This window comes from Stegodyphus dumicola, chromosome 5 (genome assembly GCF_044657685.1).
Source record: "Stegodyphus dumicola isolate Sdum_Otavi_A_Nest chromosome 5, ASM4465768v1".
NCBI classification, from domain to species: domain Eukaryota; kingdom Metazoa; phylum Arthropoda; class Arachnida; order Araneae; family Eresidae; genus Stegodyphus; species Stegodyphus dumicola.
The window spans coordinates 123,675,413-123,747,501 of record NC_140772.1 but is presented as its reverse complement, the minus strand read 5'-3'; the positions used below and the strand labels follow the sequence as shown (position 1 = coordinate 123,747,501).

The 72,089-nt window shown below is 32.6% G+C and overlaps 1 protein-coding gene across 3 annotated transcripts; it reads left to right on the top strand.

Moving 5' to 3' along the window:
- The first annotated feature begins 13,930 nt into the window (after window positions 1-13,930).
- Unc50 (Unc50 RNA binding protein) lies at window positions 13,931-69,568 on the top strand. Of its 3 annotated transcripts, XM_035359627.2 has the most exons (10): window positions 14,377-15,958; window positions 21,453-21,488; window positions 23,482-23,677; window positions 25,456-25,663; window positions 34,980-35,005; window positions 56,128-56,193; window positions 63,036-63,156; window positions 63,751-63,890; window positions 68,627-68,728; window positions 68,809-69,568. In XM_035359627.2, exons 3-10 carry the CDS (start codon window positions 23,623-23,625, stop codon window positions 68,943-68,945), a joined length of 855 nt encoding a protein of 284 aa, XP_035215518.1. In that variant the 5' UTR covers window positions 14,377-15,958; window positions 21,453-21,488; window positions 23,482-23,622; the 3' UTR covers window positions 68,946-69,568. The 3 variants fall into 3 exon arrangements, with proteins under 3 accessions (XP_035215519.1, XP_035215518.1, XP_035215520.1); XM_035359628.2 differs by lacking the exons at window positions 14,377-15,958; window positions 23,482-23,677 and adding an exon at window positions 13,931-14,021; XM_035359629.2 differs by lacking the exon at window positions 23,482-23,677 and having other exon boundaries at window positions 14,388-15,958.
- Window positions 69,569-72,089: the final 2,521 nt, after the last annotated feature.

The window sequence follows — 72,089 nt, the reverse complement described above, 5'->3', positions numbered from 1 at the left end:
GTAACAATCTTGGTAAGATCATTTCAATAATCTCCGCGTCGGGTTTCTTCCCATACAGCGTATCCGTCAGCTTAATTTTTCGCAAAATAAAGTCCGTCAACTCTTCTATATCCCGTTGATAGAAACTATATAGTTCGGCTTCCAGCCTTGCTCTATCTTTCACTATGGGGAAGGCCTTTACTAACGATTTTTTGAAATTTTCAAATGTATATGTCTGGCTTCCAAATTCCCCTAATAAAAATTTGCCTATATTTTCCACCATAGCGCGGCCTGTCCTCTTAGTGCAGATGTGGCGATGGCAACTTTTTGTCTTTCAGGCACAGGGTAGAGCTGAAAGTGATTTTCTAGGCCTTCTAGAAATATCGCCACCGAATTTTTTGCGTCGAAATTGACGTTTGGCTTGATTGACGCTCTCAAAGTCTGGACCAGGTATCCAAATCCTTCCAATTGGCTTGCCATTTCTTGTTGTTGTCCCGCGGCTTCCATCCGATTTTCTGCCATTTCAGTTCGATAAGTGTTCGGGCGCCAATGTAGAGTTGCGCGCCTCCAACTTGCACGCAACCAAGAGGTGACTGTTGAAACTGGAAAATAGACAGAGTTTTGCTAAGGGTTTAAGTCCCTTTTTATTCAACTTAAGAAGTTACAATTGCGTGCTCTTGACGCTCACAAACTACGCCGACCTGGCGGTAAAATAAAAATAAGAACCTGAAAAGAAATAATAACAAGACTCTAACTACGAGGCTCTCTAAAAGTAACTAACCTCACCGCGTTTTACAATACCGCTGCTAATTCAGCAAACTTTGAATATCACGTTGAACGATTAACAATTCAATTAATTATTATGATTTATATTAATTCAGATATCATGATTGAATCTATTGGATTATGTCTGTGACTTCTTTTAAGATACAACGCAAACATATCATACAGTCCCTCACGGCTCCTGCTTTGCAAACTTCTTGATGCGCGCGCCACTCTTTGGCCTTGCGACTCATGGTCGCCCCCTGTTGCCACCTTTGACCTCCTTGAAACTTATCATGAAAAATTCAAAGTCTTGCGCCCTTCGGGCTTAATTTTCAAGAGCCGGATAAGTTGCGCAGCTGCGCGACACTTCGGCAATAACCGTGCAGACTAGACTAGACTAGCAGTTAACTTTCAAATTTCATGTTAATTATATCAGAGACAAAGCACAACGTGCCTTAATGAACATATACCCTCTGATGTGCAAATATTCGAAGTTAAATATCAACACTAAAAGAACACTCTATCTACAGACAGGGCCCACCAGCGGCCGAGCGGTAAAGTCGCTGAACACCGGTAGTTCGGTCCGAGGTTCGAATCCCGCGAACGGGCTGGCTGCATGGGCGTTTTCGTGGTTTTCCCCATGTGTAACGTGTATACGAGCCAGTTTCCCTTAGAAAGTCCTCCACGAAAGGCATCCCTCCCCTTAGGCAGATAGCCCTCGTGTGCTTTGCCATAATTAAATACACCAACACCAACTATCTACAGACAACCCGACCCATAATTCTATATGCCGCTCCGGCGTGGGCAGCTACTGCACGTTCAAACCGAGCAAGGCTTCAAAGTTTTCAGAGTAAAACTCTCAGATTCCTCTCGAACTCTCCGTGTTTCGTTAGGAACACTGTCATCCATAATTCTTTAAAGAATTTTAAACCATTAGATGCCGAATTACTTAAGATTACATTCAAATTCTACAAAAAATGTGATTCCTCCACTCACGAAGTTATTAAAAACATAGGGGAGTACGACCATCTAATTGAACAGCCGCATAAACGGCCCAGAACTATACATCATAATGTTAGATGGTAGTTCTTGTATATATTTTATTACTTTCCACTATTTAATCTAGATTTTGTTTCATCTTTATCATCCTTTTCATTTTACTATTGTACTGTGTCAAATCTACGATAATGTGTAAAAGATATGCCAAAATTTAGTTGCTATTCAGGACAAGGAGCGTAAATAACGATCTTCTCTTAACGGACGACCGCTAAATTTCACGGCTCTAGTAACCGTAAGGACTGTTGGTTAAATTGGCATTCGTGACAACGACCGTCGGAGGAATCCTTACGGTAAGCAACCTTCGTTCGAGAGTTGGGAAACTTCGTTAAAATAAGCCAATCATATTACAGCTACTAGAGAAACAGGTTGACTCATCAGCCATGTTCAAGCGTGGGCCTCGTATTATAGCCACGCTTTAGGGTTGTATTTCAGGTTTGGGGTGCCATTTTTGGCACTTTAGCGGTGTTCGCTAAAACGTTATTATTTAACATTCTAGGGTATCCAAACTTCCGATTTTTTCATTCATATAAAGATGTGTGGCTTTTGTCTCCTTTCTTTTCTCTGCAGTTCAGCTTCTTTCTTGTATTGTTTTTAAAACTGCCAAATTTCTCATATGATTTAAGTTATTTTGAAAGTTTCTAAAACATTTTCATATATTATATTTCACATTTGTATATTAGTTAAAAATACTTTCTTTATTGAATTTTCAATTTTTACTTGTAAATACATGCATAATGTTAAGCATCTGAAAATCTATTTTGTGACAATAAATTCCTCCCAGCTGTATGCTTAAATTTTTATGAGGTTGTACTGGATTTATAATCATACTTTCATAGTTATTTAACTTTTTTCCTTTTAGAATTCAAGGTAATTTCATGTGTCATATAAAAATTAGACGTCTCTATTTGTATGATAATTCTTAATTTCTGAGCTATGGCATTTCAGTACTGATGGAGTTAAGCATATTTCTTTTATTTGCGTTACATGTTAAACTATTTAGAGGCCATTAAAGCTGTGGGTACAAATTGGTATAAATACAACTTCAGTAATTTTTAAGTTTCTAAAGCTTTCCTGAATCAACAGATAATTTTCTAAAATTGTCAATAAATTTTTACATGATGAATACATAAGTGCATGCTGGCACTTTAATATATCTAGCAAGTTCACAGTTTAAACTTCTGAAAAAAATTAATAACATGTCTGCATATAAGGCATGTTTTTATTTTAAATATGCTATTTGAAGTTTGCTTACATGGAATCTAACATGTATTATTGTAGCAAACTGGTTAAAAATGTTATTTTGCATGTGTTTCCAGAAAAGGCTTTATGATTTTAAATACTGGTTCAAGACATGCACCTTTAAATTATAATGCTCAGATTGAAGTGCAAAATGCTGTAAAAAATACTTCAGTTCTCTGATGGCAAAAAAATAAATTTTTGTATAGATTTAGTAAAGATTCCACATCAAAAACATTTTTTCACCCTTATTTAGGTAAAACGAAATTAAAAAATAATACGTACATAAATAAATAAAAATAATACTTTTACATACGGAATTTGCAGATAATATTTACTAATCAATTATTTGTTATTGATAGCTACTTTTTATAACACATGGAAAAAATACTGATAAATTTGTAAGAATTTACATGCATTAAATGATGAAAAAACATGCATATGCTGTTAATATTACACTTATCTGAATATTTAATGATAATTCCATAACCTATATAAGATTCAATCTATACCACTGCAAGGGCAATGCTTAAATCACAGTTCTTCTTATTAGTTAATTTCCATATGTAAAAACATAAAAATATCATTTAGCTACAGATCTATAGATTATGGCCTCTTGTAACAAGAATATGCAAAACACAGATAGTGAAAATAATGCAAAAACAGAATTTTTTTCCCTTTTTTTTCCCCTTAATGTAGTGCAATTCATTCCATTATATTGAAATCTTATTAAAATACAGCAGTAATTTGATATGTTTTTCTATTATAAATCAACAGCTTTATATAGAATGATTTTACTTTACTGGATCCTTATTTAAATGAATGTATATGGAAATATCAAAATAAATGAAAAAAAAGGGTCTGAATAAATCTTAGCCAACACTGCTAAGATATTCTTATTTTCAATAAAATGTTTCAAGGTATATTTTTAGTTTCAAGGTTCATTTTAGTTTAGTTCTTTTTCTATTAAAGCAGCTAACCTAAAACATATATCTCACAGAGTCGTAGCTAGGGTTTTCAGCGCCCAGGGACAACTGAAGATTTCGCGCCCCCTACTGCTTGCCAAGGAAGGAAAACATTTAATTCTAAAATGTCATAACATCAGTTTGGCGCCCGGGGACAGATGCCCCTCCTTGCCCCCCTCTAGCTACGCCCCTGATATCTCATTAATTTGTTAAAAATATAGCTTAAGTAAGTTTTATGTGCATACTGAGTAGGCAGAAAAAAATAGCCTTGATTTAAAACCTGTTTTAAAGCAACAAGTAAATAAAATACACTGGTTCTATTAGCATGTCCAAAAAGAAATGATATGTACTCTAAAAAAAATCCCAAGTATCACATTTTGATATATTTACACTCTTACAAAAGAAGAAATATCAGATTAGGAATACTATACTCTTTTATGTATTTGATAACAAAGAAGAGTAAAACGTATGCAACATCACATTGTGAAAAATCCTGCAAGTCATTACAATAATAAGGTAAAAATCAGTTGATCATTCTTTACAGTAGCACTAAGCTTTCCAATCAAAATTATGAATATGCCAAAACAAATTCACTATCGGTGCCCAAATTTAAGGTCACACAAAAGTAAATTTGATTTAGCTGAACATGAGATCTTCCACGACAAATGTTATGAACAAATTGATTTTCTTTAAAATGTACTTGCAAATTTAACAAAAGCATGCATGAAATTTAACATTAAAATCTAAAGCACTAGTATTTAAGAACAGTTACATGTATTAAATGAATTAAATCACACTTTTAAGAATGCAATTTTCTGATAAATTTTAATTTTTATACGAAAATTGGATTAATTTTGTAAAGCTACTTAAAACATATTTCCTGTTCACACATTTAAGTAAATTTAAAGTAAGTATACTTAAAAATGCAACATGAAGATCTACTATTAGATGCATTATAATGGGCTCAAAAAATTTGTCGAATATTTAAATTAATACTTAACGTCTTCAAAATTCCTAAAAAATACATAATATATCTTACTAAAAAGAAAAAACAAAATTATTTATAATTTAGATCACACTATCAAGTTTTTAACACTGGCGCCAACTAACAGATTTGGCGACAATATATTAGAATCAAAATAGAATGCTACTTTAAATTATCAGTCGTACAGTAAAATTAAATAAAAATAAAGCATATCACATTTTTAACCTTTGTGATAACTCAGCACAAAGTTTACATGAAATGTAGGATACAATTTTACAAACAGCATAAGCTATTTGCGATAATAAAAGAAACATCACAAACAATATTGGCGATAATTTTACTGCACAAACACATGCACATTCCGCAATTCATTTTGTATTTATACAATCAGTTGATCGTCAATAAGTGACAGTGAAATAAAAATACACATTCTGAAGAAATACGAAGAGTAATTTTTGTAACATTCTATGGAAAAATACGAAGCTGAACTTACCTCACCAACGACACTCTCCTGGGCCCGGAATTCATTAATCTTGACAATAAATTATCCATTGTCTATACTGTATGTAAATCGAACGCATTGCTTCGATCACGGAAAATTCGCTGCCGTCGCAGAGAAATTCGACTAATTTCATCCAAATACGCTTCAGCTAAAACTGACGCAAAACCTTCCGCCATGTTTATTGCCGGAAATATAACCATCTGTTTATTTAACACGAAGGGTCAGACCTGTCCTTACTTTAACAGCCATCTCGTCAATTTAACGGTCAAATTTAATTACGCTAGCTTTGATGAGAATACCAATGCTTGCGATTTAACTACTTGTGACGTCAGAGTACCACGTGATTCCGTAAATCTCACTTAACGCTGTGGTTAAAAATGTCATGAATCGGGCCCGAAGACTTCATATGTGGCCGATATATGGCGCCACCCCTCATCAACTTCTTCACTACTGAAGACTTTGCACTTTTATTACAAGTGCACAGGACTTTTCCAGTTTATGGAATTTAACGAACTTTTACAGGTCCTTAGGGGATTGATAAACATGTAGTGGTAAAGGCCCTCGGGTCGAACACCACTTAACGAATGATGATCTCCGATTAATTAAAAAAGAGGAAAAATCTTCAGTATCTAAAAAAAAAAATTCTTTTAGAAATACTTTTTCTTTTATGTATTAACACATTTTAGATCATCATTTATTAATTTCTTAATTACATATTTAATAGTGGCTCCAAATTATTTTGTTGCACATAACAACTGATATCAATACGATGAAAATTTTGCGCTGAAATAGTTTATGTTCTGAAGCTACCTGCTAACTTCGTACTCTATAAATAATTTAAAAGTAAAACATGTGCTCTAACTTACCCTTAAATTAGAATAGGTAACTCAAATAAGTACAATTAAAAATATCGTATATCTAGATGTAAGCAGGAATTAGGATTCTTGGATACTTATCAGAATCAAGTAGCTGAGGTTATAAACGAGGAAAAAAAAAAGGGGGGTAACTTGAAATTTCATGCTTTCTTTCTAAATAAAAATATTTTAATTAAAAAGAAATGTATAATTTCTTACTACTACAGATTAATCGTTTTTAAATTTTGCATATAACAAGACAATTATTTGTCTGGGGTGCCATTTTGCTCATTGTTAACGTCGCAAAGCGTAGCGGAATAGTAGCGGGCTCTTGCGGTCAGTAGAGATTTCATGAATGCCACCGGAATATTTTCACACTAGCAGGCCTTGACCCTACAAAGAAATTTTGCGAAACATTATCAAGGTTCTTTAATATACTAAGGTTAGGCCAGGAACGGAAAAAGCGTGCCATTGGTTGCTGGTAGTGACGTCACCCGGGAGACAAGACGCATCGGCCGACGCGTCTGCCACATGATTTTCGTAATGGAAGTAATGTAAACTAAAGCAAAATAATCATTTTAAATGTGGTAGATACACCGGAAATACCGGGTATATACTTTCCGATAAAGTATTTTGTTAAAGCAATGTTTATTTTATGCACAGAATTCGTACGAATGCTGAAAATAATTGTAAACATTAAATTCTTATCATAAAGGAAAGCATTAGGAAATGAAAAACGATATTTAAGTTAATTGAGGGAAATAAATATTGTAAAACAAGCTATTTTTCAATATTTTTCGTAGTATTGTTTGCACTAAAGAAATTTTGTTGAACAGAACACATGATGGCATAATTCCTAAGACCATGGTAAAAACATAATCAAAAAGTATTATTCTATTTAATTTCATTGCTCATGCATTTTTTTTAATACAAATGAACTTTGACATTCCATGAGAAATATATGATCGTGATTTTCAGTTTAATTTACATATCTCAAGCAAAAATATATATAAAAAGATTTGACATAACAAATTCATATTTAAATACCATAAAATTCTACAAATTTCTTAATATTCGTCATTTATACTTTTAAATAGTATACTTATCACATTATTTTTAAAGTCACTTCATACTGATTCACTTCAGATTTTAGCAGAAGTGCATATATTTTCAGTATAATCTAAAAGTACTCTTATAATCCCTTACACTCCCAAGATTTCTATATAACATTTATCCTGACCGTGATTATTTGCTATGGTAAATAATCTTCGATATTGGCATCCTATTCTTCCTTCCATACAATAAAAATGGAACAATTAAAATACATTTTCTTACACATATACGCACAATAATAAACTTGCCCTACACCTTAGTGTGTATACGAGCCAGTTTCCCTGAGAAAGTCCTCCACGAAGGCATCACACCTATTACGCAGATAGCCCTAGTGTGCTTTGCCATAATTAAATACACCACCACATGTTAGTTTCAATTCAGCCTGTACACAAATTAAATATTTTTAATGACTAATGTATTTTTAACAGGTTGTTTCTTAAAATACTTTTGTTATACTCAAAATATGTGTTCAATATTGAATTATTTTTCTTTCTCTTATAATTAAAAACTAGTTATATGGAATCAAAATTAAAACATATGCAGCAGTTAAATAACACTGAACAGAATATCTTACTTACTCTTTCGCTATTTGTATTCCAGCATTATACACAGATTTGTTTTCCTTCAGGGTCAGGTATGTGTAAGTTCACTTAGTTATATCAATTAAATTACATCAGGCATATGCATCAGTTAAACAACATTGAAGGAAATATGTCGCTCGCTCATCGATGTTTGCATCATAGTGTGGCCGATAAATTGTTCTTTCTTCTGAAGCATGTATCAGTTTACTATGTCTCAATGCTTAACCCAGACATTGCTTCAATACATAGAATTACTTTTGGGATGTAAAGAAAGTAACCAAAGCATGTGAATTAACTTAGATAAGCAAATTTATCAACTAATCATTCAGGTAGTCACTATTGGTAAACACGACATTGAGATTAAATATCTCGCTATAAGTCTACTTCATAAAAGGAAAATTATGATAAAAAATTAAAATAGAAGTAAAATGAAAAATAAATGTAAAATTACATAAAAGTTATGTATGAAAACTACATAAATTCATTTAAAAAATAGTCAGTTATTTTATCTGGTTGTAAAGAAAGTTTTCCACCAAAAACGTTCTTCATAAAACTAGAAAAAAACAACAACATGAAGGTAGTATATATAGCACGGATACAAATCACCAGACAAATCTATGATTTTCTGTCAACATTTTGGTAGTTTTTCAAAATCATCGACACATAAACTTGGTGGCCACGAGTTCAAAAGCAGATCAACTACATTTTGGACATCCTGCGCAGAATGGAAGATAGCACCAGCAAGATGTGGCTGCAGGTGTGATTAAGTAATCTCATGCAGTACCCAGTAATTGAACTTGTGCGTCAAATCTACGAGATACTCAGCGCAACTAATGGACATGGCACTAATGTCTAACTCTTCAGCTTTCACTCTCTCGAGACCATACGCAAGCCCTTGAGTGGTTACATATTGATATTCAACAAGTTCTCGTAGGTGGGCCTCATCAACATCAGTAGGTTGGCCAGAGTGATCTGCTTCTTCAGTATCATAAGCCTTGTTTTTGAACTTTAGGTACCAAACCTTCAGTGTCATTTGATATAACATTAGCACATAAAGTTGTACACATGATTTGGCGAAATTTTGTAGCTGACTTTTTGCAAAAGAACTGGAAGAAAATTATAGTTCTAATCTGGTAGTGTGATAGTTCCATTTCACACACCTTGTACTTAATGGTATTTTTTTATAAATTTAAGAGCACACCGTTCTAAAGCAAGTCTCTCTTTTTCAAATACATTTTGCAATACAGTGTTCTAAAGCACGTTTCTTTCTTTAAAATGCATAATCTTTAATCATATATACAAAATATGATTCGAATTTCAAATCTTTCTTTAATCCTATATACGGAATATGATTAAATATGCCAATGTGAAATTTCGCGAAGAGGATATTTGAAGTGGCAGGATACTTTCATTAAAACTCGAAAGCTTACTTTAATTGTTGGGAAAGACATTTCATGTCATAAGAAAACACACATCTTTTTAATGCATGAAAAATATTTTCTGGTTCTCTGCTCCTTGAATGTCATAATCCTTGTTTTTGCATTTTCGGTACTAAACCTTCACAGTTTCATATGACATTACATTAATACCTAAAGTTTTACACGCGATTTGGTGACATTCTGTAACTGACTTTTTGCAACACAAATGGAAGTAAATGATGATTCTATTCTGTAGTAGTTAAAATAGATGTAGTAGTTAAGTAAATGATTCTATTTTGGAGTAGTTAAGTAGATGATTCTAATCTGTAGTAGAAATAGTTTCATTTCAGACACCTTGTATTCGATAACATATTTGTTTTATACATTTCACAATACAAAACTCTCACAGTTTCATATGACATAACAGTAGTACCTAAAGTTGTACACATGATTTGGTGACATACTGTAGCTGACTTTTTGTAACACAACTATAGTAGAAATAGTTTCATTTCAGACACCTTGTACTCAATGATAAATGATATTTCTTTTACACATTTCACAACACAGTGTTTTAAAGCAAGTTTCTTTCAAACACCAAAATTGTTTGACAAAATATGATTAAATATGTCAATGTGACATGTTTGCGAAGAAGATTTTTGCAGTGGTAGGATACTTTCATTAAAACACGAAAGCTTGTTTTGATTGTTGGGAAAGACATTTCATGTCGTAAGAAGTCTCACATCTTTGTAATGCACAGAAAATGTTTTTTGGTACACTATTTTCTAGTACTATGCTTCTTGAGTGTAATAGTCCTTATTTTTGAATTTTCGGTACCAAACCTTCACAGTGTCATATGATATAACATTAGTACCTAAAGCTGTACATATGATTTGTTGACATTCTGTAGCTTACTTTTTGCTACATATCTGGAAGTAAGTGGTGGTTCTAATCCGGTAGTGTGATAGTTCTCTTTCTGATACCTTGTACACAATGATATTTTAATACAATTCACAACACACTGTTCTAAAGCAAATCTCTTTCTTTGCCAAAAATTGTTTGAGAAAATATTAGTAATCCTTGTTTTGAGTCCTTGTTTGAGCCATAGCCCTTGTTTTTGAACTTTCAATATCAAACATTCACAGTCTCATATGATGCAACATTAGTACCTAAAGTTGTATGCATGTTTTGTTGACATTCTGTAGCTCCCTTTTTGTAACATATCTGGAAGTAAATGATGGTTCTAATCTGGTAGCATTACAGTTCCATTTCAGACATCTTGTACTTAATGTTAATGGTATTCACTTATAAATTTTACAACACAGTCTTCTAAAGCAAGTTTCTTTCTTTAAAATGCCAAAAATTGTTTGACAAAATATTATTAAATTTGCCAATGTGAAATGTTTGCGAAGAGGATATTTGCAGTGGCAGAATACTTTCCCTAAAACACGAAAGCTTGTTTTGATTGTTGGGATCATGTCATAAGAAGCCTCACATCTTTGTAAATGCATGGGAAATGTTTTCTGGTACACTATCTTCAAACTCGACACTGTGTAGTAAAGAATCATATGCATTTGACTTAACTGGCAATGATTTTTTACACTCATTTTCATTAACATTTTGAACTTCTTCATCATCATCAATCGCTGTCCTGGCTGCTATTGAAAAGTATCTTCATATATGAGTAAGATGTAATATGAGGAGGAGTTATAAAGATGATGCAATCCACTTCTGTGCCTTTTTCATATCAGCCTTATTTCTTTTCTTCTTTTTCATTTCTGTATTCAAATACCTCAAGCGTATAAATGTTTGTGTCTTAACATATATTTTAATGATTTCATTATGCACATCAGGAAACTTTTGTGCAATTTTTTTACACATAGTTTGCATAATGTTATTATTTCTTGAAAGACCATCTTTCCCATGTTCACTTACAAACACTACTTCAAATTGACTTATTTTTTTTAACCATTCCTCAGATGGAACAAGTAAACCACCACGAGAAAGCGTTTCTATCCAACCAACGTGTTCATCTGAAGGCAGATGGAGCAATTGTTCTGTAGGTGTTCCCAAAGAATGGTCATATTTTCTTCCACGGTAGGCTATGTAGCCTGCAAGGTACCGAAAACCCTCTACAGAGCAGTCAGCTGCAGGTTCACTTGCAAGGGTCAATCTAGAATTATCAAAAACAATATCCCTCATCTCAGTTTCACCGTCTAACATCTTCACAGCTTCAGTCATGTCAGGTAAAATATTACCAGAAAAGTTGGAAGTAATGTATGCATCTTCCTCCTCATCAGGAGCAACAGAAGATGTGTTAGAAAGTGAAATCTGGTAGGAATTATTAGTTAACAATAAAAGACGCATTCGATACTTCACGTCTACGGGCAGTGGATGATCATAGAAATGGCCAAGACCGCGGATTCGGGAAAAAAAATTTTCCAGGCAATCTTGATTTAGTCTGGAAGTTAAAAGGTATTTAACTCCTAATTGTTTCAAATCAGAAAATAACCCCAGCAGTGATGTAATCGACATCATAAATCCTTTCTGAAATGGTAATAGGTGCTTTGCCTTGCCCACTCTCATGTCTTCACAAAAAGCATAAAATTTCTTTAAGGTTCTCTCCTGGATTTCTTCATGTATCCCATACGCACAAGATAACACTGTATCAGAGACAGGTTTCCTGGAGTTAAGAATATCAAATGAATTATTCACTAATTCAAAAAAAATTGCAGTTTCCTCTTCTTCTGGTATAAGATAGCGGATACCTTGTGCAGTATGGTTTGAAAATAACTGCGCAGCTAAATGCACACGCTGGCGTTCATTACCTTTAACAGAAATGTGACTTACGGACAACTTTGGGCAAATTTTCACTTCTTTGCAATCCATCGATATCAATCTTTCGATAGGTTCTTTTGTAATTAATTTATTTCCCGGAAGCATTAATCCGTCATCCAAAAAGTGATTACGAAGAAGTTTCAAAAGGTGTGGCACATCAGCAAACACCCACACACGTTTACTAGAGTCCTGGGGATGTGAAAAGCTGCTGTTCAGATGAGTAATCTGAAGTTTTGTCCACACAGCACGATTTCTACCACCCAAGTCAGCTACAGCTGCAACTACATAATATCCAATTTCTGCTAATGTTATTATTATATCTTTCAATATTTCTGCCGTCATTTGCGTATCAAAGTCGAAATATATTGGCTGCTTCCAGCTTGCAAGAAGTCCTCGCACCATTACTACTTGAACATTTCTATGTGGGCCAACAATCTTATCTTCTGCTTGGTCATAACAGATTCTACTATCCACGTTCATTTCATCGAATGAAAGAACACACATACATTCTTTGTCTGTCATCTGTAATGCCCCAGCACACATAACATGAATTACATCGTGTAGCAAACCAGGAGAACAGCGAAATGAACAAGATACCCATCTCTTCAAAGTCGAAATGCTAGGAAATGGAAATCCCATTTTTTGTCTGAGATAGTTATAGCATCTTTTGGATACTGCCCTAAGTGTTGCAGATTTGCAAATGTCATCTGCATTCCACTTAACATATTTTTTATTTGACATGAGAAAGCGAATTTGATTGTCCGTAAAAATTGTCCCTAAAATTTTTTTAACTGCACTATGTACTTGTTTGCTTGTTACTTTCCTGCTCATTTTCTGATAGCTACGCAATTTTCTACGAGAAGCAGTAAGTTCAGTAAAAATAATTTTCTTTTGCATTTTCAATTGACTGCACAACACATTTAATCTCTTATTTTCCTTTTCTAAGATTTGCACACGCTCAACTAAATGAGATGTGTCACTGGATGTAAACTGAGTTGCACAGTCTATCTTATCAGCTTGTAGTTTTTTCTTTTTGGGGGAAAGGGAAGCTAAATTTTCCAATGCTCGTTTCCTTGTTCCCCGAGCCTGACACCTGCTTGCTCTATCCCTTTTTAGCATAAATTTAGATGACTCATTCCTGTTAGAAAACGTTCTCTCCAGATTAGGTTCAGTTTTTGAAGCACAACATATATACTTTATTGATGAGTTATTTTCACATGATGATGACGGAAGATGTAAAGTGGGAACAGCATTGGCTTTCAGCACCCTTTTAGGAGTTGAACCAAGCAATTCTGCCTTTAGATCTCGTACGTAGTCATCAGGTGTAAGATGAAGAGCACATACTCTGGCATTTTCGATGTTGAAATTATCTGCTCTTTTGCAGCGATTAGTCCATAACTTACGAAGTTCTGGATCACTTGGAAAACGATGGTATGTGATGCCTTGACTTTTAGTTTTCCTTCTATAATTCTGACACAACGCTATAGCACAACTTGCCATTTCCGACTACTTATAAAAGCAAATTAATAACACAAATCAAATGTATCACAGATCAAATGCAACGAATGTAAACAAACGCCGAGAACTAACGACTGTCACCCACATGACGTCATGCGCAGGTGGCAAAATTTTCTCCCTGCACTACGCATCGCTCGTGGGCCCCCCCTGAAACAGTATTGTATGTTATATATCTGGCAACAAGTATTTCGTTAAGTGTTTCAAACACCAGGTAGGCTGTAGTGTTTACTTAGTTATTACAATTTGAAAATGAACATTCTTTGACATTGTGGTAGATTCTCAAGTACAATTTTTTTTTTGTATAGTTTTATATGTTTTGGCTATATTTTGTTATTTTTAAATGCTATCAGTGACACTTTTGAAGTTTCTTATGTGGCGCAGCTATATCTTCAGAATTTTTCGTGCTTCAAAAGAATATTCGGTAAAAGTTTACAATTGGGTGCCCCTTGTTTTTTAGCGATTCTTTTTTGACGCCAAGATCGGCGCCAGGAAGGCACAATTCAAGATGGCCGCTATACAAAATCAAAATAAGAAGTCAAAGAATTACACAAACTCATGTGTCCATGTACACATCGATCTGTTTTCACTTAAAAAAAAAATCCTAGAATTGCACAAACTAGGCATCGCGCACTGGCTTAAATTTGTCCATGTACACATCAATCTATTTAAATTTAAATAAAATCAGGAAGCTAAAACAAAGTTAAAACTATCATGGTAACCAGAAGTGAGGTTTCATCGTCGAAATTTGAAAAAAAATTGTCGCTAATCGAAGGGGCGCCAATTCTACACTAGAGCAGAATATTTTTATACATTTGTATAAGAGCCTGCCTTTTTATATTTCGCTAAAGTGCAGAATCGCCCAGTTATTTGTTTGGTGCTTTTTACAAGAGTAAGAAGAATTGAATTTTTGTCAATTTTCTTTGACTTTTTAAGTGAAAATAGGTCGATGTGTACATGGATAAAGTCAGTGGAATGCATAATGCCATTTTTGTGCAATTCTGGGATGTTTTTTTAAGTGAAAATAGGTCGATGTGTATATCGATACCGAGTATGTGCAATTCTTAATAACGCGTCAAGCAGTGGGCGATTCTGCACTTTCTCCTTAAATTTTTTGCGTTACAAAACAAATTTTCAAACATATATATAAAATATTTCAAGGCAGTTAGCACTAGAAGCTTTGACATAATCATATACAAACAAATAAAATATTTCATTAGTGTACAGACATTACAAAACAGTACCAAAATAGTTAATAAAATAAAATAAAGTTTAAGAAAAAGGTTATACTAAAAATGAAAGAGGTGAATAGCTAAGCATAAATGCAAATATAAAGAATAATGCAAGATTTATTCAACTGAGTGTTTTGTCAGGGGGATGGACCTAATTAATATGTGCAGAATTAAAGCATTTATTTTTGGAAATTCACACGGAATGTTACTTTCTTTATATATGTGATGATAACTTAGTTCATTAGATAATTTGATATTAGATGAGTGCTTGATTAGGGAAGACACTAGTTATTTTTCAAGTATGGCCAGAGTGTAGAAAGATGGAATTTAGCTCATAATAGAAGATTTTGTAGAGAAGTTGAAAATTTTAAGAATTTCAGAATCACTTGTTTAAGCATATCTTTATTACCTTACCTTTTTATTGTTCTATTAAGACATGTCTTATGCCATGGCATAGCACAATGGGGACAATCTGCACCTGTAATTTTAATTGTGACATACTACATTTTTAATAATGAATGGAAGTAGCCAAGTGAAGAGACGTCTTTTTTGAAAGCAAGCCTGGGTGGCAAAAAGAGGATGTGCAATAGTTGCAGTTGTATTTACGAGTTTGGAAAGTCCGAGTTCTATATAGCAACTGGGCAAAAGTTTGCAGCAGTGCAGAGAAATTGCAGGGAAAGAGTGAGGTCAGTGACACAGTATAGATGTGCTAAAGGGGGCTGCATTAGGAGAGGACTTAAAAAAGCTACTGCCAATTTGTTTCAGCTAAATTTAATTTTTTAATAAATTTCAAGCATATTTTTATATCTTAAGTATATATAAACAGGCATATACTAATAGTGGGCTGTAGCTGTTTATAGGCATTGGTCACTACTAAGGCTGGAAGCAAAGATAATTTTATTATGAAGGCATAGAGTAGGTGGGTTACTGTTGTCTTTATCAATAAAAAATTGTATATTTATGTGTATTTATATATATTTATGCCATATGTTTTCTTTTTCAAGAAGAAGATTGTATGTAAATATAGTTAAATAAACTGTAAAAGAAATTACAAAATGTTATAAAGCATAATGCACAACAAAATACTTAGGTAAAGTGGTTAAAAATATGTATCTTAATTACTTAAATCAAGGAACTTATCTGATGTAGGTTGTTACATATTAGTTTACAGCTGATCATCACCAGTTTCACAATAGCAATCTTTATCACCATAAAAACTACCTCCAAATCATCTGTAACCATATTCCAAAGATCCACCAAACTTATTAGTGTTAAATATTAGTTAATATAGTACAAAGTCCGCAATCCGGACATCCATTATCCGGAATGATCTGTAATCCGGACCAAAAAAGCCACAAACTTTTTTTTTTGTATGCTTTACGCATGCGCGTAAAGAATGCACATACATTACGTGCCCTACACTCCCACAGTCATAACACCTTGGTTCTTTACTCTTATTAGGTATAGCGCATGCTGTATTTATGTGTTAGTACTTGAATAACCCTTATTCATCGTATCTGGAACGTGGATTTTCTCATAAATTTTTATTTTCTCTTTGAATTCAGAAATAGTTTCACACCCATACAAAACAATTTTGTTACTATTCTGATCCAGTATCCTATTGATTACATAATCAAGAATTGGTGAATCATCAACAGAACCATGACTGGCTATTTAATGCATGGCAGTTAAATATTCGGAAAGGGATTCACCAGGTTTTAGTCTAAATGAACTGCATTTTTTTCTACATAGCACGATATTACCTGCATAATCAGAACAGCTTGGCTTAATGATTTGTTTCTCTAACCATTCCAAAATCTGTTTATCAATTTCATGCTGCTCTGTGTGTGTGTGTGGGGGGGGGGTACGTCGCGGCACGCTATGAACTGGAAGTTGATCTGTCAGCACTATCTCATCTTCAGGGCAGATGTTTTTATTTTATTCGGCTTATAATTCCTTACTAAATGTAGTATTTCATCTCGATGTACTCCGTCTTTTAAATCAGTTTCTGGTCTTTAAATCAGTTTCAGTTTTAAATCAGTTTCTGGTCTTTTAAATCAGAAACTGATTTAAATCAGTTTCTGGTCATTATAAATATCACGAATACACATCAAATAGTTTTCTGGTTGCAATTTTCTAATTTCGGCTATGTGTAATATATGCTTTGCACATGTGCGCATTGAAAGAAATGTTTAATAAATTAAACAAATAAATATAAGCTTTTTTTTTGTAAAATTTGATACCATTTAGATCATAATTGCTTTTTATTTCATAAATTACAATTTCATATTTTTAATTGTATAATTTCTGCATGTCATCTTACGAGATTTAATCTGATGATCTATAATTCGGAAAAACCCCTAATCGCCGAAGTCCTGACGAGTCCGGATTACGAACCTTGTACTGTAGTATATAGGTAGTTAAATTGTGTTATAATATATGACATATATAACCATAATATTGACAGTTAAACTTGATAAAAACAAAGTTTATATTTAGCAAAGAAGTATTATATTTTTTCGCTTACCAAAATTTCAAAAGGTTGCTAAATTTTTGTAATCCAAAAGCTTCCTTTTCAGCTGTTCTTTTTAATTCATTTGTAGCAGAGTTGATTTTAACTGATAATATTCTCTCTGAATGTATGAAGTTCTTTTTTTTTTTTTTTTTAAACCAATCTGAAATTTAAGATTAGATCTTTTAAGAACTTTTTTTCAAAACTTCATTCAAATAATTTCACCATTCTTGATTTGAGGGCAGTAATACTAGTGAAGAAAGAAAAGGAAACATACAAGAAAATACTCTATTTCTTTCTGAGAAAGTAGAGTTTCATGAATTGTATTGCTGAATTTTATATCTAAAATTATGAATAAACAAATAAAAGCTAGGTAAAAATATAATTACGGGTGCCAGTTGGCGATTTTTCGCGGTACATGGATACTGAGTTTGTGCAATTCTTTGACTTGTGTAGCAGCAAATTTTGGCACAAAAATCTACACACACAAAATAACAAGAATTGCACAAACTCGGTGTCCATGTACACATGGACCTGTTTTCACTTGAAAAAAAAATTGGAGAATCGTACAAACAGGCATTGCACACTCCCTTGACTTTGTCCATGTACAGATCGAACTATATTCACTTAAATGTCAAAGGAGCATCCAACAAAAAATATGTAATCTCAATAAACTGCATTTTAAATGAAACAATGAAATAACATAAAAAAGGAAAATCATCTTTGCACTACACAATGGAAATATTCACTTATATTATTTATGAATTAACGTGTCTTCAGTCAAACAAAATTCCTTAACAGCATCCAAAAACTTCCTAGAATTATCTGAACTAGAATCTGTAGACTGGCATCGCCACATAAATTCACAAAATAAGAGTAAAAAATATCCTCCATGCAGTTATCGTTCGACCTACGCATTTCCTTCCTACAAACAGGACACTTAATAATGGCTACTAAGTAAACCTTCATTTACACACCAGTCAATTAGTCCTCTCTTCCCCTTTCTTTCCAAATCGTACAGAAACTTCAAATTAATCTTACCACATTCAGCCATTTTACTGTCTAAACCACAAAACAAGCAATGTACTTCCCTAACCAACACATACCACAAGACCTTACAAATCTTTTCCCATAATTTAAAATTTACTGCAATCATGCAACCTATTACGCCATAATATAATAGGGTTTCTATAATATTCAACTACTCAGGTTACCATAAGTGAAAAAACAACTTGTCGATAATACAAGGGTCACACTTCAATCTACTCTAACCAAAAGCTACATTAGCAAAATCATCTTTGAATTTCAGAGATGGTTTTGTTAATATAAATTAATAAGTCAGTTTTTGATTTGACTCTGAGTGAAGATCAATACTTCAGAAATAGTCATTTTATTTTCCTTGAAATTTTAATCCCTGTTGTGGGTGCTCAAAATGAGCAAAGTATTAAATACTAAAGATAGGCGAACTCTTATGTCAGACCTACAACCAAACAGTATTGGTTACAGAGTACCTTTTTAAAGCATTACAGTAACCTCCATGTCATCAAAATGAAATTGAAACAAATAGGAGGACAACATTATCTAAAAGACCAGAGAAACTACTTTAGGGGTTAAAGAAGAAATTAGATAAGAGGTTTCCACTGTTTAAGAGTGGCTGCACCCACAAAGAAGCAAGTGTCTTCTGCAGTGAGGCACTTGAACAGAACTTGAAAGTGGGTTAACAACTGGCACTTGCCATGTAAAAGGTTGCTATAGAAGCAAGCTGGGAGGAAAAGTAGTGAACAAATCTTCAGGAAAAGTAAGGTATCACAGTAAACCTGAGGTTTCTCTAATACTTTGGTGGCCTTAAGAAAAGGGAAAAGGTCAATAAACCTACAGTCTATAGAACGGACTTGCGGGGAGTTCGCTATTCTGCAGAAAACGGATGTTTCTAAAGTATAAATAAGTTTAATGAAAAAATTTAAATAACATGAATATTTGGGAGTTCAATGAAGATTTATTTGATCTAAATAAATGAATATAGTAATGTTAATATAAAATAGTTAAATTAAAAGCTAAGATACAATCAAATAGGAATTCATAGTGCTGATTTACAAATTTATGTAAAAGTTACTAAAGTTGATTCTTTGAAAAAGTGAAATTAAAATTAATTGTAGGTCAAAATTAGGAATTTAAATTTTAAGTTGTCTGGCATGGCCTGTCTAAGGAGAGGCCTAGGTAAAGAGTAAGGTTAAATCCTGTGTGTAGCATGGGGCAAATACTGACAACTGGGCTAGATTTATGTGTAGGGGGAGGAGAAATAATTATGGAGGTTGCCGGGTTAGGCCTGTCGATTTTGATAGTTTTGATAGTAACCGTAGTCAAAGAAGCAAGCCCTTTTTGGCTTTCAAGGGAAGATGTTAAAGGTTCTGTCCATGACAGACCTAGCTCGCTAGACAGAGCTGGCTTCTGCCGAATAATAAACAAGAATTACGTGTAAGATATGATTATCTGTTTGCAAAATATGCTGGAAAAATTTAGCTAAATTTTGCCAAAAATTGGCATCTAAGTGTTTTTGGATGTCAGAATGGAGCACTTTGTTCCATATGCACCAAAGAGCATTAGATAGTATCCAGAGTGTAATGTTCTGAAAGACTTGAATTTTCTTCAGATGAGATTTGGCTGCAGTTAACCATATGGAATCTGTATAGGTGAGGATGGGTCGGATTGTAGAGTAGTTTATTCTTTAGAGAGAGACATGACTATTGCTTGAGATGAGCTTCATAAGTTGGGTGTGTACATTTTCTTTCTGGCTTTGGAAAGTCCACGGTTCATGTGGATCTTCCAGAAAAGTTTGGCATTCAAGATGTACTCTTAGGTACTTGTAAGATTCCACCCAAAGTACTTCTTCATAGAGCTTGAGTGTTTGAAGTTGACTGTGGACATTCCTTTTTCTGGAGAATATGGTGGTGGTGGTACACTTGGCAACATTAATTTTGATTTTCCAATGAATAAGTAAGGTCTCTAAATCTGACAGGTACTACTGAAGATATACAAGAGTAAGGTGCATTTAAAAAAGCTGAGAGATGTCTATATTATTCTAATAAAGTACAAGATTGACACTTGGTGTTTGTGATAACTTATTGACATACAGGTTGAAAAAGCTTGGGTCAAGTAAACTACCTCAAGGCACACCAACTAGGATAAGGCAGAGGCTAGAGAATGTGTAATTCACTCTTAACAGAGAAATGTTGATTAGTGACATAGGAGTGCATTAGGTGCAAAACGTCAGCTGAAATACGAAGTTGCATGGGCTTGTAAAAGATTGGTATGCCACCACATGTCGAAAGCCTTAGCTTTAAATAGTTGGCTTTCCATTGCGAGAGCCTGGGATAATGATTCCAGCTACTCTCAGCAGCTGGGCCTGAGTGGAATGTTGAGTGCAAAAGTGAAATTGTGGCAGAATCAAAATATTTTATGGTTGGCAGAGATCATTCAGGCATCTAAGCAATATATTTTCATAAATTTTCCAAAGTGAAGAGAGGAGGCTGATCAGTTGGTAATTTTGAGGGAACTTAGGATCCTCTCCTGATTTTAGAATAAGAATGACACAAGTGTTCATCCAGCTGGTAGTAAAATATTTTAGCCTTTGCATGGAGTTAACCAAAATTACAAGGTAAAAAAATTAATTTAACAAACAGATTTTTAATCATGCAATTAGAAGTATTATCCAAATCTTATTTTTTTAATCAGAGCCAAACATGATACATATTATCATTCTGAAAATTAACCAATTTTTTTTTTATGTAGAACTTTTATATTTTATGTATGGTAAATATCATTTCTTGATTCATTAGTTTGCTATTATAATTTTTGCTAACATGATCATTTAGTTATTTTGAATTTTCTCTTTGTAATTTAGATAGAATTCATCTGCTCGCTAATTACCTTGATCCAGGTAAGTACATTAAAGTGTGTTTTTTTATAATGGTTAAAGTGTTTTTTTTTAATAATTGTAAATAAATTATTTATCAGACAAAATAAAAAGTGCATATATTATAATTTTATATATATAATTAAACATGTAAAATAATGCATTTTTTATTTTGTTTGATAAGTATTTTATTTACAATATTAGTAACGTGTTTAGAATTTTACAGGTTGAAATATAAAGGGCAAAAGTATACAACAGTAATTTTAGTTACTGCATGACATGATATTATATGAGTATTTCTTAAACCGATGCTTAAATAATGTGATTCTAGAGCAATAAAATAAGTCATCATCAAAGGAATTTTACAGTGTAATTGAAATGGATTGTTATGAAAAGTGGTATGTCATCAAATGACTAGTTGGACTAAAGTAATTCTTGTTTTGATAATGTGTAATTTTCACTGAACATTTAAAAATATGAAAAGAAATTATGTTATGCCTGTTTTGAAATCATATATTATTCAAGTGTAGTTGTTTATTTACATGATCACATGAACTGAAGCATGGGTTGTATCTTCTCTATATGAGTATCTGTTCTCATTGCCTTGAATATATTTTTATGTAACAGCTATAAGTAACATTAAGCTAAATGTACACTACAGCATAAACTTTAAGGCAGAAGCTGCATCTTTGACTTAAGTAAAAGTGTAATAATAAATTGCTCCAAATTCAGTGGTAAACAATGGACACTTGCTTCTTTCGTCTGCATGTGATAAGGAGACTGCATGCAGATAGGGAAGAATTTGTCCATTTTATCATATTGTGGGAAGAAAGAATGAGGAAAAGTTCTCTTTTCTGAAAATTAATTCCAGAAATTAACCCTATACCTATTTTCTTTGAACATGTATATTCAGGTACCTTTTTTGAATGCGAGCTTCTTGTGCCAAAACTCATTCAAGTAACTAATTTAAATACCCATTTAAATATTCAATATTTTCTATTTATATGCACTACTTCTGAAAGGTAATAACAATGCAGCATGCTTTGATGGTTATTCCGGCATTCAGCAGGAATTTTTCCTGCTCTTACTGGAACCTCAAGCAGGGTTCGTACGATTCTTAAAGAGTCCTTAAAAATCCTGAAGTTTTTTGGAATCGATTTTTGGTCCTTAAAAGTCCTTAATTTCAGCCAAAATTGTCAGAAGGTCCTTAATTTTTAATCATCTGAAATTTCTGACTGTTTTTACGACTGCCATTTTGAGTGTGAATTAGCATTTTGGAGGAATATTTTTGGCAATTCTCTGACAAATATCGTTATCTTTTGAATGGGTGAATGCGTTCATCTGTTATAATTTGTTCCTATTTCTAATATAAAGGGTGGGATAGAGTTTCTGAGCAAGTGTGAAACATAAAGCATTCAAAATTATTTCATTTTTTCTAGTGAAGAGCTCTTAAACAACTTTTCGCTTTTGGGGATGTGAATTCTTTTATTAAATTGCTCTAAATTTGGCGATGTATCAACATTGGCGATTTTAAGATTAGTTTCTATTGAAAATTTTTAATTCCGAGATCTGGGAAATTTTCGAGGATTTTTTTAAAACATTGTCACATGTTCACTTACAGTGTTATAACTGCAATTTTAACAGTAGAATTCAATAAAATATATACAGAATATGCTTATGTGGCATGTCTAAATTATGTACAGTATCTCCAATGCAATAGACAATTCATACAGTGGAAAAAACACTCATGTGCTAGGAAATTATGCAAAGCCATAAAACATTCTTTACCATAGTGTCCAATCAGTCTTTAACAGCTAGTCATGTGTGCATTCACTATAACAGAAATTTAGTTTCTAGGTTAGGAAAACTAAAATATGTACAGAAAGTGGGCAGATGACTTATCAATTTAACATGAAATTTATGTTTAATGTGATGGTGCTAATTAAATAATCCTTTAGTAACTTATAATAGCTCAGTTCAAGATAGCCTGAATGTGATTTTTTTTTTTACCTAGCAGCAATGCAATTTGTTGACAGTCAACCTGACATTTGGCTGGCGTCATCAAGAATCTCGTAGTCTAGAACACTTTCAAAGCTTGCAAGGTTATTTTTGCGAGAGGTGTTATCAAAGAACTTGAACAATGGAGATAATTGACTGAATGGATCTTCAAGTCTGCATGAATACTGCTCTATCTGACATAAAAGGAAGTTCTAGTAAGGATTCTTAGAATCTTGTTGTGTGGTCTCTGAAGTACCAGGATGCCTTTTTCGCTTGCATTTGCCCATATAAGAGATGCATATGTAAAAATAAGTCTGATGACCGAGATGTAAATTTATTTCTTCCTGTTTAATGAGAGCAGTTGATTTTTGGGGAGTGGGAAAATTTAAATTGTGATTCCAAGTGCCAAAACTGAATTATGAGATCTCCAACATAGCTATTTCTGGTACTAGAAATGATGCCACCTTGTTTGATGGAGAAAATTTTATGTTTGAGAAATAAATTGAGCATGCTGTGCTGCCAAAATGTATTTATGTGGCAACTGAGGTATTAACATACACATATCAGATGAGCCCTGATATCCAACTGCAAATTAGTCTGTCTGTGTTTGTTTTTGTTTCATTTAATGCATTCTTTTTTTTCTTATAAGGAATTGTAATGGTAGTCTCGAAAAGTTCATTGACCAGTGACATGCTCTGTGCATTTTTAAGAAAGAGCCATTCATTGCCGCACGACTCTACTTAAGAACTCTTTCTTCCTTCCTAAAGGACAGTTCCCTTCCTAAATTGTTCTTCTACCATGGCCTTTTAAAACCATTTATTTTGTGAGCAAAATTTGACTGCTATTCTTTCTAGTTAGCTGATCACTGACTCCTTTTATTCATTTAATTTAGTGAGTTCCCCCTTCATCTCCCCAGATCCAAAGCACTTGCAGTGTCAAGTTGTTTCTTGTTAGTTGTTTGCTGTTCATGTGTTTGTTTATACCACAAAGATGCTGAAAGATTAAGGAATTCTAACTTTTATATTTCTATTCTAAATTCGATAATTGTATTCCTTCAAAATTGGTACTGGTTCTTAAATTTCAACTCAAAATTTATATAAAAAGTCCTTCAGTGTTTTAGCCTTTTTTCACTGTAGGAGGTAATTCTTTTAAAATAATTTAATTTGGCTTTCAAAATTTTTACCCTATTTGATGAATCCTTCTTTTGAAGTAAATTTTTAATTCTTTGATGATATGGAGATAAAGGCTTCATGCCCAGGTATTCCTTAATTACTGTAGTTAATGATTCCTTCCATGATTGGAAAAGTGGAATTTGCAAACTGATGAAAAAGAAAGCATTGCATTCCTTCAGAAATATGGCATTTTGCTTAACAGTAGAGAATATAAAAATTCTCATTCTGGGAAGTTGTATTTTGTAAACAATGAAATATTATTGATATTTGTGCAATTCTCTAATTTTTTTTGGGAAGGGGGCTAAAAAACAGATCACTGTCTCGATGGGGAGAATGACAGTATGCACAGAGCTAAGCTGAATGTGATAGTGAGTTTTTGCAGTTTTTATTTTGGCAAAAAATTAGTCAAAAATAGTATGTGGCTTTTCTGGGACATATTGTAGATAATCCTAAAATACCAAATATTCTTTTGATGTAGCATATTCATAATTTCCTTTCTTAATGTCAGATGCATTCTGATAAAACTTCTAAAATTATGAATTCTAAATTTATGAGAGTAGTCGTAAGTTTTATTTGTGTGTGGATGTATTTTAAAATAATGACTTACTTCTTAATGTTATTGTCAGAAAATAAAATTTTAGAAATAACATCTCGTGTAAGTATTAAATTTACAAGTGCGACTCTATAAAGACATGTTGTGACTGATATTCTGTATAACTTCTTTGATGTTGTTAATAATTTTTTTGTCATATCATGTATATGGTTTGATTAGCAAATAAGGTTAATTAATAATTCAAAGAAATTAATAAATATTTTTATAGGAATGTCTGGTCATTCAGAACGGTCATTTTCCATGTCTACTAGTGGTAGTAGTTCACCTTTACCTTCACCTATTCCAAAATACTATGGTGGAAATACTGCTGTAGCCAAGCGATCCAAATTTTTGCGCAGATTGATCTATTTCAAGCATATGGATTTTGAATTTGCTTTGTGGCAAATGTTTAGTCTTTTTGTTGCACCACAGAAAGTGTAAGAAATTTCATCTTTATATTTATAAAATCTTATAATTAATTTTTTAAAAATTTTGATATTCAAATTTTGCACAGATTTTGCTGTATGTTTTAAAAATGCAAGTAATGAATAAATTTTATGTAAAAATATAATTTACTTCATTTAAAGATAAATTCATGTCATTTTCAAAATACTACTTTTCATTAAACATGAAAATACAAAATTTTAAGGCACTTATTATCACAGTCCCCTATTTTTTAAACAGCCCCAAGATTATCAATAAAAAATTGGCATTGCAAACCACCTTCAAATCGCTAGCAGCTTTAATGCATTTACAATCTGCTTGTGACGAGGAGAGCTTTAAATAAACCACCTATCATATTTTCTTTCTCACTATAAATAATAGCAATTCACAATGACTCGTATTTTTGTCATCATGAAAAAAGTTCTGAGTATTTGACATGTTAACTTATTTTCTTTTTTAAAGAAAAAATTTCAAAAAGTTTTATTTACCAAGAAATGAGAAAGATGCTATGTAATTCTTCCAAAAATGATGCATTTTATCTTGCATTCAAATATGCATACATAGCCATTCGATAAAATTACTTATCAATTGGTGTAGTTTGAAAAACTGTAAGTAAAAGAACAGCATAAACTTTATGATTAGTTCAGTGGTTTCAGAATACTGTTTATTAGAGTACAACTGTGCAGTACTTAATGTACTGTCAAGTGAAAAAACAGATGTTGGTTAATGATGGAAGAAGTAACTCAGCCTTTATGAAATGCATCTGTTGACTGAAACAGTTCATGAGAGATGCAAAATCAAGTATAAACAAATAGATGACCATGAAAAAATTATGGACATAAATGATAGTCTTTTTATATGGCCAAAAAAAGAGGGGGCTGCTAGTGTTCTTCCACAGTACTGGATATTTGGTGGGTTATGCCAAGAAGTGGTGAATTCCTTCTCAATCAGTTTATGAATAGAAAGAAGACACATTAACCAACTATGTACAGGAGGATGGTTTATTCAGACTACTGGTGAGATTGCAAAACAGAGGAACTGGAAAAAGCAGGTTAGAGGTATTTTGCTGTGAACCATCAATTTCATTGTGTTCATCTAACACAGATGCTCATACCCAGAGTGTTAAAAGACTGTGACACTCTGCTAAGCGGAGGAAGAAAAATTGATAAGGCATGGTTCACCTGCAGCATGAGTCTTTACCCTGCAGAGTTCATGTGGTGAAAGTTCTTGGGGCAAGAAATTGCTTCTGATGCCATCTTAACCCGGCAGAAGGCGCGCACCCAACACTGACGTTGGAGATCGCGCGGGGTGACAGCGTCACCCCAATCAGTTTCATTAGGAAAATGTGTTATATATTTTATAGAAATCATTTGATTATAAACAATAATTGCAATATTTCATTTAGAAACTATACTTCTTTACTTAAAAAACTTATTTCAATATTTAAGAAAAAAATCCATTCAAAATAAGTATATACCTAATCAGGAGTCAGAAGCTAACATACACTTCTGGCAAACATAGGAAGAATGAATTTTACATGAAAAATTATCACATATTTTGCAAGAAATTGTAGTTTTATTGTCTTTGCATCGTGGACACATAGCACGTCGGCCTTTGTCGAGTTTTGGTTTCTTTGATGGGGCGTTCTTCTGATACACTAGAAGTCGCATTATCAATGCTTTCACGAACCACTTTAGGAAACATATTGACATATTTTTTGTAATCTCTATGTAAGGCACTGTATAAGGGATATAGCCAAATTTTTTAGGAATTTTCTACTATTTCCATATCGTAAGGGAGGGGTCTTTGTTGGGAATAAAGCAACTCGGGTATTTATTGCAGTGACGTTCAACACAGTAAAAGACGACCATCGGCCATCGCAATGCATTGTAGATAACAAAACTACACATTTTGATTTTTTAGGCACGTACGATACTATTGTCGCATTCTTTTAGAACCCAAATATAGATAAATAACCGTTCCTAGTTTTTGTTTGGACGAACTTGGTGGGAATTTCAGCCTTGTTTCTGTTCAGGGTTCCTACAATAGTTAACTTCTTTGACAAAAGTTCTTTTGCTAGAGGATAACTCGTACACCAATTATCCATTGTTACATTTCTGACCAAACAAAGGGGTGCACAGGCATTTTGTAATTTCAAATGAAGAATTTTCAAATCTAAAGGGACCTTCCGACTGTTGTCTTGCGTATATCTCCATGTCATAGCTGCAAAGTTCTTGAATCTACTAAGGCAAATATTTTGATTCCATACTTCGATGGGTTGCTGGGTATATATTGACGAAAGGAACACTGCTCTCGAAATTTCTCTAATTTTTCTTTGATAGTAACATATTTACCAATAAGGTATATCTTTTGGCAATTTTCTTTGAAATCGGTAAAAAATTCTCTCGCAGCCGCCAGTTTGTCCAATTTTTTCCGAGCTTCACGATTAGTCACATTGTCTAATCGTAGACACCGGAGAAGAAATTTAAATCTTTTATATGACATTGTGTTCCATAAAATTGCAATGCCTGTTTCAATTTTCAGTAGCCCATAAATCTTGCATATTTTTATGTGACGATTTATGCAAGCCGTACAGATGTAAAAGCCCAAAAAGTGCTCTAATTTCCACGTCATTTGTCGTGATATTTTTTCAATATAAATATTTGTACACTCTACAATGTATTGTATCATTTTAGCATTGAAAAACAATTCTCAACTTTCTAGGAGCTCCGTTATATTGCGTGCAGTTTCTTTTAATCCTGCTAAATGGGTTATTATAATTTGAGAAGACCTTTTTCACTTTTTGATATGGTTTTCCATTCCGCCAAACTCTTATTTTTGCTAATAAAAATACTTTTTACTAAATCAGGATTTCCGTCGTCTTCATCATTCTGCTCAAATTCTCTTTCGCTGTTGTAAGAACTGTATATTTCTTTATCAGATTCATTTTTACTATCTTGATCAATTTCTCCTTCAGAAGACTCAACTTCATCTAATACAGTTCTCAAACATTCCATCTCATTTTCATGTTCGGTAAATTTACGTTTGTAAACCATTATCTATCAAATAATCCAACAGAACCACAACTGCAACACTCGAGAGCACGAAGCTAAACTTCTACTAATGAAAAATTTTGAAGCAGTAACGGTCGCACGGTGTGACTCGGTCACCCCATTCCCTCATGGATTTCAAGAAACGATTGCTTCTCTCACAGAAAAGAAAAACAAGCAAAAATAACAATACACATTCCAAGGGGAGTGTCAAACAGGAGGATACTAAAAGGATGATTCATTAAAATGAAATATTTCCGGTTAGGATTGTTGATTTTTGACGCATGGGGTGACTCTGTGCCCCGCGCAACTTCTCCCGGGTTAAAAGTCATTGCATAAACATAGCAGCCACAAAGTGAGAAGTAAGCACGAACTTTGTGATAATCATGACATCAATTTAACATTTAAGGAAGGGGGCCCTGTAATAATAAGAAGACACAAATTTTAATTACTTAAGTGAGTATTTCCCCTTTCTTTTAATTGGTTTACATTATGTCTGTAGATACTTATATGAGCAAAATGTTTCAAAAGCTGTAATGTCTATGCTGTATTACCAGGTTTGTGATAAATATATGCAGAAAATAGTAGTTGGAATGATACTGTAAAAATAATCTCTAAAATTTGCATAAAATTAGAATCTATAGAAGTTTTGAAGAAAAGCTAAAATATATAAAACTCATATTTAAGTTATAAAATGCAAATAAATTGCATAAATCATAAAAGGGAACAACAACCTGTGTTAGGCATAGATTTTGAGCATTGAAACTGTCGATTTCGAAGGCGAACAAAGTCTCTGTTCATTAGAAGCAAAGTAATCTGCAACTGAAAATCAAGTTAAGAACATATTTATACTCTAAGGAAGTCGAGAGATGAGAGAGTAGTGCCATCTGTTAGTAGAAATAATAACGAAAATTGAAAAATTAGAATAATAGATATTTAAAAGCATTAGGTAGAATTGGATTAAAATCATTAAGTAAACATGGTAAATTTTTGTAGATGTGAAAAGTTTCAAGAAAATCTAATTCTCCAGTGAAAGAAGCTTTCTAGATAATTTTTGCAGGCTCAAAGTCGAAATTGTGATTAAATTTCTGACTATGATTAGCAATTGAAGACTTGCAAATATCACGTTTTTGGACATAAGATTCATGTTCCTTAATGCTCGTTTGGTTCGGCCAATGTATTTTGAGCCGCACTGACAAGATATGCTATAAATTCTTCAAGAACTGAAGTCAGAAATAATATCTTTAAGAACTGAACCATGGATTTTTATTGATAGGGAAGAAAATTATTTGAAAATTGAATTTTTGGAGAATTCTTGTAATTTTTTAACTGGCAGAAGGATGAAAGGGAAGCATAACTAGGTGATTAACATTATTTCTAACTATGAAATGTTTTCTTGGATGGAAAAAGGAAAAATTGCAGTTTTACAAAATTGAGTTCAATTTTCAACTCGTTTTCTTGCCTATCAATAAAATCCATAGTTCAGTTCTTAAGGATACTATTTTTGACTTCAATTCTTGGGGAATTTATAGCATATCTTGTCAGTGTGGTTCGCAATATATCGACTGAACTAAAAGAGCATTAAGGAACATGAATCTTTTGTTTGAAAAGGTGAAATTTATGAGTCTTCGATTGCTAATCATAGTTGGAAATTTTATTCACACTTTCGACTTTTGGTCTGCAAAAATTAGCCAGAAAGCTTCTTCCACTGGAGAATTAGATTTTTTTGAAACTTTTCACATTCAAAAAAATTTACTGTGTTTAATTAATCATTTTAATCCAATCCTACTTTATGCTTTTAAATCTCTATTATTCTAAATTTTAAATTTTCGTTATTCTTTCTTCTAACAGATGACGCTACTCTCTCCTCTCTGCCAACTTCCTTAGGGTATAAATATGTTCGTAATCTGGTTTTTCAGTTGCAGATTTCTTTGTTCCTGTTGAAGAGGGACTTTGTTCGCCTTCGAAATCGATAATGCTAAAAAGCTATACCTAACACAGGATGTTGCTTCATTTTTATGATTTATTTGAGGTGTGTTACTCTTCTGTCTTGGAAATTGCATAAAACATGTAATGTTTATGTTAACTGTAATTTAACTTTTTGATGATCATCAACGAGCTCAGCTTGCATTACAGTCAGACACCACAGTGGACTCAAACATGCTTACATTACAAAATTAGGGTTTGTGTATTTGGGAAGAAAGAATTGCTTAATCTTGCAATCACGAAAGGGTTAATTGAAACGAATCATGGTAACAAAGCATTGAATTCAAGAATTTGAATATGAAGGCAATGAATTCAAGAATTTGAATATGAAGGAATGTGTAAAACTGTAAAAATGACAGGAGAAAGGAAATTAAAATGTAATTGTGATAAAAGATTTCACATGTTGTTGTTTGAAGTACTGCTGTTGCTCATCTCTAGAAGTAACTTTGTTCACATTTTATGTTATTGAAGAGCAAAAATTTAACTATGGTCCAATTTTATATCCATGTTCTAGACTGAAAACCTTTATACAGAATTTTCATAAATACTAGGCAAAATAACAATAGCATGTTCTAATTACCATGTTGAAAATCAGAGTTCCTCCCTCTTAGTCTGCCCCTTTTATACACTTTGCTTCATAAATAAAGGAACATATTTTTGAAAACAAAATTCTTTACATGAAAATTTAAATAAAACATTTAAGACACTCATCTAAAAATGTATATAGCATTTATATAAACCAATTTTCGTATGCTTTCTTTTTGCTGCTACTTAATAGCATTTAAAAATTTTTAAATCTTGATATATTGAACCTTTCTCACCCAATAAAAAAATATTACGTCAAGAAAAAAGAAAAAAATTTTAAATTGAAATATTATTAGGTTTGTTATTTGCTATTATTCACTAAACTGTTTAATATTGTGGAGTTATATATATATATATATATAAAACTGTTTTAAGTCCTAATACATGTTTGTGTGTATATTGTCTATAAACCTGCATGTTTGTGTATACTCAGTCTTTATTGAATTCTCATCCTTTACCTAATACTTTGACATAAAAGATGGCCTAAATGTATCATGCATGGATATCTCCAGGTGTTAATATGTATCTTAAGAGAGTTTTGATCCCATATATACTGTATAGCAACCTATAACAAACATATACAGTATAAAGTCTTTAATCCAGACGTCCATAATCCGGAATGATCTATAATCTGGACCCCAAAGCTGCCCATGCGTAGCGTTTACACATGCACATAATACTTTATGCATGCGCATATGCATTTACGCATGCACGTTTAATGTATAATGGACTGTATAAGCTAGGCTAAAATTATATAATTATCTATTTCAGTTAATGTTGCAGATTGCATTGTTCCTTAATCTTCTAATTGGATCCGGGTTATTATTTTTTGCAGACTGTTAGGGCAATTTTAGAAAAAGTAAGCTTGAACTTTTGATTATGTCAAAAAGAGTTTCCGATTCTGGAGCTGCCAAAGGATCTACAAAGCGAAAGCATGTTTTGATGTACTGCTTCCGATAATGAAGAAAGTGACAGAGAGGTTATTGAAAACGAAAAAATTTTGATTGACAACTTAGTTAGTATTCTCGACACAAGCAATTACAGGACTTGATCTGTGGAACTGAACAAGAAATTATGTCTGTTTATAGAGTTAAAGAGAAAATATTAGCACAAAAAATAAAGCAACTTAAACAACTTACATTGAAAGAAATGTTTAATAAAGTAAACAAATAAATATTAAGCTTTTTCTTTTGTAAATTTTGATACCCTTTAGATCATAATTGTTCTTTATTTCATAAATTACGGTTTCATATTTTTAATTTTATAATTTCTGCATGCCATCTTACCAGATTTAAAGTGATGATCTGTAATCCAGAAAAACCCTTAATTCGGAATCGCTGAAGTCCCGACGAGTCCAGATTAAAGACTTTGTACTGTATGTGTTAGTGCAGCATTCTTGATGTTAAGAGTTTATTTTACAGTATCTCATAACCACCATATTAGATTATGATCTAGGTAACTAGGGGGCTAATTCATATGCATCTCTGTAAGAGTCTTTTCAGTTAATCAAGTATAATTGCTCCTTGATGGCACAGAATATGTAAGAGTCTTTTGGGCAAAAAGGTTGCATCGTAAGATACATGCGGTTTTTCTAACATAGTTGATACTGTACAAAGTCCGTAATCCAGACTCGTCGGGACTTCGGCGATTCCGAATTAGGGGTTTTTCCATATTATAGATCATCAGTTTAAATCTGGTATGATGTTGTGAAGAAATTATAGAATTAAATATATGAAACCATAATTTATGAAATAAAGAGCAATTATGATCTTAAAGGGTATCAAAATTTACAAAAAAAAAAAAAAAAAAAAAAAAAAAAGCTTAATATTTATTTGTTTACTTTATTAAACATTTCTTTTTATGTAAGTTGTTTCGTTTTTTGTGCTAATACTTTCTCTTTAATTCTCTCTTCTATGAACAGACATAATTTCTTGTTCAGTTACAAAGTTTCACTGTTCAAATCCTGTAATTGCTGTGTCAAGAATACCGACTAATTTGTCAATCGAAATTTTTTAGTTTTCAATAACCTCTCTGTCACTTTCTTTACTATCAGAAGCGTACATACGTAGCGGACGCGCGCATCAAACGCACGTGCGTAAGTTTGTGGCTTTGAGGTCCGGATTATAGATCATTCCGGATTACGGACTTTGTACTGTATTACATGATAGCAAATGAATTACAATGATCCCTTAGTGAGCTTAATAAACTGAATTTTTTGATTTAATAGGCTCAATTTTCAAAATTAAACTAAAGCAGTTTTCATAAATTTTAAATAAGGTTAAAACTTTTATATAAATTAAGAAAACTTGTTTATATAGGAAACTAGAAAGGAATAATAATATAAATTGTGTTACAAACTGATATCAATAATTCTCTCAGATCCAATGACTGATAGGTTAATTTCATTTATATAGGTTATATATATACAGTCAAAAGTCGTTAATCCAGACTCGTCGAGACTTCGGCGATTCCGGATTATCGATTTTTCTGGATTATAGATCATCAGTTTAAATCTGGTAAGATGGCATGCAGAAATTCTAAAATTAAAAATATGAAACCGTAATTTATGAAATAAAGAACAACTATGATCTAAAGAGTATCAAAATTTACAAAAAAAAAAAAAAAAAAAAAAAAAAAAAGCTTAATATTTATTTGTTTACTTTATTAAACATTTCTCTCAATGTAAGTTGTTTAAGTTGCTTCATTTTATGTGATAATACTTTCTCTTTAATTCTATAAAAAGACATAATTTCTTGTTCAGTTACAAAGTTCCGCTGTTCAAGTCCCGTTAATTGCTGTGCCGAGAATACCGACTAACTTGTCAATCGAAATTTTTTCATTTTCACTAACCTCTCTGTCACATTCTTCATGTCTTTATCCATTTTTTGCAGCAATTCCACTTTTTGTTTGTTGGACATCGAAACATACTTTCGTTTTGTAGATCCTTTGGAAGTTCCAGCATCGGAAATTCTATTTGACATAATCGAAAGTTCAAGTTTACTTTTATAAAATTGCTCTTACAGTCTGCAAAAAATAATAAGCGGGATCCAATTCGAAGATTAAGGAACAACACAATCATTAACATTAACTGAAATTGGTAATTAGATAATTTTGGCTTACACCGTCCGTTATACATTAAACGCGCAGGCGAAAACGTAATCTGCACTTGCGCACACGCATATGCGCAGTAGTCAAGATCTTACGCGCACGCGTAAAATGCCTGTGCGTTGGCACATGCGCAGAAAGTTTTTAGCTTTGAGGTCCGGATTATAGATCATTCCGGATTATGGGTGTCCGAATTAACGACTTTTGACTGTATATATATAACAATTTATTTACTAAAGAAATATTTATTATATTATCTATTATTAATTAAAAATGCACTGTAAATCCATTGCATTATTAAATTAATATTAATTTTAGTTCGAACCTAGAGAATTTAAGATCATACAGAATTATATATATATTTATGAAGAAAGGCATTTGCAGGATTAAAAAAAGGATTGGCATTGCATTTTAAGCTATTCAGTTTTTGAGAATATTCTGATTCCTGACGCAGCAAATCAGTAGTTGGTGTGCCTATTAAGTATGGTTTTGTGTGTAAATAAAAATAATATAATAGTAATTATGTAGAGAAAAATATTAACTCAAGAGGTTACTGAACTTTTTTTTTTCCCCCTTAATTTAGGTATAGAAACTTCCAATATAGAAAACGTAAGTAACTTGATAGACTATGCTTTTATTTTTCCTATAAGTGCATTTTGTATGAAATCTGTGTCTTAAAACCAACATTTCAGAAATTTAAAAAACCCACAATGTGGCCCGAATCTATAATATTAACATAGACTCCAACTACTACGGATTCTCCGTAGTTTCTACGGAAATTCATGAAAAACTACGAGCTATGAAAAGTATGGAAAAAACTACGGATTTTACAGAAACAAGAGCAGGAAAACCAGTACGCAAAACGGAACCAACTAATTCATCCGATGATTGCTGAATACCCGTGTTATCATATATCACGTGTTGAGTGCGTTCCTAGTTTTGAAGAATTAGCCAATCGTAGATCAGTAACTCCAACCGTTAACGACTTATCAATAGTTCCACCCAATTGTCTGTCTCCCAGGTTCCTCGCTGATGCGTGTTTAGGCTGCATTCGGCTGCATTGTGTAGTTTACGGCGAGAGCTTAGCGTGTGTCTTGTGAACTGTGAATCAGGTGAAAGATTTTTAATCATAATGCTGCCTCGAACGAAGAAGCCAAAATTATCAAAGCAGAAGTTTAAAGATTCATATTCTTCAGAATTTCCATGCATTAAAGCGTCCGAAATTTCTGTGAATCACGCACACTGCAGTGTATGCAACAAAGACTTCTCAGTTGCTCATGGCGGAAAAAATGACTGTAAACGGCATGTGTTTTCTCAAAATCATATAGAACTTGGCACCGTAAAATCTAAAGAAATAACAAATTTCTTAATAAAAGATGATGAAACAGATCCTATAAAAGCCGAATGCTATTTTGTTCGTTTTTTAATTGAACATAATGTACCGCTTTCTGTTTCGGATCATTCCAAAGAGCTTTTCAAAGCAATGTTTCCGGATTCTGCCATAGCAAAAAAATTTAGCTGCGGTCATACCAAAACTGCTGCTATTGTGAAAACGCTTGCAGAAAATACTGTTGCTGATATTATAAAATCAGTGTGCAGTACATCATTTTCTCTAAGTACTGATGGAAGTAATGATAACAATGATAACAAACTGTACCCATTGGTTATAACATACTACAGTAAAGAAAAGGGAGTGATAATTACTTCATTGATTTCTATTTTAGAATGCACGAATAATACAGGAGAAGGTATTTTTAATTGTATAAATGAAAACTTTAAAAACAAAGGTTTAGAATGGAAAAATTGCTTATCATTTTCTTCAGATAATGCTAGTAATATGATTGGAAAGTTTAAAGGTGTAGCATCATTTATCAAAATGCATCAACCAAGTATAATCACCCGAGGTTGTCCGTGCCACCTCTTGCATATAGCTGCAAAAAAAGCTACTGAAAAATTAATTGGCTCAGAAATAGATATATACACAGTCCAATCACATTAATGTGACCACCACGTACTTTCCATGTCAGAGTTAAATAACCAATCACAGAAGGCAGGTGGCAGCACAGTGCAGTTGAGCGTATATAAAGGGTGTGTGAGGGCTTCGGAAAACATTTCAATCGTTGCCGTAATGCAGAAATGAAGCGATTTATCCGACTTCTAAAAGGGCATGATCATTGGCTTTCGGGCCAAGGGTGGAAGCATTTCCGAAACGGCTGAGTTTGTGAACTGTTCGCGTGCCGCCGTGGTAAAAGTGTACCGTGCATGGCAAAATGGGACTGTCCAAAATCAGCGACGTGGCAAATGTGGTGCACCACGGGCCATAGATGACAGAGGCGAACGACGGTTGCGGAGATGCGTTCGGGCAGATAGACGGGCTACCGTTGAGCAACTGACCACCAAAATGAACCAAGGGGCTACCAAAAGTGTCTCCCAAAGTACTATTCAGCGAACATGCTGTGTCTGGGCCTCCGAAGCAGACGCCTGGTTCGTGCACCTATGCTGACTGCTGTTCATCGACGGCGAAGGCTAGAATTTGCACGCCAGTACAGCAGCTGGACATCCACTGAGTGGCGACAGGTTGCGTTTTCGGATGAATTGCGTTTTATGCTCCATCGGACAGATGGACGTTGGCGTATAAGGCGTGAAACCTCTGAAAGGAACCACCCTGCAACCATTTCCGGAACGGTCCAAGTTGGAGGCGGGAGCATTATGGTCTGGGGAATGTTTTCCTGGCATTCTCTAGGTTCACTGATCATTGTGGAAGGCACAATGGATCAATACAAGTACGCATCTGTCCTTGCGGACCATGTTCACCCCTACATGCGCATTGTTTTTCCTCAGGATGATGGCATCTTCCAGCAGGACAATGCGAGGTGCCATACAGCTGCCAGTGTACGTGCGTGGTTCGAAGAGCACCAGGATGAGTTTATCGTCTTCCCCTGGCCAGCAAACTCACCTGACTTAAACCCAATTGAGCATCTGTGGGACCATCTCGATCGAGTTGTTCGCGCCATGGATCCTCAACCGCGTAATCTAGCGCATCTGGCCACGGCATGGCTCAACATCCCAGAGATCACCTTCAGGGACCTATGTGACTCTCTTCCTGCACGTCTCGCAGCAGTCCGCTCTGCGAAAGGTGGTTATTCTGGCTTTTGACAGATGGACACATTAATGTGACTGGACTGTGTATTTTTACTTGGAAAAAAGTTCGAAACGGAAGCATAGCATCAAAGTTGCTCAACAAATTTTGGGACAGAATGCAAAATCTCATAAAATTTTGAAATATTGCAGTACGAGATGGTTGTCTCTTTTAGAATCTATAACAAGGATTTTGGAACAGTGGGATGCTGTGATAAATTTTTTTGGAGATAAACCAGATAACAGTGAGAATGAAGGAAAGAGATTGCAAAACATTAAAAAAATCTTACAGTCACCGACCACCAAATTGTACTTGTTATTTTTGAAAAATACTTTGCCTTTGTTTATAACAGTAAATATTAATTTGCAACAACAAGCTCCTTATATACATAAATTGAGAAGAGAACTTTTTGAACTTTTAATGAATTTATTTGTTAGATTCGTAAAACCATCAGTAATTTCTAAAGAAAATGAAGATGTTACTCTAACGTCTATTTCATTTCAGAAGTATAGTAAACAAAAAGAAAATGAAAATTTAGTGATTGGTGCGGAAACAAGACTATATTTAAAAAATGCCAAGTTGAATGAAAGTGAAGTGAAATAATTTTTCAATTCTGTGCGAGCTTTTTTTGTAACTGCATGTTCATATATAATTGATAAATTTCCACTGAGTGATCCATTTCTAAAACATGCTGAAGTTGCTGACATCAACTTGAGAACTGAAGTCTCATTTTCATCTGTTCTTTACTTGATGAATACTTTTCCATCCATTATTGATGAAAAATGTCTTAATCAAGTAGAAATTGAATTTTCCATGTATCAAGTAGATGATTTGAAAGAAATTGTAGATTTGCGTATTGATATAGCATGGGGAGAAATTGCCAAATTAAAAAATATGAATGGGTGTATTAAATACAAAGTATTGCCTTCTGTAATGCTTGCTGTCTTAATAATACCTCATTCAAATGCAGCTTGCGAAAGAATTTTTTCTATTGTTAAAAAAAATCAGACGGAATTTCGACCAAATTTAGGTCTTAAAACTCTTGAAGCAGTTTTGATTGAAAAAATAAATATGCAGGCAAATGAAGAACTGTGTTATAAAAAAACATTCTCAAAATCAGAACTTAAGCTTGCTAAGCATGCTACATATAAATCTTTGCATTCATAAATTATGCGTATTTTGTTTAATACTTATATGTATCATTCTTGGTTATTTAAATTTTATTTCCCTGTAGAAATCATGTTCAGAATAAAGATATGATTTATAGCTTCTGATTTTTTCTATGATTAGTAGTGATTTGAAGTACTTTTTATTAGTGAATGCTTGAGGAGTTAAAGGAAAATTTCTAATTAAATGTGCATATAATTTACAAGGTATATTTTTAATTATTCAGTTTTATATGTATATGGATTTTAAATGTAATAAAATTGATTACAATTAATTATTAATTTAAAATTAATGAATGGTTAATTACAACATACGCTATGCGCACATTTTCAAAGTTGTAAAAATGTCGTTCGCGCGTTGACTACTGACAAGGTTTGCTGAAGGTTGGAGTCTATGTATTAAGGCAGTGGTTCCCAAACTGTGCATTGTGGCCTCGTCGTAGGGGCACCCTGAAATATAGTATTCGCTTCATAATTAATTGAACCATGATCTTTGGCCAAACCAATTTTTTTTTTTTGAGAAGCTAAAAATATGTAGATTTTTTGTGTGTTTTGTTTTTATTTGGCCCTGTATAATACTAAAGTCGCCAGCACATAATATTATTGCGAGTGTGAGATGGCAATGCTGCATAACACGTGCAAGGCTAGAATGACATTTTCATGGCTTGTTCCATAAAAAGAAACCACGAACTTCTCTTTGTATTGTTGTTAAAGTTATTTAGCTCATCAGGTTGTTTGGTTCAGGTTTATGTGTATAGATTGGGGTTATTTGAAAACTGCTTCATAAAAAAGTATTGCTGTAGGAGTGGAGGCTCAGGACCTCTTCGAGATTTTTGATGCATTCATATCTGAAAATAACTTGAATTGTCCTAAGTGCATTGGTGTGTGTATTGATGGAGTTTTCTTCATGTCTGTCTGCTATGGAGGATTACAGCATTTATTCGAAGCAAATTAAAAAATGCACTGTAAATCCATTGCATTATTCATAGAGAAATGCTTCCACTAAAGCATTTGTGTCCTGCACTAAATCAGGTATTTGAATGTGTAGTGAATGTGGTAAACTTTATAAAATCTCATCTATTGAAAGCAAGTTTTTTTTTTTTTTTTTTTTTTTTTAAAAAAAAAAAAACTGTGTGAGAATATGAGAATATGGTAACTGAACACTCGTCTTGGTTGTACTATAGCAGAGCACGATGGCTGTCTTATGTTAATGCTTTATCACGTACCTTTCAATTGCAGTAAGAAATTTGAATTTTTCTTACAGAAGAAAGATATGAAGATTCAGACGATTATGCTGATGTCGATTTTTTAATGAAACTGGCATATTTATGGGACATTTTTTAAAAGCTGAATTTCCTTAATCTCTCCCTGCAGGGAAAAGCATGCACCTTTTGAAATCAATGGGAAAAATATCGGCTTTTATTTAAGTGGGAAAAAAAAACCCCTCAAACTATGGAGAAGAAAATTTATTGAAGATGCATCTTTTTAATATTGCTGCAATTTTTGACGCCAAATGAACTTTATCTTTCCCTAGATATAAGAACCGTGTTGGAAGGGCACTTAACACAATTAATTACCTTGTTTGATAAATACTTTCAAAATGAAAATTTTGATAGGTTTGCATGGATTCAAGATCTGTTTAACATTATTGCTCCTTCTGAACTTATTTCTGTGGAAGAAGAGAATTTTATTGAGTTATCTTGTGACAAAAGTTTAAAAGCAAAATTTTACTCCATCGAATTGATTGAATTTTGGATTTCAATAAAAGATGAATATCCCCTTTTAAGTGATAAGGCTCAGTGGATTTTAATTCCATTTTTGACGTTGTATTTTTGCAAAGCTGGGTTTTTAGCAGTTGCTGTAACAAAAAGCAAGCATAGAGCAAAAGTCAATGTAGAAAAGGAAATGAGGTTTGCCGATTTTGCCTCATGCAAAGATTTCCGGATTCGGGTGTTAGAATCACTGTTGCTGTAAAATTTCAACAGCTTTTTTATTGTGTATATCATACACAATCGTGTCGCAATTCCATACCGTTCTCCTATAAATCGAGGAGTAGCACCTGCTTCCATCTTTTGCAGAATTTGCACTTTTTGCGTTACCATCGATGCAACGTGTTTACATTTTTAAACGTTGCAAGCAGTAAAATCATGAGTGTATTTCTTATCTGTCATTGTATTAAAAAGGGCTGAAATTTAAAATATTCTTAATTTATCCACAAAATATCCGGATAAAAAAAAAGGCAGCACTAAACAATCTCGTAAAATGAAATAACAAACTCAGAAAATACAACAATGTGAATCATGAACTTGAACAAAGAGTTGAGTGAATCGTCTGCTTTTTTACCTCGATGCAGATTAGAGGGGAAAAAAACTTATCTTGTTTTTTTAAAACTTTTTTATATCAATAATTTGGTATTTCCGTTTTGACTTATTATTATTCGGTAATTATGACGTCTTTATTCGGTAAGTACTTTTTTCTTTGATTATTTCATACTCAATGTTGCAGTTTCCGGAACCTATAAACTGAATGTTTATATTCTGAGAGGCAACGTGGATTTCAGGTCGGTGGATTTTCGGTATTTGAATGTATTAATAACTATAACAGGGTTTGTATTGCGCGTAAGTACAGTCAAAAGTCTTTAATCCGGACTTGTCGGGACTTCGGCGATTCCGGATTATCGATTTTTCTGGATTATAGATCATCAGTTTAAATCTGGCAAGATGGCATGCAGAAATTATAAAATTAAAAATATGAAACCGTAATTTATAAAATAATGAGCAATTATGATCTAAAGGGTATCAAAATTTACAAAAAAAAAAAAGCTTAATATTTATTTGTTTACTTTATTAAACATTTCTTTCAACGCGCGCATGCTTACCTTACGCATAGCCGAAATTAGAAAATTGCAACCAGAAAACTATTTGATTTGTATTCGTGATATTTATAATGACGAGGAATTTGATTTAAATCATATCAAAGATGGAGTACATCGAGATTAAATACTACATTTAATAAGGAATTATAAGCCGAATAAAATAAAAACATCTGCTCTGAAGATAACGATAGTGGTGACAGATCAACTTCCAGTTCATTGCGCGTCGCGACGTACCCCCCCATGCAGAGCAGCGGGAAATTGATAAACAGATTTCGGAACGGTTAGATAAACAAAGGATATACCTTTATCCATTTTTTGTAGCAATTCGTTTTTTGTTTGATGTACATCGAATCATACTTTCGTTTTTTAGATCCTTTGGGAGCTCCAGCATCGGAAATTCTATTTGACATAATCGAAAGTTCAAGCTTACTTTTATAAAATTGCTCTTACAGTCTGCAAAAAATAATAAGCCGGATCCAATTCGAAGATTAAGGAACAACGCAATCATCAACATTAACTGAAATAGATAATTAGATAATTTTAGCTTATGCCGTCCGACGCGAAAACGTATTCTGCACTTGCGCAGACGCATGTGCGCAGTCGTAAATGTCTTGTGCGGACACGTAAAATGCCTATGAGCATGCGTCAACGCGGCGCATGCGCAGAAAGATTTTAGCTTTGAGGTCCGGATTATAGATCATTCCGGCTTATGGGTGTCCGAATTAACGACTTTTGACTGTACTTAACTTTTCTGGAAATAATTTTTGAAATGATTTTCCCTTTAATATTGGCCAAAAGCTGTAAAGTTTCCTTAATTTTGCTCATCTGACATTTTTGTCCCTTTTCTGTGATACTGCTGTTATAAATTATGGATATAAAATTGAATCATTAAAAGGAAGAAACATTTTATTTACATTATTAATTTAAAATATTTAATAATGATGCAACATACAATTTAATTAAGTACAGTGGTTCAAATTAAAATAATCAAATATCTAAACAGTTAAATTAGTAACTGATCAAAGGCACGTTCCTATTAAATTGCATTCTAAATTCAAACTAATTGGAAAACGAATGCCGTGGAAGTGAGAGGAAGTGAAAAAGCACATCATGTCTAATATATGAGGGCAATGCCATCCATCTAAATCAAAACAATTTCTACATGTTTGTCATGTAAACTCTTGTAACTCTTTCAAGAGTTCACATAAATCTGTTATTAAAATTATATAAAATATTAGATCATTAAATTGATTTCAATCAAGTGATAACAAATATATGTTCAAATTAAAATTGTTCAATTAATAATTACTGTAATCAAATCAATTAATGAATATTATACCATATAATTACAAAATAAATGATAAATAAATTAAAAGTGAATAGAAAATATATTCAAAACATACATTTATTTTAAATTGTATTAAAATGAATGTGAAAATGTATTTTCAGGAAATTTAAATCATTCATAACTATACAGAATTAGAAAAAAAATTGCATTAAGCAAACATATAAAAATTTCAGTGGCTCAGAATTTTTTTTTTTTTTTTTTTAAAGTTCTAATGGATAAAGCAGTTGAACTGGTCTTCCTATTATTGTTCCTTCGACAGTGTTTAGTTATAGGAAACGAATTTTGCCATCATGGCCAGGAAAAATTTGTCACATTTCCATAGAAGTTTGCACTTATAATCGTCTCCTATAAAAACAAGATTGTCATCATACGAGTTAGAATTCTTTAATTGGTGAGCTTTCTCAAGATCCATTAAATATGTATTGTTTTTTTCTACTGAGTGTACAATTGTTTGAGTACAAAATCTTGATACATCTTGCATTTCGTCAGAGTTAAATTTTGGTCAAACTATTTTTAATAATGGAGTTAAAATTGATGGTAGTGTAGATATTTTTCATCCAATGTTCAAGAAATTGATTGTGGTAGAGCCTTTACCACTTCAGTGGTGGAAGCTCCTTCCTTTAAGCTTTTTCAAGTATTTTTCTTAAACATTCTTTCACGGATTTTACAATTCTTCCATAAAAGCTGCATATGCTGATGCGCCCAAGATCAAGAAAGCAAGAGGCACTGCAGGCTGTGGCCCTCTAGTGTTGTACCACTGAGTTTAGTTTATAAAAGCTTCTTTACAAACTCCATATTCTTTTATAAATTTTCATTTGATTATTTCATTGGCAAGAAAATCTGAAATTTATTGTCAAAATTTTAGAGGAACTTTGAGTTACTTTTTTTGCCCTTGTAATATTTTATTATTTAACAAATAATTATATTATCCTTGATATTAGAGGGGCAACACCATATATGTATCGTATAACCATTGCTGAGCAACATCAAAAAATGTTTAAAATTGTTATTCTGAAAGTTTTACCAGCTAGTAGATGTATGAAAATTTTATAGAGAAAGAAACTGTAATAGTAAGCTGGAGTGTGAATCTGTAACGGATAAAATTGTATTTAAATTACCTAACTTCATGAATTTAGAATAAAATTTTATGTTTTACTAAGAAGCTCATCAGTTAATTTGATAAAAACTGCAAAATACATTACAGTCTTGTAAAATTAGGGGTTCCACTGAGATCCTGGAAATTAGGAGTGCAATTATCAATTTTGATGGTGCTGGTCTTCTAATCTCATAGAAAGTTGCTGAAATTTTGAGAAAAAGTTTTCTAGTACCATTTGCTGAGTTTGTTTATTTCAAGGAGAAACGGATGTCGGAAGTCTGCCGTTTTAAAGCCAGCTTTTGAAGCGGATCATTCAAAGGTTATCTTTGTGTTTCTATAACTTGTGTCCGAGCAAAGAATTGTCAGAACAGGATATTGCTGATCTCTGAACATAAGGTTAACTTTTGGTTTTCATAAAATAGTGTGTATTGAGTTTTAATATTTCATTTCAGAATTATATTTAAATAGTGTAAGTTTTCGGTAAAAAAAACTGATACTAAAAGTATTTTAAAATTATTATTTAGGCTTTACTGTTATTTGTATTGAATTTTTATGTTGATAATTGATACGTGTAAGCCATCCCGGCATTTATTAAAAAAAAAAAAAAAAAAAACTGCTAGCTGTGTTTTTGAATTTAATGCCAAGCAGGCACGTAGAAAATGAGTAACATCAAAATGACGTAGTGTGATTTTATAGTTTACTGCCAGTTTTGTTTGGCAAAAGTCTTTTCTTAGTTCTCACCATCCAGGCATATGGTAGATAGTAACGTCACTCCGGCGTATTACAGCTAAATTATATTGCCAAACTGGCAAAAATTGTTTTTATTATTGCCAACTGGGCGTGGAGATAAATAGTAAAATCGTCAAACTGACACGGGTAAAATTCCATTGTATTGCCTAACTGGCAAAGATGTTTATTGCTAACGATGAAGTTAGTTACTGCCAACGATGCTTGTGAATGGTGAGGTAAAATGTCAACCTGGCATAGTATTATTTTATGTTGTGCCAAACTGGCAAAGATGTTTAAATAATTCTCTCCAAGTGGTAAGTGTTAATATTTGACAAATTAAGTCTTTCCAAAAACTATATATTTTTAATAAAGTTACGATTTGTAAGATTCAGTTTTAAAAGAAAGCTTTTTAAAGGTAACTTGTTCAACATGTCATTCTTAGCTAGGAGTAGAAAACAGGATTTAAAACTATTGGCTGCAATTAGAGAAGAAAGAGAAAGAAAGGAAGAATGCAGAAGAGAAGAAAGGGAAAAGGAACACAAAGGAGAAGAAAGAGAAAAGGAATACAGAGAAGAATGAGAAAAGGAATGCAGAAGAGGAGAAAGAGAAAGAAGAGAATTACATAAAAGAGAAGACAGAGAAAGAAAAGAAGAAACCCTAAAGAGGAGAAAAGGAAAAAGAATGCAAAAGAGAAGACCGAATTAGAGCTTTTTAACTGCAGAAACTTCAATTGGAAGCATTAACTGCAAGAGCACAGCCGGTAGAAACTACATAAATCACATCATATATGATGTGATTTATGGTGAAATAGAAAATCAGAAGGAAGGTGAAGATTTGGTGCAACTAAAAAAAATAGTGGAAGAATGTTCAGAGGAAGACAAAAATAAGTTTTAATTCCATGTTAGAAGCTATTTCTGCTGAGTATGTGATTACATACTAAATTTCCAATCAACGATGAAGTGATTTTGCATGTTTAACTTGCAGATATTTCTGCTCTAGTAAATGTATCTTTTTCTGATATAAGATATTTTGTGAATAGATTTCCAGTTTTACTTCATTTGGTCATGAAAGATGATGATATTGATGGTGCAACTCATAAAATTCTGGTCGCGGTTTTACAGTTAGAAAACTTTTCTAAATTTATGAAACCAGATAGGATTGACATCAAATGGGGTTTAATTGAAAAACTGAAAGATGCTGATGGAATTTTAAAGTACAGTGAACTGCCTAGAATAATATTGGTTATCCTGATAATTCCCCATAGTGTTGCAGAGTATGAGAGGATTTTCAGTGCTGTTGTGAAAACAAGGACTAAATTTAGGCCTAATATTAGTAATGACATGTTAGAAAAACTTTTATCAGCAAATGTAGGCCTACTTGGTAATTGCTGTGAACAAAATTATGAAGTTATTTAATGAAAGCAAATTCTGTCACTATTCATAGCATTTGTACGAAGGCTGATTAAAGTTTTTTTTTGGTTAAAAGATGCAAAATTTTTTTTTTTCATACAAGTATTTTTGTACTCTTTGCATTATTTAAGAATTAGTAACTGAACTCTCAGGTAGTAATTAGTAAAAGTCTCTTCATTATTAAAAAATATATTTTTATCATTAAAAAAATCTTTTTGTTACTGAGAAATATCTCCAGATTTCATAAAATAATCTCTTGATTTTTAAGTATCGTAGGTTGGCAAGTATGGAAATACCTTCAGAGCGAGATGCATAAACACTTGAAATAAGTAGTTAAGAGTTGGAACTATTAAGACAGATTGTAAGTAGATCTCTTTTGACTTTAATTAGGATTGGGTGCCAGTGATTGGAACTGATGATATCTCCTCTGGGATGTTGATTAGGGGACTGGGGAGAATATTGAAAGACATTGGAATGCTGCTTACTTTCCTGTCAGTAGAGTAGGGTTCTTGAATTAAAACAAAAAGTCTTTGTGGTTTTGGGATAAGAATTCTGCTAGATGATCAGATGCTGGTTTTGCCTGTTGTAGGTTGATTTGGAGAAACTGAATTGAAGAAAATGGTATTAAGCTTTTCATAATGTTAAGCCCCATTCACAAGAGCAGATTCAACCGGTAGCGAAAACCGGTTCTTTCAACGTGTCCCATTCATATGGGACAAGCATTAACTGCCTCGCCGAATTGAAGGTAGAATTCGGTTGAATGTTCCTTACCTCTCGGGAGCAGGGCAAATGGGGAGATTTTCCGTACTATACCGTGCAGTTCATTTAATTTTAGTTACTGCTCACTGCACTGTCAGCGAAACACTCATACTGAGAGATGTCTAGGGATGGGATAGCATCCCCCCAAAAATTAGATAGAACTGCACAGAATATGGAAATTATAGACAAATATAAACAAGGTTATTTGATTCAGAAATATCGTTCAGATTAAAACTAAAGTTAAGGCAAGTGCATATCGGCTTCAATGCGACAAGGGACTCAATACCTTTTGAGTGATTTTTTTAAAAAAAAATTTCAGCATTTTCATCTACATTTTATGAATATTATTAAATGGTTTTGTGAGACAATAATTTTAAGCTTAAAAAAAAGTTTTTGCTAGTAATTTTTTTTAATTAAAATTTTTGAAGAAATATTTTACAATTAAAATGTTTTTCTTCTCCTACAATTTTCAATGTCTTCCCCCAATTTTTTTATTGTATTTATTAGAGTGTTTTTAATAACTTCAAGGAATGATTTTGTAATTAATGAATTACAGTCAAAAGTCTGTAATCCGGACTCGTCGGGGCTTCGGCGATTCCGGATTATCGTTTTTTGCAGATTATAGATCATCAATTTAAATCTGCTAAGATGGCAAGCAGAAATTATAAAATATAAAATATGAAACCATAATTTATGAAATAAAGAGCAATTATGATCTAAAGGGTATCAAAATCTACAAAAAAAAAGCGTAATATTTATTTGTTTACTCTATTAAACATTTCTTTCAACGCGCACATGCATGAAACATACAATACGCATAGTCGAAATTAGAAAATTGCAACCAGAAAACTACTTGATGTGTATTTGTGATATTTATAATGATGAGAATTTGATTTAAATCATGTCAAAGATGGAGTACATCGAGATGAAATACTACATTTAGTAAGCAATTATAAGCCGAATAAAATAAAAGCATATGCCCTGAAGATAAGGATAGCGCTGACAGATCAACTTCCAGTTCATTGCGCGACGACGCATAGTCGAAATTAGAAAATTGCAACCAGAAAACTACTTGATGTATATTTGTGATATTTATAATGACGAGAATTTGATTTAAATCATGTCAAAGATGGAGTACATCGAGATGAAATACTACATTTAGTAAGCAATTATAAGCCGAATAAAATAAAAGCATATGCCCCGAAGATAAGAATAGCGCTAACAGATCAACTTCCAGTTCATTGCGCGACGACGCATAGTCGAAATTAGAAAATTGCAACCAGAAAACTACTTGATGTATATTTGTGATATTTATAATGACGAGAATTTGATTTAAATCATGTCAAAGATGGAGTACATCGAGATGAAATACTACATTTAGTAAGCAATTATAAGCCGAATAAAATAAAAGCATATGCCCTGAAGATAAGGATAGCGCTGACAGATCAACTTCCAGTTCATTGCGCGACGTTACGCCCCACCCGCAGAGCAGCATGAAATTGATAAACGGATTTCGGAATGGTTAGAGAAACAAGGGATATGCCTTTGTTTGCAGTCCATTGTTTGCAGCAATTCCACTTTTTGTTTGATGGGCATCGAAACATGCTTTCGCTTTGTAGATCCTTTGGCAGCTCCAGAATCAGAAATTCTTTTTGACATAATCGAAAATTCAAGCTTACTTTTATAAAATTGCCCTAACAGTCTACAAAAAATAATAAGCCGGATCCAATTAGAAGAATAAGGAAAAACGCAGTCTGCAACATTAACTGAAATAGATAATTAGATAATTTTAGCTCAGCTTATACCGTCCGTTATACATTAAACGTGCATGCGTAAATGTATTATGCACATACGTAAACGCATTATGCGTTTACGCATGCTCACAAAGTTTGTATCTTTAAGGTCCGGATTATAGATCATTCCGGATTTTGGATGTCCAGATTAAAGATTTTGACTGTAGTTTCTGAGAAAAAAATAAAAATATACTTTTATCTAAAATCTTTAAAAAAATATGATCTCGGTCACATTTTCATTTCAAATAATTTTTCCTTTCAGTATTTTGCAAAACCCATCCTTGTTTCTATAAAGTATATAATTTCAAATAAGCAGTAAAAAATAATAAAAAAATTAGTCCATACCTGTATATGTTTTAGGACTTTAAGTAAAAGGATTTATTGAAAAAATGCAAAAAGGTTTCTCAGTTTGCATATGCAGTTTAAAAAATACAAAATGTCTAAATAGACATTTAATCATTTCAAATCTTTAAAATTTTATTACTGAATTTCAATACACACATATATATATATAAATCAAACCTAATGCTATTTATTCAATTGGTAAATATAAACATAAATTACAAACCTTTTTTGAAACCCTTATGTGGCCAGAAAAGTTGCAAAAACTCATAAAACGCAAGCAGAATGTTTCTTTACCTGTTTTTGTTTTGTAAAAAAAGTTCAAAACAATTTTAATACATTAATTAATTATAATATTGTTGCGTACGTACGGGTTTGTAATAGATTGATAATAGTTTGTAAATGATTGTCATTGCACTCAAATCAGATGATAGCTTAATTAAATTTATTTTATGAACAGAAACACTTCAAAGTTCTAGAATTTTCCACAGAAATACTCGTACAAGTATTTAGAATATCACTAAGTATAATCAGTAGATATGCTTCAATCTAATAAGAATGTTAAACACAACGGAATGCAAAACGCATCTTAAGAGAAAGTTAACTCAGGAATTTCTCCAATTTTATGCTGAACTAACAACTGGCAACAATAACAACTTATATAGCATAAATAATGTCATAAAAATAGTGTAGTATGATGAGATTATTACTTTGAAACCGATGTTTCGAATTGATGCCCAAGAAGAACCAATATTTCCTATTCTGCTTCATTGCATATCTTTCAAAAAAGTAAAAAAAACATCCAATTAATTTCCTTTATCATTTTTTTTTTTAAATGCAAAAAGTTTGTTTTATAAGCTTTGAAAATGTCGGAATTTGTAACCGATATATTTTTAGATGTGAAATTTTAAAATTAATGGGTGTCAAAAAGTCTAAAAATATGAATGATTTTAAAAAATTCTCTCAAAATATTTTTTAAAAAATTACGCTAAAAATTTCATTTAATTTTTTTTTTCCTCCACAGTGTGTTATGGTGCAAACTGTAATATTCTGAGATTCTCAGTTTATTTCTTAATATCTGCAAAAAATCATTTCAACTTTAAATTTGAAAAAAATCTAATCCTCTAAAAATCAAAAGCGGGACACCACATCTACAAGCAGCGTATGTACAAAGTTTGAGTTCTCAATCTTATGGGGAAGCAGTTTAAAAATCCATGACCATCTTTTAACCATAGCGACAAGCACCAAGAGTGAAGTAAATAACAGCTTATAAACTAATAATAACAATAATTAAAAAGCATATATTTTTCAGGAACCATTACGAAAGTTCAGGTACCAGCTGCGAAAGTACAGATTACAAAATTAACAACAGTAAACAACGTTAAAAATGTGTAAACAATATTAGAAATCTGCCAATTCGGAGACGTGATTGTTCACAGAGGCTTAGGTGTAAAGGGAAGGAAGACGGTGGTCTTCTGAATGGGCCCTAAAGACAAAACTCTTTCATGTCTCCTTTTTCTCCTCTTGCTAATGGCAGCTGTGCGAAGGAGCATTGCATGTGAACGGGGCTTTAGAGGTTGTTTCTATTATATATTATTGTCCATGCTAAAATCTTGAGTAGGATTGTTATTCTTTATACTGTATTCTTGCTTGTTAATTGCAATTGAAGAATTTTCAGTTGTGCATGTTGATATCATTGCAGATTGTAGCTTTGTCCAAATATAATAATTTGTTTAGTTGACTCTGATAAAGCTGCCATATTCTTTCAAAAGCAGCATGATCTGTAGGCAATGAACAACCAATATCTTGGTTACTGCGAACAGAATTTACACAGTTTTATGTTTGAGGAACATCCTCTATGAGAGTATCGTTTTGTGCAAATGGAACAGCAGTAAGGCATTTTGACTATTACGACTATTTCGTCTAAGACCTTGAGAATGAAGACAATGGGCAAGTGAAATATGAGGATGGAAAGAACTCAACTTGAATCCAATGAAGACCTGCTGATGAGGTAAAACAGTGGAAAGAATCTGAGGAAATTTCGACAATCCAATTATTTCTATTTTCAGATCAGCGAATTGTGAAACATTAAGAGGTATCATGATCATAATTTGATGTAATTTTCAGAAAGAACAGTTTGATATCTTCTCTAGCTGCTGAAAAGGGTACGTTAGACACCATTATCCTGATACTTTTGGGTTTTAATGTATGAACAATCACGGAAGCTTGCAGATGTGAGTTTTTAGGGACTGAGTGTTGTAAATGTTCTAAGTTTGCTTTTCGACACTGATTAAAAATGTTTTAGACTTCCTAGTGCAGATATTATTGATATGGATATGCAGTTTTTGCAGATTAAGTGCCAAACTTAGTTGATTTCTGCTATTTTAAGGTATTCTTTTTGAATCTTTAAATTTTAGGAATAGAATATGATTTTTGATTTGATGGAGTCTGTTTTTCAGAAATATTTTTGGTGGAAGCAATGCCATTGGAATTTGGGGATTGTTCTAGAAAGTTTATTTTGATAAACTTTTTAACCTCTTATTGCTAAAAACTTTCCCGTACTTCAGAAATAACTAGTTTTTGAAGGCTGAAGAGACAGTTGCTCTCTCAGTTCCGTGATTGTGCCTTCCTGCTTTGCTGAAGTTTGTAGCAGTTCCCTCTGTGTATAATATTATCATTGTTTTTGTGTAGTTTCTCTAGATTGGCAACAAGAAAAATATAAACAAAGAAGTCTTTGCTTTGATGTTGTAACTCTAACATCTCCTTTTATTCTTGTAAATTAAAATACGATTCATCTGTTCTGGAATTATCATTTAGGTCATTAAATTATTCCATATATTGACTCAGCATAGCATCCATAACATCTGGTGACTCTTGGGATGAATAATTTCATCTAAACATCAAACTATGCAAACTGAAAGTGCTGTTTAGAATACTCCTGTTGAGGAATTTACTGTGAACAAGGTAAGCATTAAAATTCCATCTTTTGGGCAGAAAAACCAGATAGTTCGTTCTTCCAAATTAAAGCACAGTTCTCAATTGCTAATATTAACCAGGATTAGATTAAATTTAAATGCATCATAACACATTTAGAACCGAAAGTAGTTGAAAATATATGGATCTAATTTGTGAATTTAAAGTATAAAATGATTTTCGGTTTTGAGAGCCGTAAAAAATCGCCAAACTATTGTTGATGCCTGTGCTGCCAAAAATAATTGTGGCAACCCTAACGCAATAAAGGAAGTATAACTATCTAAGATTAATGTTTTAATTTAGATGAAAAGTTAATTTCATATAATAAATTTTTATTATTATAATTTATATTAAAAAAGCTAAACATGACTGAATGGAAGCATAAGAGTAAATAACTGTTTCATATCATTATTATAATTTATATAAAAATTGCTAAACATAACTGAATGGATGCATCACTATTTCACTACCGAGTTATGGCTAAAGCATAATTTCATCTCGTTGGTTGTTCAAACATCATTTTCTATAATGAATGATGCCTTTTCTATGAAAAAATTCTCGGTAAAGTGCAGAATCGCCCACTTATTTGTTTGCCGCTTTTTACAAGAGTAAAAACAATTGGATTTTTGTCAATTTTCTTTTACTTTTAAGTGAAAATAGGTCGATGTGCACATAGATAAAGTCAAGGGTGTGCTCAGTGCCATTTTTGTGCAATTCTGGGATTTTTTTTAAGTGAAAATAGGTCGATGTGTACATGGATACCGAGTATGTACAATTCTTAAAAACGCGTCAAGCAGTGGGTGATTCTGTACTTTACTCAAAATTCTATTGAAGACTTTTCGTCACCGGCAATTCCCAAATTGTTAAATCCATAGGATATCAAAAAAGGATTTTAAAATTAAAATAGTATTTCAATGGCGTCTTAAGAAATATAAACTTGCACAATCTGAAATCAGCGCGTGTGCTAAATTTGGCCCTTTTGCGCATACATTTTCGCTGCAATTTTTTTACAGTCCTCAAAACGGAATAGTACCTGATTTTCAAACCAATCATACATTAACGCTTGTGTCATCTGTGCTCTTTTATTAGCGTGATATATAATGGGGAAAATCTTTACTCTTTTAAATGCTCTAGGTCGTGTATTTTTACGAAAAGTTTACTTGTGCATTCCAAAAAATTCAAAAAATAGAAAATTTAATCTTATTTTGAGCAAACTCTTTTAAATGCTCTAGGTCGTGTATTTTTATGAAAAGTTTACTTGTGCATTCCAAAAATTCAAAAAAAAGAAAATTTAATCTTATTTTGAGCAAACTTTACACAGTTACAGTGTGCAAATCCAGAACTTCCCAGCCAATGCATCACTGCATTGTGAATTATGAACGTTGAATCAAATCATTTATAAGGTATTTCTCCCACCTTATTAGCACACCTTTGTGGTATAGTGTTCAGTTGGCACGTATTCGAGAGTCCTTGTTTCGAGCCCTTCCGAGGGCGTTTCACATTTTTCATGTCTTCTTCGAAATAACCTAATGTCTCTATAGTGGCACCCAAACTAAAAGGATGGTGGATGACGATTCTCCACCACCAGGATTTGGTGATTGGATCCTGTAATCCCCAGTCACCCTTTAAAAGGGGGAGTAGATAAGGTATTTTTTCCGCCTTCTTAACATACCTTCGTGGTGTAGTGGTGAGCACACTCAGCGCATATTCAAGAGGTCCATGGTATAAGTCCCAGCTAGGGCATTGCACATTTTTCATGTCTTCTGCTTAGAAATAACCTGATGTCTCTACACATTAAAAAGAAGTTTATTTACGTTAGTGACAAAATCTTTAATTATAATACTAAAATGATGGTTCAGATTCAAATTAAATTAATCAAGTATCTGATCAGTTAAATCAGTAACTGATCAAGAGGAATATAACTGTTCCTATTCATACAAAACCTGAATTCGAACTAACTCGATAAGGTGTGCTGTGGGGTTCCTGGGGAAGGGAAAAAGCATGTAATGTCAAATGCCCCATGCCGACGACATCCATTCAAATAATAAAAAAAAAAAATTCGCAGCTGTTATTCTAAGTTTGAATTATTAATCGCCAGTGGTTGGTGATTTTTTGGGAAGGGGTGCAGATAATCAGAAAATAGCAAACATTTAATTAAAAATTTTAATTTTAAATTTGTGTGTTTCTCCTCATTTCAGTTTTTTTGAAGAACTTCTGGTATTGTCTCAACTGGCGATCTACTGAATTTCATTAGTTAGTTAATCACTTTTATACTAGATGACACCACCTCTTTTTCAGACTATTTTATTTGTAAAAGCAATGTTTATGCTTATTATTTCTTTCACATCCAATTTGTCCGTTGAATCGTGAAAAGTTTTTAAAATGCTGTCTTCAAATCTTTGTTGTCAGTTTATTCTCATATTACCGTTCACATTACAAAGAGTTGAAATAAGAAGCAAATGGAATAACTGTTATTTTAAGTGGCAACAGTGTTTAATTTATCTCTAAATTCATTAGCTCCCTTTTTTTAATACTCTTGCTTACAACAAAATTTTTGTAAATAGGTTTTGAAACAACTAAATATAGCAGTATGAAATCGGGTGTATTTTGTCTTACCTCTTATCTGTTTCATTCAAGATATATGCAGAATTTTTGATATGATCTCTATCCATAACATTTAAGGGTTCACTTTTAATTATATTAATGTTGAATAATATATTGAAATGTTTAAACCAGCTAATCTGATTTTTACAAAAATCTTCCACCCTTTTGTTCGCACGTTGAAAGTTTTCTTATATGCAGTATAAATCACAAGAAAAGAAGTAAATATTTTGTGGAACAAAAAAATTATTAATATTAAATGATAATAAATCTAACCATGTAAATTTAAATGAAATGGCAGAAGAAAAAAAAATGGGTAAAAACAACAATTTTAGAGACACCCTCTATCAATCTGTTAAGTAACTATACAATTAAGTAAGATAAGATTGTCTATTAGAAGGATACAGAACTTCTTTTCCTGGAAAATTTCCTGGAATTTCCTGGAAAAAAAAGTGTTTTTCTTGCATCTTATTTTAAAATACATAGTTTAAAATAATTTTGCCATTTTCTGAATATTATAAAAATTTAATGTTTAAAATAGAGTCTGCTTATATTGGTAGCTGAATAATTTTAATTTTGAAACTCTGAAACAGCACATAGTCAATCATTGAAAGGAGAAGAAAATTGTCAGGTTTTATACAGATTTGAAGTTTAGGAAGTGAAATATTATTGGGTGTGAATTAGAAATTGAAATTTAAAAACTAGGACCAAATTTTATATTTCTGAAATGGCTAGCAAGATTATTGTAAAATTTAATATTTATGCATCATTTGAGGCATAGTACCAAAATATAGGGGAGCACTGACATATCTTTCTAGAAAAATTCAGTTTTGCATTGGAATATAAGATATATATTAGAGCAATGCTGTACATAAATCTAATGCATATGCCCAATCATGATTTTGAGGCAGGAAAATTACAATTTGAAGTTAGTCGAACGGCTAACTAGAACAGGAGATATAGAACTGTCTCCTCCTTCTTTTTTTGGGCTCACTGAGACAGTTTTTGCTGGCTTTGGACTTTCCAAATGTGATGAAAACAGAATATTCAAAAAAATTTCTTTGTCATTTACTTTTTATATTAAAAATTTAATAAATATCTGTGAAGTTAGATGAATGTATTTTTCTGCATTAAACTGAAAAAGTTATGAAAGGTGTATACAACTTTCTACTTACACTGCATAATAGGATTGCTTTCTTGAATTGTGTAATGCATTATATATCACAGGTACATATTTTTTGTCATTTGTAAAAGCGTGGAGGAGGGAGAAATGTATCAATATAAACTAATTTCTCTTTCTAATTTATTATTAATTTTTATTTTATGATTGATTTCAGAAGAAATTAAACAAATTAGTAAAATGAAACATTTCGGGGAAAATAATTTAATTGTAATATTTCATATTCCTGTAATATGTATATACTATAAATGTATGTACTATAAAACCTGCTCTTCAAATTACTTTAAAGTTACCATAAAATAATATTTTTCCTCTTTGTAGAAACAAAAAATCAGTTTGCCAGAGATGATCCTGCTTTTTTGGTACTTCTTAGTTTTTGTCTAATTGGTATGTATATGTTTGCACTAAGCTATGCATAATCTTTGAAACAATTTATTTTTAATATGTTTATTAGTGATAGTTTAAACTTGTTAATTTAAGGAAAATGAAAAGTATTAGTGTAAATTTTTGTGCTTGCCATGTGCTAGGTAAATGTATCTTCATATTCTTCCCTGTATTTGTTCTCCCATATACATATGCATGCTTGTGTGTGTGTACATTTAACACGTTGAGCACGCCGCCGAATTTGCTGTCCTTTCCGTTCAGCCGGCAGTGAGCTAAGCCGCAAAGCTAAGCTGTATTTTTGTTTAGAATGTTTCAATACATTTCATTAAAACTAAATTTGATCACATTTCATTGAGACTATATTTATTTTTTAACTTTAATACTGTTGGCCCCGCGGACCGACGCCAGCCAAACGAAAATTCCAGTGCCAGTCCCCAGGGACCGACACCGGCCACACGGAAAGTTCACTGTCGATCCCCCGGTACCGGCGCCGTGCTCAACGTGCTAAAAGCAGTGAATGAGCTAGTTTTCTTTTATATATTGTTAATATTTATTGCATCATAAGCAATAATTATCATATTAGAATATTAGCGTATTTATTGCATCATAAGCAAATATTACCATATTATATGGGTTATGTAACACCATATTAGGCTTTCCCAATGATTGAAGTTTGAAATTTTTTTTTAAAAATAAAATGCAAAAAATATTTTAAAAAGTAGGCTGAAGATATATAGCTCATGTCTTCTTGGTTTTTTTAGGGGGGATCCAAAATTCAAAGTTGACCTTATTTTTCCTACACAAATGAGAAATTTCTATCCTGCCTCTTGCTGACAGATGATAAAACAGCAAAAAAGCTAGTTTAGTTAATGATTTTGAGCACATGTCACTCCTTTTCGACTTAGTGTTGCTGAGGTAACGCAAATAAAATACAGGTAAACTCTGCTATAAAGAATTTCAAGAGACTGTATGCTTGGTTTGCTATATCCAATCCAATAAGTAAAATTGTCGTAAAAAATGTATAAAAAATTTTAAAATAAATAAATTTTAAAAAATTGTCACATGTATCAGAAGAATTGAATAATAAATTTCATTTTAAAAAATGCATATTAAAATTTAATTGCAATTATTATTACTTGGAACTATTCCATTTCCTAGTGTAAATTTCTAGTTATTAAATATCTAGTGTAAATCATGGAATTTATTTCACAAAAATCAGTTTGACTTAAGTCTAACTACAACTGTTAGTCAACAATAAATCTACTGAAGCTTGTCCAGGTAAAATGCTCAGAATTTCTTACGAGGTAAAGTGTACATGCAGTATGGAATTAAAGTTGCTTATAGATTATTTCAAAACATTATTTGATGGTATATTTGGTATGTTAGAAGGCATTATTTCATATTTTGATGAAAAATAATAAGTATGGATAAGTCTTTAAAAGATCTTGCTTTTAGACTATGATAAGTTCTGACCCATCTTTAAGAAACATGTTTGCATTTAAATAAAGAAAAATGTCAATCCTATGTAACTTAAATGAAATTTGTGCAATACAGAATTGATTGAGAGAGAATATATATCTATTTAATCCAAAATCAAAGCCTTGCAATCTGCTCCAGTTTCTAAAAAATAAACAATTACCAACAATTTTAAGCTTATTAAATTTTTATTGTGGTTTAGTACCTAATAAAGCAACAGTTGTGGAGCCTTTAAATGGCTTGTTGGAAAATACTCCATGGAAATCAGTCTGCAGAAAGTGCATTAATGCATTTTGATGAAAATTTGCATATAATCCTTATTTTTGATGCTTCCACATATGAAATAAGTTATGCCCTAACTCACAAACTTCCAGATGGTCTTGAAGTTCCAGTTACTTGTGTGTCTAGAATTATAACTTCAACTGAAGGAAGTGATGTATAAATTAATAAGGAAGCATTAAATATTATAGCAGGTATTTAGAAATTTCACATTTAGTATGGTCATAAATTCACAATTGTGAGTGATCCTGAGCCTCGTTTGGCACTTTTTTCCTAAGCTGATATTATATCCTTGCATAAGATGATAACATAACAGAACATGTATGATTTTACTCTTGTATGGAACATGTAAGGAAATTTGAAATGCCGATATATTAAGTAGACTGCCAGACTATCGATTAGATTGAAATTCCACGACCTCTTGAAGTTCTTTTTCTGAAAGTTTTTAAAGATCCTTCAGTATGTGCAAATAAATAGCTAAAGCAACACTAGAGGATTCTATATTATCATGTGTGCTGAACTGGGTGTTGAGGAGATGATCTGAAGAAAATGATTCCTCAGAATTTCAAATATAATAAACGAAGCATAATGAATTTTCCATATATACAGGGGCCCACTAAAGTCCAGTTTAACTGCCGTACGGCTGCATCTGTAGTCATAAAAGTGGTGTCTAGGTATAGTAAAGCAACTATGCATTACTAGATGGTAGAAAACGGTGGAATTAGAGGCTCTATCTCGAAGATGGTACAAGACAGGAAGAAAAAGTAAATTACAAAGTTGTAGAGCATCATCGATTTAGTACGAAAAGACACCTTGTGGATATGAATGCTAATAACAGAACACTGAAAACGCACATGTGTTTCTTTGCGATTTTCGAAACTTGAACGAAAGGAGAAATGATTTTCTTTCGAATGAAAAACGAGCTCACATCGTGCTACAGTGGTATCGCTTGTAATTCATTATCGAGAAGACTTTAAATCCTGGGGTGCATTCTTGTACTGATTGTCTTTACAAATAGAGTAGATAATATGCAGATCATGCGCAATCGTGTCCCAAAACGCATCAACTCAACGCAATTTGATCTTTGTTTGTGAATTTATGCATTATGCAGATAGTGTATGAAACATCACACCTGTTCATCTGAGACAGCTATAAAAGATATATCTCCCAGGGTTTGTATGTTGAAACTCATGCTAATGGACTATTTTCAAAAGATAATTTTTGTGAGATGGTTTGTGACAGTGAATGTGGGCACAAGGCACAATCGACAGCGTGGTTGTATCACAGTTTTTTTTTCTGCAGGCCCGCATCCTTTATATAAAACCATCCTAGTAGTTGTGAAATATTTAAGAGAGACAGGCTACGGGACTAGCCAATTTTGATTCGGCAGACCAGCTAAAGTAAGGTAGAAAGTACAAACGGAAGATATATTATCATACGCCCTCACATATTCAAACAGCAGCACAAAAGAGAGAAGTGAAAACTGTGGCTACTCAAAAAGTCACGCTTGGAAAATCCTAAATGAATTAAGTACTCATCCATACCAGCCAACACCTAATCAGGCGTACAGGGATGCCCAGAGATGTTTCGCATGGTGCAACTCTGTGATGAACCAAATAGAGGTACAGCCAACATTCTTTGCAGATATAGTGTGGATGGATGAGGTATGTTTTTTGTGGAATGAAATATACAATAAACAGAACACCCATTGCTGGGCACTGGAAAATCCATCATGTTCTGCCAACATTTGACATCAAATATGGTTTTCGATTAATGTTTGGTGAGGAATTTATAATAACAGGCTAATCAGCCCAATATTTTACCAGGGTACATTAATGGCCGCACAATATTTAGAACTTCTGCAAGATGTAATACCCACTTTTGTTGAGAACCTGCCATTGCTTCAACTCCAGAATAGATGGCTATAACATGTTGGTGTGCCTGCGCACAAGGTGTCATGAGTTAAGCAGTACCTGATGGTGGAATTCGAAGAATGAATAATTGGGTGTGGTGACTTCTAAGAATGGCCTCCACGGTCATCTTACCTGACTGCACTAGTCTTTTTCCTGTGGGGATACCTTAAACAGCAGGTGTGTGCGACACCTCTACAAACATTGCAGGAACTTTAACAATGTATTACAGATGCTTGTGCAAACGTGTTATCCGCTGTGCTACAGCATAAAGTTCTAACAAGGGTCCAGATGTGCATTTCAGATGATGGAGATAAGTTTGAGTATTGGAAATAAAGGTAGCTTATGATAACTAATCGTTGTTTTCTTTCTAAGATTGTTTCCTCTCGACACAATGTAGGAAATTGCAAACAAACAAATACATGTTTAAAACCTTCTGTCTGTAACATTCATGTCCATAAGATGTCTTTTTGTACTAAATTGAGGATGCTGTAATTTTGTTATTAACTTTTTTTCCTATCTCGTACCGCTTTCGAGATAGAGATGGTAACTTTGCCGTTTTCCACCAGGTGGCACTGTAAGCTATCTCATCTAGGAGCTCATGGCCACTTTACTATACCTAGACACCACATTTATGAGTATAGATGTAGCCGTTTGGCAGTTAAACGGGTGGCACCCTGTATATATATATATATAGATATGTTGTATGATCTTAACTTCATTATGTGCGAAATTAAGTTATTCTACTACTTGTGCAATTGCTGCAAAGTAAGTTAATAATAATTTATTTACTATATAAGATTGATTATATTATCTCCCAAGATTAATTATAGTAGAATGATCTGAAAAGAGTGAATCCATACTTAGTACTATTTCGAAAGATGTTTTTAAGTAACTTGAATGTAAATTGTTAAAAATGTTTAACGGGGACTGGAATTAAATCATGAATAACAATTGTGAAAGGAATAAATCAAAAGCAAGAATTAAATTAAATGCAAGTAATCATTGCCATTGATCGGACAATTGTTATTCATGATTTAATTCCAGTGCCCGTTAAACATTTTTAACAATTTACATTCAAGTTACTTAAAAACGTCTTTCGAAATAGAACTTACTAAGTATGGATTCACTCTTTTCAGATCATTCTACTATAATTAATCTTAGGAGATGATTCAATCTTATTTAGTAAATATATATATATATACATTGTGTGTATTGACCTCTTAAATTTATGCTAAAATGATTCTTTCTTGAATAATAAGGTATTTTATTTAGTGCCAGAGTTAAATTAAGAATTGGAACTCTCCATGTTTTGTTATGGGGGGGGGAACAAATGTGCATGAGTAAAGCATACAAAAATAGTATTTAAAAGAAAAGTTGTCTGTGGCTTTGAGGTCTGGATTTTAGATCATTCCGGATATTGGACATCCTGATCTCGGACTTTGTACTGTATATGTGTATGATGCCTGATATTGCAGATACAGATTGTAATATATGCCAAACAACTAAGCTTAATTCTCCGAGCTCCTATTTATGCTTGAGAAATAAGTTATTTATGGTCTCATTTGCATCTTGATTTTGGAGGACCATTGACAGTTAAAATTTTTTAATTTATTATTGATTCTTTTTCAAGTGGCTAAAAATTAAGCATATTCCTTCTGTATCATCAGCAGCCACAGTTGAAATGTTAAAAGAGTTTTTTGCCTTTCATGGAATTTCTGATGTTAAAATATTATGGAGTTGTCTGGCATTCTCTCCAGAAGAATTCCTTTTTTCCCCTGAAAGATAATACAAATAGAAAAGTTTTTACAGCATCATATTAGCCATCCAAAAATACCGAGAGACTGTATAGACCACAAAAGAGTTTTTTAATCATGTAATGTCAAGTAATTTGAAAATAAAGATTAGCTAATTTTTGTAAGCATGTAACACCATCATTATCTATAAGCTTAGCATCTCCAAAAGTATATTGATGCATCAAAGAATAAAGATATGTTTGGAAAGAATGCATCCTGAGCTTGACAGTAATGTTTAAACCAAGCAAAGAGTCCTTTACAAATAAGGAATCTGAAAGCTTCAAATGCAGGTTTTTGAATTAAAATGCTTCTTTTTATATTCACAATTATGATAGGGGTATGTATCTGTATGATTAAATATTTGCTGTGGTATCTTTAAATGATATTTATGATATACTTGTGTGTTCATTTCTGATAACCTATATGCTACAACATAATAATTACAATCTTGAATAAGGGAAGTGTTGTTGTGACCTTGAAATACCTCTTTTGAAGTTGCAGACTAAACCAGGAGCATAACTATATCCACTAACATTTTTTTTTATTATTGATGATGCGAGAAAATGGTGACATGACTACGAGAGATTTGGTTTTAAACCTTCAGACTATCACAGGAAGTCGAATCAACCATTCTGCTGCTGCAAAAAGGTTTCCTTCTCTTATTTATAAACTTCATGCGAGAAAAACCTATGGCTTTTGTTTCATTTATTCTGTATTCCAAAGAGGCCTTTTTAACCCTCTGAGCGTTACGGGTTTAGCCTTTAAATTTCAAAGTTCCTCAAAATGTCATGAATAAGTGATATTTTCTTGATTTGAATGAAAAAATGACTCATTTTGTACCTTGATTCCTTTTCTTCCAACATACATCCAAACTGAAATCAGATACATTAAAAGCTAGCAGAAGTTTTCATGTATAATGAATGTGGAAGGCAACCTTCTGTACGGAATTTTCCGGCCTTAACGCTGAGAGGATTAAGGAGTTCATTATCATGCTCAGTGGAACCAAGAAGAAGAGAACTGTGTATTGACACGTCCAGATATATCCTGAACTGTGATTTTAGATGTCTTTTGATCTGGAGAGAACAAGGAATATGCAAAACTATGTTCATGAAAAATCAGTTTCCATGAAACCAATTTAATGGTTTTTGAAAGAAATGTAAAAAATGACCGCATATCTTTGTTGTAGAGCTTTTTTAGTATGGCAGTTCTCATGCATATTCAACATCTTTGTTGTCAGAATACTGAAAAGTGGATTAATTTGTTTTGTTTTATATCTTATGTATTATTATGCTGAATTAAATCTGCACTGTATATATTATTGAAATTTTACACATTGTTTGCATCAAATGAATTATTTTTTCTCTCATTTTCCTCCCATATGTAGTTTCTTCTGTTGGTTTTGCTGTTGTTCTTCACTTCCAGTTTCTTCATTTTATTAAATTTTTGCTATGGGTGATTTTTATTGATTGCATTGGAGTTGGACTATTGATATCATCATGTCTTTGGTAAGCAGTTATTAATACTGAATGTATTTTTTTAATATGTTATTCCCATTTTATCATATCTTTTTCTTTTCTTCTGTTGGTATTTTATTCAGTTGCTCTCTGTGTAGATTCATTTAAATTAACTTTTGCCCTTGCTGTTATTGCATTTGACTGAAAGTATTTCATTATTTCTCCTAATGTATTTAATTAGAAAGCTGATTTTTTTAAATATTTAATTTAATATTTCTTGGTTATAACATTTGAATGTAGTTCATGAAATTAGACTGTAGAATTTTCTATAGTGAATTTTTATAAATAATTTTATTTTTAATTAATTTTAATTGAAATTTATAAACTGCACTTGAGTGATGCAAGAGATTTACGTTATTATGAATTTCAAGTGTACAAATTACACATTTTGTCAAACTATGGTTTTGGTTCAGTGAGTGTGCATGGTAAATATAGTTTTTTTAATGCCATTCCCATTTTTTAATATATTTTATTTTAGAAATTTTCCTCTGTGCTGTTTTAAAAATATATATATTGTGCTTTTATGTACCATATATTTAAATGTTGCTTTTTTATTCATATATGTAGACTTTCTATTCCCCCTAGGTTCGTAACAAATAAATATTTAAGGAAACCCACTTGTAAAGACCAAGATGTTGAATGGGCTTATGCATTTGATGTGCATCTCAATGCCTTTTTTCCTCTTTTTGTAATTTTGCATATATTTCAACTTTTCTTTTATCACAGTAAGTATATTAACATATTGTGAAATATTAAAAATTTTAATTTTAAACTGCAGATATTATAACAAACTTTTTAAGGAGTTGGAAACAGGTATTACAGTTTTCATTTAAAAGGAATTATCTAGATAAAACAAGGGGGGGTAGGGAAAACAATTACGACCAATCAACACAAAAGTATACCGATCATTCATTTTCTGAATTAATAAAATTCATTGCTAATCAGTATAACAAAGTTAGTCTTTTAAAAACAATGAGTACTTTTTGATGATAGTGTCAAATCTTTTCAAGTCATCGCTTGAATACATGTCATTTTTTTCAAATCCTAAAAGTATCTGAATTGCTTATCGTCGTAACTTAGTCTGTTTTCCATATCATTTTTGTTGTAACTTAGTCTATTTTCCATATTATTCAAGGGAGAATTTTACTTATCACATGATTTTGAGTCTGTGCTTTAATTTTAATTTTTTTTAGCAAAGCTATTGAAATTTCAAGTCCTATTCATCCAGTAAGTTTCGACAATGTCAGAACCTGGATTATTTTATTTCTCTCTTCTTCTATACTCCTTGTTATTGAAGGCGGGTCTAAGAAAGTGCAATTTAAAGAATGAAATCTGGTTCTCTGAAAGTATCGCCCCCTGGAATTCTTTTGTTGTTCTCTCTGTAAGTGTGCTTGTATGCACGCGCATGTAAGTATATAGAAATAAATGCATTTGGTATTTCAAGCATGAAAATTTTAAGATGAAGTCAGCATTTGTGCCTTGCGTGATAAAACTGCAGCTATTTTTGCTGCAAATGCATGATCAGTATCATATTAAATCACATCACTTCATTAGTGTTTGATGGTTCTTCCTTCTGCTCTGTAAGATGCATGCATGCCCTCACACGGAGACGCAGACAAAAAAAGAAGGGTATCTAGAAAATGTTTTCTGATTGTAATGAAATTTCTTTTGTAAATACCTTTTGATTCCCATATGCAAATGATTAAATGTTGGCAGCCAGTGAATGAGTTGAAGCTACAGAGCATTGCAACTTAGTATCCAGATAGTATTTAAAAGAGGAGAATTTCTATTTGAATTTAATTCCATGTATTGATTTTGAATGCTTCAGTACCTTGCAAATGGATTCGTTTGCAATATAAACATATGCTAGTAGTTGACAGAGGATGTTCAGGTGGCTTACAGAATCATTAAATTAAAGGATTGCTCAACATTTGGGTCAGGAAAGTACCATAATTAGATAGTATGTCAGGAGTGTTTGAACCATGATGGAACATAGCATTAAGAAGGCAGCACTTAATTTAAAGAAATGATAGAACCTGCTGACACAACATTGCTCCCTGAGGCTCTTGCAGCACCTGTTTCATCATTATTAATAATCCAGCATGAAACAAGAGCATCATTGTTCACTAGGACCATCGATAGACAACTCAGAGAATCGGATCTGTGCTTGTGACACCCGTAAGCTAGATACTTCTCACCTGTGTACACCTATAAGTATGTTTGCAGTGGTGTTAGGCTTTTTTGACCAGAAATCATATTGAGTGAATTATCTTCAGCTGTCTTTAGTCTGTACTGTTGCCTGTCAAACAGCCCATAACAGAGAGTTATGCTTTGAGGTGACATTTTATGAGAACTGTTTTTTAAGTAAGGTCATATACTTCCCTAGTTCGTGCATACGCTGCAATGGAATTGACCAGCAGCGCCACTGACCAGCATCCTTTGCAAACAAGCTCACTCCAGTTTCAGCTCTTTAGCAGTCGTGTAAGCTTCGCTGTGTGTCTTTAAAATGTTTAAGGTGATTGAATCGCCCGCCACGTGTGAGATACGGTCTGTTATCCGTATTTTGACTGCAAGAAACATGTCGGCTGCAGACATTCATCGCCAAATAACAGAAGTTTATGGCACTGAAGCAATAAGTGATAGTAAAGTCTAAAGATGGGTCAAAGAGTTTAAAGATGGGCGTACAAACGTCCATGATGAAGAACACTCAGGCTGGCCCCCTATAATCACTGATGATTTGAAACAAAAATTCGTGAGAACAGGAGATTCACGATAACCACTCTTTCATTGGAATTTCCCCATGTTTCTTGGTCGGTGGTGTACAAAATTGTGACTGAAAACCTAAACTTTAAGAAATTGTGTTCTCAGTGGGTACTCAAACTCCTCACAGCAGAACACAAAGAGAAGAGGTTTGCCAGTTCATTGGACTTTTTGATTCGTTACGAGGAAGAAGGGGATGACATGTTGAGTCAAATCATTACTGGAGATGAAACATGGGTATCCCATATCGCCTTTGAATCCAAATAATAGTCAATAAAATGGCAAAACACATCCTCTCCCGTCAATGTGAAAGCGCAAGATTATGGCAACAGTGTTCTGGGATCAGCGTGGTGTTTTGCTGGGGGACTTTATGCCACAAGGATTGACCTATTGCGCAACTGTACAGAAGCTCCGACGAGGATTGCTAAACAAACGGCGCAGCATGCTGTCAAAAGGAATTTTGCTCCTCCACAACAATGCAAGGCTTCATACTTCTCAAACGACTTGGGACTTAATCAAATGTTTTACCTGGGAAGTTTTGGACCATGGCACCATATAGCCCCAATCTTGCTCCCAGCGATTTCCACCTTTCCCGGTACCTCAAACACCATCTTGGTGGGAAGCGTTTCATTGACAACAAGAAAATGAAAGCAGCTGTGAACTCTTAGCTGTCTGAGCAGACAGCAGACTTCTTTGAAAAGGATTTTTAAAACTTACTTTTAAGGTATGACAAGTGCATAAATAAACTAGGAAACTATGTAGAAAAATAAGCAAAAGTATGTACAATCTTAAAATAAAGGTTTTTAAAACAAAGCATTGTCATTAAAAAAAAAAACTGACCTTACTTAAAAAAACAGCATACGTATTTGATAGTTGAACCCATCTGTTGGTCATCCATTATGCCTATACAGCATGGCATTGCATCAGTGATATTCTACATCTATTGTGTCGTTCTTCCTTTTGAGACATTCCAGGCTTACATTTCAATAGAGCCACTCAGATTTCAATAGCCTAGCCACTCAGAGTAAACATTTCTACTGTTGTCTTTTGTACTTGTCAGACACTTCCCCAGCCAGCTGAATGAATAGATTTCTTCCTAATACAGAACATTTGGGAGTCTGATGAGCAGGCACGTGTGCCATTTTCAAGATGCTGCTGTACAAATAGAAAGAGTGCGGCAAGAAATTCTTCAGTACTTCAGGAGACTATCCTCAAATTCTAAAAGTCAGGATCAAGCCAGACATTGGCTTGCATAAAGGTAGTGTGGACAGTGCTTTATTGATTTATTCCTCTATACCTACCTATAGCATCTAAATAAAACATAATTTTTTCCTATGCATTTGAATGCCTTAATAACATTTGCATTCTTTTGTTTTTTAAACTAGAAATTTCCTTTATTCAATATGAATTTCTGATCTTTTTACATTTTTCAGAAATTACTTTGAGCAGTATATGGAGAGACATGCCATCCTTTCTGCTTTATTTTATTAGATAGTGTTGTAATTGTTTTATTAATGTTTTTGTCAGGGCTGACAACCATCCATATAAAACCGATAGACTTTCAGTTTTTCATCGCATTTCCCAGTCTCCCTCTAAATCTTCCAACTTTCCGTTTATCTGAATTTATATCATCTATTTTGTATCTAAATCTAGAAGAAATGTTGATCACTAATTGTGAAAGAAAAACACTACATACAAAATTTTGTTGATATATCCCTAAAAAACTGTAGGCAATGACAGTATAATCTTGTAAATAAAACAGTGCAAATTTTAATTACAAGATTATACTGTCAAGTTTTTCGAAGTAACTTCAAAGTGGTTTTGTTGTATTGATTTGAAGACTCGATTGTTTTGTTGTGACTTGATTTGAAGTGTTTTAATATAAGAAACACTTATGAACACTTTTAAGATATTTATAAGAAATGCTTATATGAACACGTGACTAATATTTAATAGGTAAATGTCTGTATTTAAATTTGTATATGGTATAGTATTTATTTTTTCCACAAAATTATATGCACATTGAATTTTAATTTTTTTTTTAATTGTGCTTAAGCATTCATTTATTATTATCCACCAGAAACATTTTATCATGCATTTATTATGTTCGAGTATTTTGATAAATAAATTATTTTCTTTCTTTTTGAAACATGAAATTTTTAAAAAATTACATAAATTGAGTGAAATTAGATGCTTTTTTATGAAGTTTTAGCCCAAAATTTCACTGAGAGATCTTTATTTATCTGATGTAGTACTATATGACTTTTTCATATTCAGGCAGTTGAAATTGCTGTTTCTTGGTCACTCTTTTCTGTTAATGCAATAAAAGCAATTCCACTGTGAATTCTGAAGGCATTTCACTGAAACATTTTTAAAACATATTTTGGGGCTTAGGAAAAAAAATTGGCATAATTACATTGCAATCAAAAAAGATTACTTTCAAGTGGATGTAATAAATGCTGATCAATAAATTAAAATATTGTGCTTTGTGAAATAATTCTCAATACTTTATAGTATAGTAATATGTTTAAGTATCAAAAATAAAATTTATTATATATGCTTAATACATTTCTGTTTTCATCATTAAACTTAAATCCCTCTCCCAAAATTGAAGAATATTTTTTATTTTGTGAAGATAGTGAATTTCAATAGGAGAAAATATATAAGTAGACTGATATCTAGTAAAAATTTCTTTTTTTAGTTCTCATCAGTCATGATTGGTTTATATCCAGATTTGTTGGAAACACATTATGGCTGATTGCTTTGGGATATTACATATATATTACATTTCTAGGTTACAGTGGTAAGTCATTTTCTTTTATCATATTTAAATATTTATTGTGTTTTAAATCCGCATCTTAACTTTTGTGTTATTGTTTTTAGCATTACCCATCCTGGAAAATACTCAAGTATTGCTTCATCCTCTTCTTGCTTTAGTTCTGCTGTATATTATATTTTTGATTGGAGGATATAATATATGTCTTCATGTCATGAACTTTTATGAATATCGTGTTTTATGATTTTGTATTGAAATTAAAGTCAGATCAAATTATAATGTAAATACATTTATTTCATCACTAATCTTTTTTGTTTGTTATTTAATATTTATACTTATTTTCATGACCTTAGAGGTACAAGAACTTTTTCTGAAGAGGTAAATTTAAAGTATTGTATGAATAAAAATTTAGAAACCATCTTTTAAAGAAAATGTCCAGAAGATCTATTTAAGGTTAGGTTTATTAAGACTGCAATTATGAAGATTTTATTAAATAAATGTATATTATATTTTTTTATTTACTTTTCCCCAAAATATTAGTGATTCTAGTAATTTTTATGTATGGATGTGTGATCTGATGAGTAAATTGGTGTCTGAGTAAAATTTTAATGCTTTGTTACTTTCATTTCACATGTGTCTTAAATATGAGTTCCTTTTTAGGTGCTACTTGTGATAAATATTATGTATCAATTATAAATTTTTATACCATAAAATTATTTTGGATTCTGTTAAAATTTACGTATACTATTTGCTAATGTAGCAACTTCTAAATGAGTTAAACCAAATCTGCCATCTGATATGCAGCATTGATGTAAACTATCTTGTTGATTTTTATTTATAAAGGAATCAGGTATTTTTTCAGACAAATGTCTTTATTTATTTTTTGGAAATATATTAATTTTGTAGATATTTCTAAATTAAAAGTTACACCATGATCCAGAATTTTCTTAACATACGCAAAAGCATTGATTCGTCAAAATGTTTTGAATGAAATTAAATTAATAAATTATTGGTGGTTCATAGCATTGTAAATAAAATTAAAAAACTGAATATGAATACATATCACATAAATCTGTGTTATGAAACAAATAAAAGTGAAACAGCATATTAGAAAAAAGGGAAGTACTTCAGAAATAGTCTTTTGATATTAATAAAGGAATATGATCTTCCAGAACTTGTACACACATATTGCAATGTGTTTCTTGATCAAAAGAATGTAGCTAATTAGAATTTGAGGGAATAAGTTCCCTCTACCAACATTATGATCCTGAATCATACAGTAATTATTCCAAAAATGTCTCTTGTATTCTATATGAAATTCAAATCAGATTTGTTACTTTATGAACTCAATGCTCAGAAATACAATAACTAGATTTGGTCGAGTGGATGTGTGCTGTCATAGGTATCTAGTAAGTCAGATCAACACGTAGTTCTAAAAAATATCACCAAAGTTCTGCGAATTCATCTCACCTTGCATAAGACAAATAAGATTATTTTTCAAATATTTGCTGAGGATACATTCATTGAATTAAACTTTCATTCATTATACCTTCCTATACCATCACTAAAGCAGTTGTTATTGTCTGACCTTATCTAGGAGCAAGAAATTCCTTTTCATACCCTTGCATCTGTCACCGTATAAGAAGTTTTTATACATATTAATGCATTAATGAAATATAGAGGAAATTGCTTAAAAAGAAAGAAGGAAAGAAAAAAAAAAATGGTTTTTGCAACACACTTTAGAAAGACAACAAAGAATTCAGCCAAACTCTAACTTTCATAAATTTATTTTGAAACAACAGCAGCCAGATGGTGTCCACAATGAAAACAACAAATTTTTGCTAATTTTGGTGTGTTGAGCACTAATATGATGGTTAAATTTATTTTGAGGAATCTTACTTAACCAGAAATTGATACTACCAGGGGTGTTTGTGCTCCGGGGAAACCCCTTAATTCCGGGGATTTTGAACTTCGATACCCGGAAATTCCGGGGATCGTCATTCAAAAGGAAGTAGGAATAATAATGAATTATTTATTTTGATCTGGGTAATTTTGTTTGCTTTGAAAGCAGAAAACGCAAGGTCAGTGTGTGTGGTGAAAACTTTTCCTTTCTTTCTCCAAAGGCAGTGATAATGCGTGAAAAGGGGGAAAAAACTTCTTTTTTGGTCTTTTCTTATTGTGAGTTATGACTCATTCCCCCGGTTCTCGGACATTCTCTTCTGGATTCTTTTCGGCAAGTAGACGCGGCAGAAAAAAAAGGGAGAGACTTCGTTCGACCAGATGTGCGATCACGTGACTCTGGGTTCAAAGGTCTTATCTCTCCTGGCGTGGCGCCAATAAGTAGAGAAGGGGGATTTTTCGCCGTATTAGCTATTTGTCATTGATCGCTTCTCAACTTTTTTTTCTCCGCTGTGTAAAATTTTCGTTTCATTTATTGATGCACGTGTAAATTTTTCGTTTCGTTTATTGAAATATTTTTTTTATTTATGTACGCAAGAGAATTTCACTATGAAATTTCTTGATATAAATAGTGATATTATACAATTAGAAGAAGGTGTCAGGAATGCATTTAGGTGGAACTGGATTGAACGGAGAGATGGTAATGGGAATACCATTGGCACATGGTGCAAGAAAATAAATGTTGCTGGAAAAGCATATTGAGTTTTTTGTAACTCACTGCTGAAGTATGGTGGGGAAGGATTCAAGGCTTTCACAAATCATTCTAAAACCGTGACGCACATAAAATATTCAAAGTGTATTAAACATTCAATGACTTTAACAGGGTTCGTACGGTCCTTAAAAGTCCTTAATTTTTTCAAAAATGATTTTTGGTCCTTAAAAGTCCTTAATTTTGGCCAAAATGAATAAATGGTCCTTAATTTTGCTCATTTGACATTTCTTATCATTTCTAATGATTGCCATTCTATGTGTGAATTGCGATTTCTCATGAATATGGAATTAAAATTGCACGGCTCTTAACCAATCTGTTGGCCGATTTGCGTTACAAATGATAAAAAAAAAAAAAAACAATTAGCTACCCAAACGAAAGTATCGGTGTCTGATTGCCTATTCACCCAAACTTTCGAAACAGGTGTTATCCATAAATTTAGGCAGATTGTGACAAAAGCGTGAAGCCGGAAGTTCTTTAAGAGGCGAAAGTGATGATGAAGGTGCTCGAGGAAAAAAAAGGGGGGGGGATTCTGAAAATATTTGCCAAAATTAGAGCAATCCCAACCTGGAAGGCCACAACCCTTCCGACGCCAATAGGAACGAGATGCCTGGAAAGTGCATTTTCAATAAACTGTGGCTTCATCAAGCTGACTACGAAGATTGGATATTGATGGATGACAATCCTTATAAAGCTAAATGTGGTCTTTGTCTGAAACAA

Excerpts from the sequence above, each read along its gene's own strand:
- Unc50 (XM_035359627.2), top strand. The coding sequence starts at position 23,623 with ATGGATCTTCAAGTCTGCATGAATACTGCTCTATCTGACATAAAAGGA. Across the intron at positions 23,678-25,455 it reads TGACATAAAAGGAAGTTCTA|GAATGTCTGGTCATTCAGAA; the intron begins GTAAGGATTCTT and ends ATATTTTTATAG. Across the intron at positions 63,891-68,626 it reads TCAACTTTTCTTTTATCACA|TTCTCATCAGTCATGATTGG; the intron begins GTAAGTATATTA and ends TTCTTTTTTTAG.